The sequence below is a fragment of the Triturus cristatus genome, chromosome 9 (assembly GCF_964204655.1).
Source record: "Triturus cristatus chromosome 9, aTriCri1.1, whole genome shotgun sequence".
In the NCBI taxonomy this organism is placed as follows: Eukaryota; Metazoa; Chordata; class Amphibia; order Caudata; family Salamandridae; genus Triturus; species Triturus cristatus.
Window position 1 is genome coordinate 328,258,461 of NC_140592.1, and position 72,089 is coordinate 328,330,549.

At 46.5% G+C, this 72,089-nt stretch overlaps 1 protein-coding gene across 3 annotated transcripts; it reads right to left on the bottom strand.

The window, feature by feature from the left end:
• Nucleotides 1–9,739: 9,739 nt before the first annotated feature.
• Nucleotides 9,740–44,994, bottom strand: INKA1 (inka box actin regulator 1). Of its 3 annotated transcripts, none has more exons than XM_085625061.1 (2): nt 44,896–44,994; nt 9,740–11,221 (listed from the first exon to the last, which is right to left on the bottom strand). In XM_085625061.1, exons 1-2 carry the CDS (start codon nt 44,986–44,988, stop codon nt 10,253–10,255), a joined length of 1,062 nt encoding a protein of 353 aa, XP_085481187.1. In that variant the 5' UTR covers nt 44,989–44,994; the 3' UTR covers nt 9,740–10,252. The 3 variants fall into 3 exon arrangements, with proteins under 3 accessions (XP_085481187.1, XP_085481189.1, XP_085481188.1); XM_085625063.1 differs by lacking the exon at nt 44,896–44,994 and adding an exon at nt 23,066–23,341; XM_085625062.1 differs by lacking the exon at nt 44,896–44,994 and adding an exon at nt 14,695–14,810.
• Between the last annotated feature and the right edge of the window lie 27,095 nt (nt 44,995–72,089).

The window sequence follows — 72,089 nt, forward strand, 5'->3', positions numbered from 1 at the left end:
CACGAAGGAGCCTCGAGCAGTCGCACTGGAAACTGGCCCACGGGTCAATCGTGGAGTGGAGGCCAGAGATCTTCGGTGCTGTAGATGCCCAAGGCTGGGGCTACTCGGAGCCCAAAGCAAAACTTCGAGAAAGACCAGGAAGATGATGGAACGGCAAAAGTTCACGGTGTCCAGGGCTCACGGTTCCACATCACCCACGATAGCCATGGGCCTCAGCTTTGCTGTGGACTCGGGGTAGCCTCGGGGAAGTCTGGAAATCCACCTCTGGTGATGCAAAGACTTCGGCGTCCGGCGGGAGCTTCAGAGTTGCAGACCAGACAGTTGTTTCTTTGGTGCCTGCCAAGCAGGGGAGTCACTCCTTGACCCCAAGGGAGATTTCTTCAGTCTTCTAGCGGAAATAGAAAGTCGAAGGTCCAGGATATATGTTGCAAAGTTTCGTCCAGGGTAATCTAAAGTCTCAAGGACTGGGTTCCCATACTTATACTAAGTTTGGGGGTTGGACATACTCTAGGGACCCACCTATGGGAGGGTTTGGAAAGAGGGGTGGTTACACCCATTTCCTTTGTCCAGTTTCACACCAGAGCAGGGGCAGGTAGCCCCTGCAACCGGTTTGAACTGAACTATGCACAGGGACACCAAGTGGGCCCCCAGTGCAGGACTTCAAAAAACCAGAGAGTGTTCCCGCCCGGACCCAATACACATATGCCTGTCTGGGGAGGTGGTTACACCTCCCTGGGACAGGAAACCTATTGTCCAGGCCTCCTCTGACGGAGTTTCAGTCAGAAGCAGGAGGCCAGACCCGTGTCTGTGGCAGGGGCATCCATTTTGTGATGCCAGGGCTTTAGAAATTCTTTACCGGGTAGACCAGTGTGAACATGTCTCTCCCTCTAGAAGGGTGGAATGCTACTCCGCCGCCAGAACTGGCGGGAGGGTAGTATTCCAAAGTGTTTGACACCAAATACGACATGTTTCCGTGCAGCCAGTCCAAAGTTAGAATTTACCGCAAGGTTATAATGCACTTAAGAGTATATGGTCAGGCTGCACCACAAACAGCATCAGAGGAGGTACTCCGAACGCTGCAGAGGGGCTCTGCTCATGCAGGGGCACCCTCTCACATAAAAACCAAGCACTTTTCCTTCAGGATTGTTAAGGCCTGTCATAGGAGTGACTTATAGGTTTTATATGTGTGTGCAATGGTAGTGATATAGGTAGCCTATACCACAGTAAGGGGTGTAGGCATCACCTTACCCAGGCTGCAGTAGCAGACCTGTGGTGTCATTTTGGAGTGCTTCCCAGGGGTGGCATAATACATGCTTCAGCCCCTGGTAGGCCTCTGAGGTACCTATGCCCTGGGTACATAGCATACCATATACTAGGGACTGATAAGGCAATCCAGAATCCAATTATAGATGTACCTAATGTACATGGAAACCATTTTAGAGAGGAAGCAGCTAGGCTGGGGTCCTGATTAGCAGGGCCACAGCCAGAATAAGGTCGAAAAACAGTGAAACACCAGCAAAAAGTGGGGATAGCAGATCCTACTCTCCTACACCTTTTACACCCAGCCACTTAAGTGGAATCAAATTCTTTGCTATTGCCTTAGCTCGCCTAATTCTGGCCTGACGTTGGTTGTTGGCCCAGGTCCCCAATCCTAATATTTGGTGGCAAGAATTTCTCAATACAGTTCTCTTTGAGTGCCTGACTATAGATAATGATGAGCGATGTATTCGGTTGTGGAAGATCTGGGAGCCATTTAGGGGATATCTTTTGCAATTACAGTGTGGTCATGACACCCTTCTCCATGTGCATTCTTTGTTTTTTTCTGTTCCATGTTTTATCCTATGTGTTGCATCCAGCTGTCTGCTTAGTCGTGTTACACCTTTCAGTCGCTGACTTCCAATTGATTGACATATATTATTGTGTCTTACCCATGACCTCAATAAAAAAAATATTTTAAAAAAAGAGAGAGAGAAAGAAGACAAGATAGAAACCAAGAAGGCAAGATAGAAACCAAGAAGGAAAGTCATTGACAAAGAAAGAAGTAAGGTAAGAAATAAGTAAAGGCAAAAGAGAATGAATGAAGTAAAAAGAAGATGGAAAGATGGAAAGAAATAAAGACAGGGCAAAGAAGGAAGGCAAGATAGGAAGGAAAGAAGGAAGAGATGGGGAAAGAAAAAAGGGAAGAGAGGAAAAGAGAGAAGACAAAGGGAGAATGAAGGAAGGAAACAAAGAAAGACAGGGTTGGTGAGATGAGCAGAGCACACTATTCAGACGTAATGTAAGCTGATGTGAAATAGTAGCAGTCAGATAAACTAGGCCACTCCAAAATAAATTTACAACAGCATTAGCAGGAGATGGGTTCTGATAAAGCTGGAATGTGCCCTATACTCACATCAAAAACTACCTGTTATCACATCAGGCTCTAAACACAAAGACTACAATAAAGTAATTATAAAGTAAAAACAAAAACACTGGCACTGAAGGGAACTACCTTGTGTGTGGAAGATGCATCAGACCAATGAATGAATGTAGAGAGGTGGCTGAAAGCCCCTTTAAGTATATTATACATATAATTTTAGTAAAACCAAATATTCTTGGCTTACACCAGACCCAATAAGTAAAAGCAAGTCCTGACAGAGGGATGACAGAGAGGGATTGCAGACCAGAAATGCAGATGTCAAGGTTTGTGGACACCTGAAGGCGGTTGAGTGCAAATTATATTTCATTCTATTATCCGGATGTTATGGTGTCAAGATACTCTGCCTGCTGAATTCTAGTGTATGAACTCATAAAGCACTGATCGGTCACTGAGATCATTCAGATGTTATCTCAATGGGTAAGGCTAAAAATAAAAGTTACACCAACTGGCACATGCCTGAAGGTAACAATGGACATTGCCTTCTTATATTGTAACTTTTTTCCGAATAATTTCCATAAAAGTGTTTATCAAGAAGCTAAACTCCCAACCTGCCAACCAAAGGTGCTGCTAGTTTTTGGAATTCTACAGAAATAGTGTCAAAATGGCCAGCTAACTGTCATGGACTCCACTGTTCTAAAAATCACATGTGCCATCTGCAACAGGTAGGTCTGTAACTAGTGCTTAATTTGAGCTGGTGGTTGTAGGTGGGGCCCACTGGCACTCATCTTGGGGACTAGCTTTATTTTTCCTCATGAGATGTTATTGCCTAGCATAATCGTGATAAAATACACAAGGGGGAAAGAAGGAGGAAGAGAAAGAGGGAAAACCATGGCAACTGGAGAAAGCAGGGTCCCGCATAAAGGGCAAGGGAGTACCTGGTGGTGGATTAAAGCATCATCAGGTTGGATCAATTCTGTGCAGCTTTCACATTCAGTAGCGCCGGCCACGTGCTTATGGGGATAACTTTAGGCCCCAGCACTTTTTCTTTTACAAATTAAGCAATCTCTGTAACATTACTAGTCACAGTCTAGACATGTGGTCAGTGCAGGAGGACTGTGCTTACATGGGAGGTAACCTCATCCTAGAATTTAGTTAGGCACATCTCCCTCAAAAATACAGAGTTGACCTTTCCTTACTTTAGAGATGACAAACAAAACACTACTTTCATAAACGTAGACCACTTTCTAATTTTGTTTTTTTGTTTTCAATAACATATACAGTGCAACAGTAGCCGCAAAGATTACACACGGGTTAAGGCGATGCATTTTCATGTCGCATCGTACAGTTATTTCAGCAGGTTCATCAGCTCTGAAAGTTCTTCAGAGGAAATCAGTTGCAGGGAAATTTGAGCTTCCGTTCATGTGTCTGAATTTCAGAGCATTGAAATCTACCCCCAGACTAGTGGCGGCTCTTCCACTGAGGCGGAGGAGCGTCGCCCCACTGAGCAGGTCAAAAAAGGAAAAAAATAAAATGATAATAACCTATTGTTGTTATCATTTTACTTTTCCCCTTGCTCAGCTGGGTAGGGACGGGGCTGCTCTCCTCACAGAGCAGGGCAGGGGAGGAGTGGTTTGGCCACTCCAAGTGCGCAGGACGCTTTGGCCGGCCATCTCGGGCCGTTCAAATCATCATGCGCACTGTGCATGTTCTCCATGCAGGCTGCATTCCAGCCTGCATGGAGAACATGCCCAGCCTCCCATTCCATAGCTGAACGTTGAACCACGGCACTCGGACCAATCACAATGATGCATTGCAGTATTGTGATTGGCTATCGGGAGGCTGGGAGCCGGGTGATTCCTGCTTACTGCCCAGGAAGTGAGCGAAAAGGAAGGAGAGAAGGCGACAGCGGCAGACTGGTAAGTGTTTGTTCTATTTTTGTCTTCCTTCCCTCCGTCGCCCCGCCCCCACACCGTTAAATGCCAGCCGCCACTGTCTACCACCATGCGTCTGCGGTACGCTACTAAACTCATCCACTAAGATTAACACATATTGTAGAGGTAATATGGCTTCCTCCTCACTCCTCTTCTTGTTCCTCTTTCAGGTCTACCCATCAAAACCATGTCCATATATTCAGGGTCACTGGAATAATGCGATCCTGCAACCATTTTGGGCTTTGTTTTTGTAGAACAGAGTAAACATGACGCCAATGAGCAGGGAGTTTTCTCCCTATTTGTAGGTGTCGCTGTGTACATGCATGGTAACTCTACAAGCTGTAGGGGACCTCATGAAGGAAAGAGTGCCCAAGACAGGGAGGGCGATGGCTTAAAAGCCCATTGAAGCCTCTAGTACAGAGGCAGATTGAGACACTACCAGCAGCCCAAGAAGGACACAGTATTCGGAGTGATTCTGCGACAAGGGCATTTTTTTTGCATATATATAGATCTACTGCATTTGCCACATAATCCATCGTCTGCTGCATAATCTTAAAATTAAAAAAAATTGTGTCTAGCTCAAACGGTCCAACAGGTACTAAAAACACAGTGACACATGTTAACGATGCAGAAGGCCCTACATTAACTTGTTACTTTTTTGTTGCTTGGATATTAAACTAGTACTAATGACGTGCAACCAATACCCAGACAGTGTTAACAAGTGTAAAAATTACAAAATAATGAGTAATATGAGCACAAAATGTGGTACATTATTCTGCACACTTTGCCTTCTCTTGCCGCCTAATTTACTCAACCCTGCCGCATAATTAGGCCCTCTCTTACTGCATAATTCCAGTGGCCATGAGTATGCACCATTCATGCCCCCTCCTAATTGCAATTCGGAGGGTTCGCAAAAACCCCTATGCGAGTTGGAAAAGTTTTTCAAAATCACAAAATGAGATTAGTACATCAAACATAAAACTTTTGCATTCATAAACCTTAAGCTTTTGCCAATCGCAAGCTTTGTGAATGCAAAAGTGTGTTGTTCATCAGGCCCCAAATTCAGAGTATTCAGTGGCAGTTCTTTGGTGAAAAAGTTGTATTTTGCAAGCACGTATCCTTATTATTTTACGTACTGTGTATTCTGCACATCTACAGCGACAGAGATCCCATCCACCTTATCCGACAAGTTACTGCTTTCATAGACTGCCAGGTTTTCAATGAGTTGTGGCACATGGTGCCATCTGTAGAAAACTCTCAGGTGTATCGGAGATACTCCTAGGGTTACTGGCGGCCCCTGCTGCCAGGACTTGTTAAATTAGTTTCAAGGTTCTGTCTGTTGTCAAAGATGGCCACACTTATGTGATTTGGTGAAAGGAGCCCTATGTAGTACCTCCCTAATGGCCCAATCTTACTTTCTTAACATCAGATGTAATGAACACGCACCATCATGGCACTCCCATACTAAACACAGACTCCCCACATCGCTGTTCCATCACTGATAATCACGGTGTACCTTCAGTTATGTTTTTCCAACATCAGCCAGATGATGTACTACCACTATATTGCATTTTTAATATAAATGTGCACGTATATTTGTTCCAAGATACAGACTTTCATCGTATCATCAAGGTAAGTAAGTACATGTGTACTTAGAATAGTAATTCTATACTTCCCCAAGAATGCTTACGTTGACGATATAGTGAAAATTGATAGCTTAGGTTTGATGTACAGCTCTCAGATTTCATGCACTGAGATGCTTTGAGGGCTCACATGGGTGTTTGTGATTTTATTTCCTTGGTGGTTTCAAGCCTTTGGTGCTTAGAAAACAGTGGGAGGTTTGAGATGCAGACACGGGATTTCCTGCCAGTGAGATTATCCAAGGTCTCAATCTGGAATGAAACCAGACACGCGATGCTCTAATAACCACAGGCTGGGCGAGGCTCATTACATACAACAATTGCTAAGTTTTCGTTGATCATCATCACAAGCTGCTGTAACCGCTCCAATCAGACCATATCCTTTTCAACTTACTCATGGTCTGTGCCGGTAAAACGCAAGAGTGATCTTCTCAAACCACAGCGGGTGGGGCCAGGGCAGCATGAATCAATGGGGAATCGAGACCGTCTACTGAACATGCGCCAAGTGCACTGGAAGAAAGTAGAGCTTTCTCCTCTAAAGCAATGTTATCATAATGGGGGCAACCAGTCGTCAATCGGGCTGATCTACCTTCTACGGTGAATCAAAAGGGATTATGGCCATAGCTTTCTGAAAGTAGTCTTATGCACAGACAAAATGAAATACTGCTGTGTAGGGCAGAGCTGTGGGTGAGATTGCCTAGACAGCCTATGAATCACGAAAAAGTATGACTCGTGAATCACAGTGCCATTAAATTAAAGTCTAGGCATATAGTACATTCTGGGGGGAGAGAAAGGATGAAAATCAATTAATGGCCATGTAACTATCTCCTTTCTGAGGAACACAGAAACCATAGCACCTTCCAGTCGTGTCACTCAAAACTGATTGGACAAGTATCATTCTGCATATTCCTTTCTCCGATGAACCATCGATTTTCTCTGGTAACACACTGCTGAGGCCGGCCTTGGCTGGTTATTCCAGCTAGTGTAGCATTGCCTCCATTCCACCATCAACATTCTTTTAGGTCCAACTATGATGAACCATTAGGCAGTGCTTGTATTACACTGTTGTCAGTGTACCACTACTCTGGCTTGGTCCTGCATGGTCTATAATGGACTAGCACCAATGGACAACTGATGTGTCTATAATGGACTACATCAATCAATAGAGTATGCAGTTCCTAACAAGAGAAGTGAAAAATGCGATAGAGTCAGTGGTTAACTGATAAACCAGATTGGGGGGTCTGATTGCTCAGGAGCAATGGTCCTCACACACCCAAATAAGGGTCATGTTTCATCATAGGGCAGTTCCTTATTGGGCTTGCACTGCAATGCCCAACGGGCCCCTTAAGGGGGCTCTTTGTCAGAGATCTTTTGATTTAGATGCTGTTTGTGAAGTAGGCGTGGCAGTGCTCTGAGCGTTAATAGGAGTAGATTGGTGTGAGTTAAAAGTAACTAAGAGGTACCCTGACACATTTTATAGTTACCCTTGTTTAGTTAAAAGCAGTGGGATTCTGGATGCAGATATAATGGTTTGATCCAGCAGTGCGAGTTGTATATAGAAAGTTTGACCTGTTTCTTGCCACTTAAAGTCGCTATTGATCTGGGCAACTCATCAGGACCGAAGACCTAATCTTCTAGGGATTGGGTTTAATAAAGGTGTGTGTGTACAAAAATACCCAATCCTAAGTGTATATAGGATACATTGGTATTAATAAAAACCGACCCTATAGTGGTATAGTTTTGGCCCCTTCGGGTGATGACATAGGCCGCACTAATTTGCGGGCTAAAAAGGTGTCCATCATGATTCGCACAACGACCTACCCTACTCTCCGTCACCTTGGATGTGGATTACAGACATTCTGCAGTCATGTACTTTATATAATGGGCTTCTGTTCCTGCATGACTATGCACAATCTCTAATGAACCAAAGCAGCCATGCCATAAACATATTCTGCACCCACACAGTGCAGCTGTATGCCCCTTTTTGAAGAAATTACGGCATGTACCACGCTGTGTTTTCAGGCTGTGCACTCTGCAAAAAATGCATTTCCTTAAAAGAGTTTTGAGGTACTGCAGACGCCCAAAAAGATGGAATTCCTTGAAAACAATAGTGAGCTTGCAGCTTCTTTCGGTGCATCTGCAAAGGAGTAAAATGTGTTCTTGATAAGGCACCTACGGCCACACGCAAGACGGAAACATTTTGGGAGTACCTAATTGCAACTTTTTGCTATGCGCAAAATGCAATGTACAACAGTGTCTCGACACTGTTTGTGATTCCCAAAGGGGTCGCAATTGACCTGCATAATCAATATTCATGAGGCAGGTCGCAATTTGAGAACCATTGGGAATGGCCTGTAATCACAGGGATGGTGGCCTGCTGGGGTCAGCAGACTACCATGTCTATGATTGCTTTTTAAATAAAGCATTTTTTTTAAATTGTAATGCAGCCCGTTGGATGCATTTAAAAAAGAAAAAATGAAAAGCTAACTTTTCATTTTTTAAGAGCAGGCAGTGTTCTATGGGACCACTGCCTGCTCCCAAAGAATGTTGGCGCCCACATTCAGAAAGCAAAGGGGGGACCCCTTCCCATTTGCGAATGGATTACCACCTCCTTCAAGAAGTCGGTAAAATATGAATGTTTTGCGACCGCATTCCAGTCACAAAACATTCATACATGCTCCCGCAACACGCTAATAGGAAGGGAAGCCCTTGAAACGCCCCTTCCTAATACCAACTTGCAAACCCTATTTTGTGAGTCGGTAGTAGGTTATTGAATCGCAAAATAGGGTTAGTACATGCCAAACAACTCTTTCGCTGTCACAAATCGCCCGCTTATTTATTTGCAACTACTAAAATGTGTCGTATGTGTGGCTCCTAGTCTCCTCTGGTGCTATAGTAGACCACTGGTCTCCTCAAGCCCTGCACTATCTACATAGAACCCTCTGCCTCCTCTGGCCTTGCGGCACCCATAAAAGACCACCTGTCTACTCTGATCCTTCACCATCTGTATTGAGCCACTGGTCTCCTCTGGTGCACCACTATCTATAATGGGCCACTGGTCTACTCTGGTGCTGCACTATCTATAATGGGTCAATGGTCTCCTCTAGTGCACCACTATCTATAATGGGCCACTGGTCTACTCTGGTGCTGCACTATCTATAATGGGTCAATGGTCTCCTCTAGTGCACCACTATCTATAATGGGCCACTGGTCTACTCTGGTGCTGCACTATCTATAATTGGTCACTGGTCTCTTCTGGTGATGCACTATGTAGAATGGGCCACTGATCTCGCTGGTGCTGCACTATTTAAAATGTGCCACTGGTCTCCTCTGGTGCTGCACTATCTATGATGGTTCACTGGTCTCCGCTGTTGCTGCACTATATCTAGCGGGCCACTGGCCTCCGCTGGTACTGCACTAGCTATAATGCGTCACTGGTCTCCGCTGGGGCTGCACTATCTGTAACGGACATTGGGTTTCCCTGGCCTTGCACTATGTATAAAGGGCCAATTGTGAGCTCTGGCCCCTCGCCATGGGCTGTACAGAGGCTTAGGCAAACGAATTAAAAAACGCAATAAAATCAGCAGCATACTAAATTAATAAAAATTCATTGCTGTATAAGGCATAATTTCAACTCAAAATTAACCTAGCATCGACCCTTTAAACGAATTTCAAAGCAAGCGCCAGGTTCTGTGGGTTCTGCAAAGAGAAGCAGGAAGGCTTGAGCATCAAAAGCTCCAATAACCCAGCTTGGACCCACTCCCACTGCAGACTGTGAAGAGCCAATGGAAAGAGATCTTTCACTCCAATACTGAAAAAAACATATTTATTTTTAACTTACAAAACGATAAAAAATATATATATATTTATATATATAGGCAGCAAATATACAGGCAAGGCCTTCAAAGGAAGTCCTCTGTAGTTTGGCAGTGTATGTACGGATGAACATTATGATGTGTCAAAGTTTAATTCACATGATTGATGCCTTTACGAGTCAGTTATGGCACAGTGGGGGCCACCAGCCCAATCCTGCATGGAATCCGAATGGGCAAGAAGCACAGGCAGATATGGGGGATCTGGTGGCAGTAACAGAAAGTGCACACCCCATTTCACTGACATCCAGAGGCCACTCCTCTTTCCTCCTTCATGACGGCTCTCCCACTTCACTGTTGGCATCACCGGTATTCCTTCCAAGATGGCGTAACCACTGATGGTTGCAAATCCCCCCCACCCCGATAACACAGTGAGAAGAGGGACTCTTGGCTTCTGCACTCAAGTGAAATTGAGAATAGTTCCATGGTTCTGCCGACATTCCTATGCTTTTATAGGTAGCCCACAATGTCATTGCAGATAATTGGTTGACGGCTCCTGCTGTTCATCATGACAGCAAACCTGTTAAAGTCCGTAGATAGTTCTGTGATGTTGGAGTGTGATTGGTGGAAATAGGGTGGCTTGGGCTTGTAATTGAAGTTAACTGGGCAAGAGAACCTCTTGGAGGCAGCCTGCTCCCGCCCGCAGTCCCTGGGCTCCCGCCGTTTGACCTCAGCGTTCTTGCTGCGGTCTGTGCGGGCAATGTTGGCCAACTTCCGTCGGAAGTTACCAGAAACGTTGAGGAGAAAATCGTGGGGTTTGCCCAGCCAACGACTCTGCTCCTGCGGCTTCAGCCGACCACTGTCCTCGCACATTTCTGGCAAGTCCATCCAGTTCTGCACCAGATCAGCAAAGCAGTTGTCCCCCAGGACCAAGGGTTGGCGGTTACGACTCTGGGACAAGAGAGCGACTGTCCAGTCCTCTGCCTCGGTGGTATCCAAGAACCGCCACTGTTCAAGGCAGACATCAGAGGTAGACTTAGGTCGTACCTTCCTGTCAGGGTTCTGAACGTGGCGGCTGCGCAGGAAACCCCCTGACGACAGTCTGTGTGCTTTTTGGTTGGCCAGAGGGTACCTGCGCAGCACTGGGACGGAATCCTCTTCCCTTAGGATACTGCTAGACACTTCAGAGTAGCCCGAATCACACTCCAGGCTGCGCTCGCTGCTGGGAGACGTCATTGTGGACTGGCTGGTCTCCTCTTCTTCGTCCACAGCCATCTCCAAGCAGCAGGCTGAGTCGGCTTCGGACACGTCAGACACCCGGTTGTGGGTCCGCTGCTCTCGGGAGAGCGCCTGGGCACACACCTCCTCCTGGGGATCAAGGCGCGTGTGACGTCCCTGCACCCGCTTCAGGTCATGGAGGGTCCTCATCATACACTGCATCTGGTCTCTCAGCGTGTCACCTGACTCCTTCATACACAGCTGTGAAGTAAAACAGAGGAACATCAGGTAAGCACGTAGTGTAATCAGGTTTTGTAATAAGTACAATAAGCATTATCTAAAAGCAGTACTACAGGCAGTCCTCACATGGATATCCCAGCTGGGCATCTAAAAACACTACAGGTCTACTCTCTGCTAAGCTTGCACATACGAAATATAATAGGCTGGCCAATGCTGGAGACACAGAACACCCACTTCAAATGGGCCAAAGAAAATAAGACTGGCTATCAAGAGCAAAATATGGAGGATGGCATATGTGATGGCGAACGCTAGGTGTGAAGCATGCCATAACTGGCAAGTTTCTGCAGTTTTGCTCCTCTGAGCCCGACCATAAACGTATTTTATTTTTTAACTATGTCTTTTCTTATATAAATTGGGCCTAGGTGCCACCTTAAGTGATGTCTGTGAAATACAATATATTATAGGCAGTAATTTTAGGTTATCTGAAAGAGATGATATATGTGGCACCTACCAGGAAATTAGGATCTTATACGATAATAAATGGGATACTGTAGTGAGGCCCATGGTGAATACGCCAGGGACTACCTGTATGTGACATAGGTAAGAATGCTGTAGATAATGTCTGGAAGTGAGTCTATACAGGGAGGGTGGTACAGCGCAAAGGCGCATTTTGGTGTCGGCTGTTAGCTACACAAATGCTGGTAGCATTATAGATGCGGGTAGTTTGTCTTTGAGGAATTCTACAGTGTTTCTAATAATTCACATCTTAATTAGTGGATGTGAGAATATTGCAGGTGGGTTTTGTGAGGACGCTGGAGGGCGTAAAGTGACACCTGGGATGTTACCTGTAAACACACTAATCTTCCTGCCAGCAGGGACAGAATGGAGTAGTGTCGGTGCAGATTCTGTAAGTGTGACCCCAGGGCTGCAAATAAGGCTTTGAAGGGTGGTGTGGGGCTGGCTGCTTTGAACAGCTGAGCGTAAACTTTTCTCTTGTCGGCCAGGAATTTCTGAAGCAAACTCTAGCAAATGGGACAATTTAGAAGCACGTCCCCAGATTCCCTCTGGTGCCACAGATACAATAGGTGACGTTTCAGAGTCAGTGTTTGTGGTACAAACAAAAGCAAATTGTTCATTTTGAAAGAGCATTTGACTTAGTTGACCTGCTTGAGAGTTTTAGAGACACATAATAAATGGGTTTTATTGATGGTAGTCCATGGATGTTCCCACTTCAGCTACAATGCAATTGAATAAAAAATAATCAAATTTTCCGGATGTTAGTTCAAAAGACTGTCACTGTGTATTTGGGGAGTGACTTCCTTTCAATTTTTTTTATTTCTAACAGCACCCAAGTTCCGACGTATGCAGCTGTGTATATTACACCAGACACTTTTAATCAGTGAAGTGCTGAGCCTAAAAGGAAGAGTGGATGTTGACTCTGGTGCAACCTTTCATGTGGCACATAAAAAATGAATGCTAACAGAAACATTGTACTTGAGCACACACAGCCCTCCTCAGAAACAATGCACCAAGCAAAAAGAATGACCCCAAAACATGATGCAATGACAATGCCGAGTAGGGGGCTGGTGGGGGGGGGGCAGGATGGGAGCATCACTGGCCCTGGAGAAGGTCAGTGCACAGCCTTGCACTGGAATGGGACTGCTCCTGTAACTGCACAGTGCTCAGCGCCTGGCCAATGAGGACTTTTCCTTGTGTAGGTGGGCAGCAAACTAGGCCTGTCAACAGCATGAGTTGTGCACGGCTTCTGCTACTGTGTGAGGTTGATTCCTGGCCCCTGGTGTGAAACAGACCTGTCACTCATGTCGTATGTGTGGAGCCCCTGCCATGAAGTGGAATGGCCACATGTGTGGGTCAGTACATGGCTCCAGGTGGGTAGTAGCTAGCACTGGTATGGTGTGGTCACGTGTTCCTGCCGAGCAGTGAGCCTTTCACCGGTGCCTGTCGACGCACAGCCCAGTGAGGTGGGGTAGGGTGAGGAGCGCACGACTCATAAAGCACTTGTTGCCCATCAATGAAGATGAGTGGCCCAAGGCAACAGATATTTTTGGAGCACAAGCCTGCCACGTGTTCTGAGGCCCGTCCCAGCGCCTGGGCATGCAGCTGCACGTTCGCATGCCCAGCAGCGAAGAGAGTAAACCAGAAACCAGAGGAGGCAGCCAATGGGTGACGCATAAAGAGAGAGCGTCGAGAGGCGGGGGCTGAGCTTCCTGCTGCTGGCACTGCAGGCCACAGGTCTTCACTATGCTTTAAAAAACACAGAAGTACAATCCCCGTAACACACTTCAGCTTTGTGCACTACCATCCCCAATACATATCACTTCTGCGCATTACATGCAGAGAAATTTCCAGGACACTCGTTACAATGTTCACTTCAAGCTCCAGAATCCTCAGGAACACATGACAATTTGCACAGCATGCACGGAAATCGCGTGATGGCCCGCGATTTACTTTTCACACAACATATTCTAAAATTGCTGTGCTGCCAATTGTGCAAGGCGGAAAAAGCTTACCCTCCCAGTACAAATTCCTATGACTGAACAAACTCGGGAGGTTTTCCTACACGCTGGATGCGTGCTGTAGGAAGCAAGTGTTGTCTTTTTTGTTGTTGAAGAAATGAACATATATATACTCCTTACTTTATACCAGTTTCCAGTGCAAGTTAGCTTTTGCCGCAAATCACAGTCTGGCTATCTTAATAGATCGGACTTTGCATCAAAACCTATGGGTGTTTGCCCCCCAACATTGCTCCCTTGACAGAAACGGTGCAAAGCAGTTTTTGTGCAATGAAAACTGTACCTTTCCAATGCAAAAAAAACTTGTTTGCACTGAATAGTAAATAGCACGTGCTGCTTAGCGTTGCGCTAACACTGGTGCAAAGCCTTAGTAAAACTGGGCTGTAGGGTCTGTGCGCTGCATGTTGTACAAGTACCAGCGTACACTTCACTCGTGTTCATCGCATGCACTGTAATCCACTGAACACACAACATTTGAAATCCCTCAGTACTGCATGGGCTGAAATCCCCACGACTCCTGTCACTTGTGTGTTCTGCAACCAGCAGAATCCCCTGGACACACAAGGATGGGCCCCGCATGGAGCACTAGAGTGCCAGGAGAGGGGGAGCGTGCACACAGGGGCTCGTCCTATGCTTAGGCCCCCCTGCCGCCCTTCCGGGGGCCGGGCGGTTCAATGTGCTTTTTCCGGCAGTGGTAGAGAAAGTGATCCCTGCATAAAGCCTTAAATACCCACCATTATGCACACTGGCTGTGCTCCTGTGCTGGGTATGCCCACGTGCCTCGTGTTTATCCACACCAGTATCTCTTTCCATCCGTCCCTCTCACTCCCTGCTCTGCTCGTCTTGCGCTACCTCTCCTGATATTTAATTTCCCCGTATGTTTAACTGCCGCCTTCCCTCTTTCCTGCCTCAAATTCCCCCTCTCCTTCTCAACCCTCTTTAATTTCTTATCGTACTTACCTTTCTCGCCAACAGTCTCGCCGTCCTCGCAACTCTTTCCCCCCCGCAGCTGGCTCTCCTCATCGCCGAGCACACTCCTTTCTATCCCCTGCCTGCTGCCTCGCGCCTCCTCTGAACCTGCTCCGCCCTCCTCCTCCCCTTTCCCAACCTCTTCTTCCCCACCTGCCTGGCCGCGTTCCCTCCTCACCAGCCTCGCGCCTCTTTTGTTGTCTTCACCTGCCACGCGCTCCCCTTCTCACTCTTTTCACCTGGCCCTCCTGTCAAGTTCCCGTCTACCTGCTTCTTGTGAACTAGGAGTATCTCCTCCCAGGGCCCGGCTTCAACCCCACTCCACACCTCGGCGTTCCCCTCCAATATCTCCCTCGTTGTACCCTCAGCACTCCCCTCAAATATTATCCTCGTTGTGCCCTTGGCATAAAGCAAGAAGTGATGCTGGATGTCTAAAGGGGTACAAGTCAAAGACAGTGGGCACTGCTCGTGTGGGGCGGGCTTAGAGGGGTGAGAGATTCCCGCATAGGCCGAGATTACTATCTAGACTCCCAGGGGTTCACCACAGTCTTCCTGACCTCTCAGTCAATCTTCACCCCAGTCAAGTGAAGGGAGGGAATGACTCACAAGGGAAGCGACCCACCAGAATGGCGGAACAAATATATGGCGGGGTTGTGGAGGCTCTTGGTTGGGTGTTTCAATGGCTTAAGCTTTCCCACTGGACCAATGCGTGACAACATGCCTTCTTTGGTGACCGGCCTTGTGAGCACTGAATTCACTTCGACCACTTATACCTGACCGAATATTCAAGTTTGATTTGCCAGAGTGCACCAGAGAAGTGATGCATGGGAAAGTGACCCACCTAGGGAAGTGACTCAACAGGAGTGGTGACCCATTGAGAATAATGACTCGCCAGGAGATGGGACCCTCAAGTGCAGTGACCCACGGAGGAACCGACCTACAAAGAGATTGGTTTTCTAGAGAAGTGACCCTCAAGGGGAAGTGACTCAAAGGAAGTGACTTTCCTGAGGGAAGTGACCCCTGGTTAAAGTGACAACTCCTGCGATTTTGACACACATGAATGCACTCAACAGAGAAGTGACCCAAAAGGGTGGGTAATGTAACTTACTCCAGGAAGTGGCCCACCAGGAAAGGTGTATAGTTCTGCCGTCTCACAACTGAACCCGAAATAGTTTAAATAAAACAGCTAGCTCTGCTTCGTCAGTCTTTACTGAGACCTGTGTGATCATCAGTTCTGCTGTCTGCTATGGCATGACCGATCCTGTATCGTATTTATAGCCCTTTTTCTATTCATTTTAGTTTGCTATTTTCCCATTTCACTCTCTTCTTGGTATTTTTCTTTCTCGAACACCGCCTTCTGCTCTTAGTCTCCTTTTGAATACTTTGCAAAATCTGCACTGCACGCTAAAAAAAATGCACCCAAAATGTTAACTGGGATGTTTCCTTCTCTAGTGACATTAGGTCACTGATGTTGAAAGACGCAGTGGAACAACTGCTTTCCTGCCAGACAAAACTCGCATTAGAGCCCTTCTCAGCACTCCCTCAAATACGTTTTAAGCTGTCTCTCCCATGGTCACAGAGTGGGGGAGACATCATAGGGAAACGTTGCAGAAGCCAACCCAGGGGCACTAGTGAAGATCGACCAGGGGCCACTCAAGGAATATTTAATTCGCTAAATTTGGTTTAGGAGAACCTTTCTTAAAGAGAGAGGGAGAGAAAATGAAAGAACTGGTAGGGGGAGAGAGTGTTTTATGGCTGTTATTTTTGGGGTGGGGATAAGGTGTGACACTACCAGCTCGTGATTTCAAAACCCTATTTAGACATGTCAACAGGCAGTTACGCCACCAGCACTACATACAACTAAAATGTAAATGAAAGTAACTACATTTCTTACACCGTAAATGATTATCTCACATGAGTGTGTGAGAATGTTTCCACCCATCCGTGCCCTGCCCCATACTACTAAGTTTTTTATGGCTGTTATTTTTGGGGTGGGGATAAGGTGTGACTCTACCAGCTCGTGATTTCAAAACCCTATTTAGACATGTCAACAGGCAGTTACGCCACCAGCACTACATACAACTAAAATGTAAATGAAAGTAACTACATTTCTTACACCGTAAATGATTATCTCACATGAGTGTGTGAGAATGTTTCCACCCATCCGTGCCCTACCCCATACTACTAACCCCTTGGTTTACTCCCAGGAAAGTTGCCCGCTCCTGGCACAGTGGTCACAGCATACTGCCTAAGGAGTAAGGGCCCTGCCCATCCTGCTCCCTGAGTAAGTGACTGTTTGCCCTTAGGCTTTATGACATCACTGCAACCCCAGGAGCGTATGAGCCAATCAAACACAGGCTTTTCACCAGTTGTTGTTTTCCTGCTAGTAGTCCCATCGGTATCACTCTGCCTGGGGCCCCAGAAGCAGCAACTCTGGCACCGGCGTCGCTGTGTCATGGGTGCTGCATCCCTGGCTTGGCTCTGCCGGAAACAGAGTCATGCAGGCATCGTTCCAGCCTGTATGGAGCCCACAGGGCACCAGGCCTACTTCCACACACGGTGAAACAGGGTACACTCTGGCAGGATATGTCTGGGAACATCTCAGCGTGACTGGAAATATCAAATCCTTCTCAACTCCCTTTCACCTTAATTTATGCACTACCCCCCCCCCCCCCCCCGTTAATCTCACTGCTGCCCTCAAATAACCCCTCTGCCAGCTCCTCCCGGGCCCCGGTACCAGTACCTAGAACAATTGCCAAGCGAGGCAATGCAACTACCCCTATGGCACATAGAATCGGCTTTTCCACCAGCCCGTTACCCAGCGCCTGATTCGGGTGGGGGCCTCCATCAGCCTAAAAGTGGATATCCCAGGTCCTGCTCCATTGTGTCTTATCCTCCCACCAAGGGAATACAAAAGTCCCTCAATTCTAGTTCAAGGGCTGAAGGAGACTTCAACAGCCCCTCCTTGAGGGACATGGCCCAAAGCCCACCCAACACAACTCAACTCTTGCACAAGCAATTCCCCAACTCTGCTACCAGTTGATTCCACAGTATACTCATCAGCTAAACAACCTTTCAAAACCCCGAGGAGAGAACCTAACTAAATGTGACCTTTTTCTGGGTCGTGACCAGCAAGGCCAGACTGGCTACCAGGCGTTTTTTGCTGGGGTGGCAGGGTGGGGTCCAGGTTCACTATGGAGGGGCTGATTTTCTTGCTGGGGAGCGGCTGGCACTTCTAAATGAACAATGCAAAACAAAGAGCTTTAAAACATACGTATTTAAACATTTGTTTTGCATTGTTTATTAAGGAAAGGCCGGTAGTCAGTCCACCCTGGGACCCAACCATATCTTTTCTCCAGTTATTAGCCCACTTGGAATTTTAACTTATCTGCCAAAATATGTAGGATCCCATGTGCTTCAAAAATGCAAAGATTCATTACTTCCTGCTGAAAACCAGGGGGAAAAAACGTAAATTTATGAATAACGGTTCCTGTCCGCTGCAGAACTTCATGTGCAATTAAATTGAATGTATAACTATTTTAAAGTGTGCAGAAGTTTCTTAAAAGTGTACTGAAGCGCTAAGGGAGCCAAACTTCATTTCTCTGTTTTGCACATCAGCTGTGTACAGGTGGCATTAAATGGCCTGGGAAGCTCATTAAGTGCTCTCCGTATGGAAATTCTAAATTATGAACTACCTGTTCCAAACCAGTGTATTCTTACATTGTGTACACCTTCTATGGTGGAACACTTGTTGAAGCTGTGCACACACAATCATAGAATGTTCTCATGGCTGGAATCCCACATACACCTGGAAATTCTTATCGTGTGTACAGATTCTACCAGAGAATATTTCAGGGGAGGGGGGAAGGGGCCGGAATTGGGAGAATGATATCTACTGGAATGATGTTCCTGGTACAGGAATTCTGTCTGCTAAGTGAACACACAGATACAATTTCCTTTGTATTTTCTGGGCACATACATTTCCCAGATGCTGCGCTAAATCCATTTTGCACGCCATGTTCATTAGTGGCAATGAGAATGAGGGACAATAATACCTGGATGGAATGGCCATGTGCCAGTCTGTGCTATATGCAGTCAAGGTTGCATTTGTTGACATGCCCTCTGGCTTGAGTAGGGAGTGCCTTCTGAAAAGACATATTGCCTTCCGCCAGCACCAATAGAGCAACTCCTCCTAACAGGACATGCCCCTAATGTCACAAGATACAAATACAATTAAGAGCATCCCATAGGACGGGAACAGGATCTTCTTCAGCCAGCGTCTTCCTAAGACAGGATCCATGGAGGGAGCTGCTTTCCAATAGCAACCCTGAATAGGAGTTTGAGTCTGAGAGACAGGGCCTCCCAAGTAGGTACTGAGAAGGGTTTAATGTCTCTGCTTCAAGACCCTCTACCGCAGCACACAAGTCAATATGAACTATTGAATCATTTCCCTCAACCACTATTGCTTTCTTAGCTGCTGGGGGGAGAAATGAGGCACAACAACAGAGAAGCGTTGGGTAGTTACAATTTAAGTGAAACATAGCAATCCATCAGCAACATCCTCTTTCGCACGCTCAAATATCTGAATTCGGGCAAAGACTTTAAGCTTTGGGTTAGGAAAATACCATCAAATACCAATGGATCACCAATGCTGTGCCATTAGAACTCCCGGCAAAGCATTGCTCCTTTTGGATGAGTCGAATACCGTGCAAGCCTATCGAACAGCTCCCAAGCTACTCTTGACACTCGTTTCGCTTGCAGAGTTGAGAGCAGCTCAGTCCAGGCCTAAGCAAGGATGGCTGTTAATGGACGCACACACGCAATTGGATAGTGTTTGTGGCTTGTTAGATACAATTACACAGTTAGATGTATCCGTGCAGTTGAAAAGGGCTATACACGGATATGCTTACGCTTGTTCATACAGACCTACCCAACCACACTCCTGAACATTTATACGCATCCACACATTGTGAGTGCATAGCTTTAGTCACACACAACTACACACCATCATGTACAACTATATGCAGTTATATTTACAATCACAGAGGCATACAACTAAACATACTTATGCATTTGCACACAAGGCTGTAAAGCTGCACAGGGGTGAGCAGTTACTCTACATATAGAGACAGAGAGTAAAGTACAATGAACCAACTATAGCCTTCTAATGCTAGAGTTACACAGAAGCAAAACAGATGTGCGGTGAGATACAGCTTCAGAAAAGTATACCCAATCATAAAAAGATGTATATTATCTTACAGCGCAAGACAATAACTTGCTTTGACACAACAGACTCATACATTTGAGCACTGTGCTTACATACACATAATTACACACAAAGCCACTTACCCACAAATTGCTACCTCTAGTCAAACGTACGGGCACTTTAATTCAAATAAAAACAAGGCTGGCTGCACCCAATCAGCAAAACACAGAAGCTTGGCACAGGCACGCAAAAAGAGACGTAGCACGCACATCCACAAGCCTAAGAAAGTCACTCGTGTACACCACCAGGAAATCCCACACACAGTGAGACAAATACGTACTCAAAGGGACAGAGGCAAAGCCCAATCAACAGAAACAAATCACTAGCAGTCAAACAAATAATACACCATCATGCAGTTGTAAATCTTTTCATTCAAACAACGCTCCAAAATTGACGCAGATACACAACTCTGCAACTACAAACACATGCTCATACACACAAAGCACAAAACAGTGTTACAACACAATACTACTTTCATAAACACAGACACTAACATATACACACTGCCAGTCACAGATAACACTTACAAATACACACATAATGCTGCAGTTACAAACTAACACTAAATACATCCAGACCTGTACAAAAAACACACACTATCCAAATACTAACATGGATAACAGCCCAAAAAAAGACATGCACAGGTACATTTAGACTAATAGTACTGTCACACAGTAAAGTACAATACACAGAATGCTGCAGTCACTAACAGTTGGTACAAGCAGGCATACACAATGACAGAACACAAAAGCCTGCAGTCAAACACGCGCTCGAACAAAAGCAACATGCACGTGTTACTGTCGAGTACAAACACACACTCAAAACACTATCAAGTACCCACATAAAGTGCGAGTCACAAACATTTGTTTAGGTTCAAAGACCTGTACACAGAGACCGCTGCAGCTGGAAGCAGACGTTGAAAAAATCGATCTTACACACAAAGTGACAAACACAAAACCCGCAGCCAGACATACTGGGCCCGGTGCCACCTCACAAGCACCCCTGGTCACACCTTCCCCTTTCTGGGAGCTTCCAGGAGACGCGCTGGGCAGGATGAGGAAATACTGAGTGCCTGTCCCAGCAAGTCGAGTTTCTTTCTGTGTTCAAGAATTACCACCTTCCTTTTTCTGCCTCCCACTCATTTCTGTGTTTCGGTGTCTTTTGTGTCTCACACCCTTCACCATCTCTGCCGCCCTCTCCTCAGCTGCCCTCTACACTTCCACCTCACCTTTAAGTCTCCCTCCCCACCACTCTTTCTATCTTCTGTTTTCCCCATACATCTCTGCCTTAATTGCACCCTCTTTCATGTTCACCCCTTTCACTCTCTCCTTGCTGTCACTCTTTCCACTCCCCTTTGCCCTTCCCTCCTCTCTGTGAGCCTCTCTCTCTGATTTCCATCCCTGTCACTCTCATCTCATTGCCACTCTCATTTGACCCATATGAATCTCATCTCACGCTCTTCATCTCCATCCGTGTCACTCTCCCCTTGCTGTCACTCTTTCCACTTCCCTTTGTCCTTCCCTGCAAATCTCCCTCATCTGCATCTCTGTCACCCCACTCTCATTGCCACTCTTCCCCTCTGTCCCTCCTTCCTCTCTGTGAAATTCTCTCTCATTTCCATCCAGGTCACTCTCCTTTCATTGTCACTCTTTGCACTCCCCTATGGTTCCGCCCTCTCCATTTCTTGATCCTTTGCTACTTCTTCCCACTCTTCCTGTCCCTCTCTCTCTTCTCTTACACTTTCATTTTAACTCTCCCTCCCCATATTACACACACAGTGGTTCACGTTCCTCCTTCCCCCGCCCTGCCTATAACATCTCACTTCCTACCATATTTCCATTGTGTTTCTTCATCTACTATTCTTTCTTCTGTGCCGCTGCTGCCCTATTCCTTTATTCCTACATCTTCTTCTTGCTTTTCACCTCTCAGCCCACCTCTTTTGTCTCGTCCTCACCCCATCTGCACCTCGGTCAACTCCGCTTTGTCAAAGGTCACCTTGATCAAATCTTGACTTGATATCCAACAGGACAGTTCAAGCTACGACTCTCGAGCCCACATTTCTGGCCACATTCGTTTCATTGCAGCACTGAAACAATTGTGACCGTGGAGGCTGGGCTCTTTCAACATATGTTTTTGTCACTGTGGTGTTAACAAAAACGCAAGGATATGCCCACAAAGTCCCAGCCAGGTCACAAACGACAACGGCTAGCGCGAGAGTCACCTCTCTGAGAATAACATTTAAGATGCAGGGGTGTCCTGCGCTAGTCCGAGAGGCAACACTTTTTGGGGGGTAACTACAGTGCGCACTAATCCTTATGGACCAGTGCTAGACACAAAACCTGACTTTCGTTTTGGGAAAATAGATCAAAAAACGAACAATGGAGGGAAGTAAAACGAAAACGACAAAAGACTAAAGTCAATAGCGCCAAGAAAGAAGGACTACAACCGGGGACCATGTAGGTACTGTGCAAAGACAGGGGCGTGATATGTGTCTATGTGACTGCCGGAAGCCCGGCTAGTTCATTATGGTTGCAAGGCTCACATCATCCCTTGGTAAATGGCACTTGCACTGAGACTGGGAGGAGTGTTCATGCGGGCCAAGCTGGCAACAGTTTGCCTTTCCGTGCCATGCCGTTGTCACGCCGCTCTTAGATTTCCTTACAGAGTTACCCCCGTGCCATGCCCTTATCTTGTTGGCTGCTGTTCAGTCTCTGAAGCCACAAGGCTGCCATTCTGACACGAAACAAACCTCACCGAATAAATACATTAAAAAAACAACAGCTGGTTGGGCATCTGCTGCAAAGATCTGTGTGCAACTTGCAGTTCACAGGCTTCGAGTCTGGTGCTGTGACTCCGCCTTTCATCCTTCCCAGGACAAGACAATATGTGCCAGGTTTTTACGATAAAAATAGTCATCTTTCAAGAGCTTTTTAAAGCGCACTGACAACCTGCAAGAAGCCGTATTCACCATACATAGCACAGGTACAATTTAACACATCGCAACCCCCCCCCCCCCCCCCGATCTTCTCACTCATCTCTCGCACACAACCACAATTAACATGAAAGGTAACATAACCTGGACCCTAGGTTACTTACCACTTCGGCGCGAAGGTGGGAGATGAAGCTGCCAAGCCTGGTGTGGTGCATGGGTTGAGCCAAGAAGAGTCTGGCCGGTGCACCCCTGGAAAGATGTCCTTGTATTGGTCATAAAAGTGAAGGGGGTGCAATGCTCTGCTGAGAGTGGAACTGCTGTGTGCGCTGGGCGCCCCTGCTTGCCTGGGGTCTCGGCTGCTGTCAGGCTGCTCCGGTCCGCTCGCCTGCATACATCCACAGCCCAGGAGGAAGCACACTTCTGGTACGCTCCACTGTCCCGGTTCACATTTTGGGGCAAGCTCAGGCACGCCCCCTGCATGGTGAGCCAGCCAATCAGAAGCCGGCGGGCCCGCCCATCTCGGTCGCACAGCGGAGCGCAGATTCTCCCCCGCACCACGAAAACGAAGGCAGAACGGGCTGGTTGGTAATTTGAGCCAGGCAGTCTGGAGGTAATTAAATTTAGGCTTCAGATGGAGTAGGAAAGGGAAAATAAAGTGAAATATTTCTCACCAGAGCCAAAAGGGAAAACAGATGATGATTGGGGTCTGAACAGACCGGGCTTTGTGGTAGGAGGCCGAGGGGAGCGAGGGCGCCCTTGTGCGTGCGGAGTACGCAAGGCGTGCGTGCAGTTTGTGGGGGGGCGGGGGGGGGGGGCGGCTGCAAAACGGCTGCTACCAGGGGCAGGTCAAAACATGTCACTGTGCTAGACCGCGGGTGGTACTAATACAGTAGACACAGTACCGGCACTGGGGCTTTGATATGGCCGTTCACCTCAACAGTGAGAGACATTATCCGAAGCAGCAACTTTACACCAAACACTAGAGACAGCATTTCTCCAAAAATCATACATGCAAATAGACCTGACTCTGGAGGGAGACCCCCGATTTTGAAGCCCAAAATGGGTTTATTTTTTAGCCGTCTCCTACCTGAAATTGCGTCTCAGTCAATGAGTTAATTACATTCTCTTTTTTAAAATCTACCACTTACCTCTCCTAAAATTGTGGCATATACAACAACCATTTGCAATGCAATAGGTCTCGCATTATAAAAGTTTGAGCTATTGGCATTGCTAATAATAATGCAACACCAACAGCTCAAACATTTAGTAATGCCAGACCTATTGCAACCCGCCCGCTTAAAACCCTGTGCAAAGTGTGTCTGCGCGAGAGAGAAAGAGAGAGAATGAGATAGTGAGCGTTCCTGTCTAAATGTATTTGTATAAAATGTGTGTGTATGTGTTTTAGCTGTATGTGTGTGGAGTGTGTGCGTCTTTTTGAGTGTGATTAAATGTTATTGCGTCCCTTTGCGACTGTCTGTGTTCATGTATGAATGCGTGTGGTGGAGAGGGAGGGACGAGCAGTTTCCAAGTCTTTGGTGACCGTATGTAGGTGCACTTATCATTTGTATCTGTCACTGTCTATTTGTGGGTGTGTGTGTCAAAGAGAGTGTGGTTTCTGTGAGAGAGCTGGGCGTGAGACTGAGTGTGAACATGCGTGTATGAATGAGAAATGCTTGTAAGGATGTGGTACAAAGAGAGACAGACTGTGTGCGGATGTGCACCCTGAGTGAACGTGCATGCTTTGTGTGAGGTTGCGCAGAGTGCATGCCCTGCATGGGCCTGAGGCTCGCGCCGAGGAGTCCACTTACAGGTGCGCGAGCCCCGCTTTCCTGGCGGCTGAGGAGATGGCTTTGACAACCGTGCAGAGGGAGTTGAGCAGCTGGGTCATCTCTCCCGTCCCATTGGCCTTGCTACCCTCCTGCATCACGAAGCCGGTCAGGGTCATGACGTCAGTATCGAAGGGGGCCTGGTCCGACATGACTGCGGCTCGGTGGGGCTGTCAGAGAAAGCTGTGAGGTGACTAGCACTGCCGTAGCCCCACGCGCCCTGCTCCTCTTTTAAAAGCAGCTCCACATCCGGGCCGGGGAGGAGACCTGAGAGGGCGAGGGCTGTCCGCGCATGCGCGGTACCTGGAACTTTTCGCCCGCATTATAACTCAAGTCAGCCTGGTGACGCGTGGCGTGCGGCTCGTGCCCAGTGGCGGCGCGTGCGGACTTGAAAAGCCGCCGTACTTAAATGAGTGCTGCGCGGCTCATGCGGCCCAGGGAGGGGGCCGCCAAAGTGCCCCAGGCAGAATTTTTTTTTAAAAAGCAGTAGAGGAAGTGCAGCGGGAGCCCACCCCGCCTTCGTGAATACCGCATGGTGCGGCCAAAGCAAGAATTCAGGCGGGGCTCCTGTGAGCAAGACGGAGCCCCGTGTGTTGCTGCAGTAACCGGCTGAAGACGCGAGACCAGCCGAGGAGCAGCGCAGAGTCCCCACAAGAGCCGGTAAGTGGGGTGAGGCAGGCTGTACATGGAAGATGTGCATGTGTATGGTGCGAGCAGGAGTTGTGAGAACGCCGCGACCCGTACGTGTGCACATCTCCTGTCTGTTAAAGCTTCGGCACAGAAAGTTGATGTGCACACGTACGGCTTGAGGCGTTATTACAACTCCTGCTCGCACCATACGCGTGCACATCTCCAATCCAGGCCTTCCCGTACGCGTGCACAGGTCCTGTCCCACTTCCGAGCCAAGTCGGTAACAATAGATCTCTCCGATAGTGAGTAGCGCTTTGCGCTGCATCACTAGGCGAGACCTAAAAACTGGAAAAATAGCATAACTCCATCATTGGAGGGAGCGTACCTCCAACACTTAACAAGCATTGAAAATGCAATAGGTCTCGGCCTCGTTTAAGTTAAAGCAATTCTGTTTGTAATTAGGTGGCTTTTTAGCTTTGCTTTTATTAGTGGTTTTCAAACTTTCATGTACATAACATGCATATGTATGCATATATGTATATGTATGCATGCATTTATATTTGTATTTATATAGATATGCAGATGTGTATATATATGTTTATATATGTATGTGTGTAAATATAAATACATATATAAATGCATATGCACATATATATATATTTATATGCATATGTGTGCACGTAAAGAGGTAGAGGTAGAGAGTGGTAGAGAGGGGTAGAGAGTGGTAGAGAGGTAGAGAGTAGTAGAGAGAGGCAGAGAGAGAGGTAGAGAGTAGAGAGTGAGTAGTAGAGAGTGAGTAGTAGAGAGTAGTAGAGAGTGAGTAGTAGAGAGTGAGTAGATAGTAGAGTAGTAGAGAGTGAGTAGTAGAGAGTGAGTGGTAGAGAGTAGTAGAGTGAGTAGTAGAGAGTGAGTAGAGAGTGATTAGAGAGTAGTAGAGAGTAGTAGAGTGACAAGTAGAAAGTGAGTAGTAGAGAGTGAGTAGAGGGTAGTAGAGAGTGAGTGGTAGAGAGTAGTAGAGAGTGGTAGAGAGTGAGTAGTAGAGTGTAGTAGAGTGAGTAGTAGAGACAGAGTAGTAGAGAGTGAGTAGTAGAGTGAGTAGTAGAGAGTGAGTAATATAGAGTGGTAGAGAGTGAGTAGTAGAGAGTGAGTAGTAGAGTGTAGTAGAGAGTAGTAGAGTGAGCAGTAGAGAGTAGTAGAGTGTAGTAGAGAGTAGTAGTGAGTAGTAAAGAGTAGTAGAGTGAGTAGTAGAGAGTGGTAGAGAGTGAGTAGTAAAGAGTAGTAGAGAGTGAGTAGAGAGTAGTAGAGAGTGAGTGGTAGAGAATAGTAGAGAGTGGGTAGTAGAGTGGTAGAGAGTGAGTAGTAGAGTGTAGTAGAGAGTAGTAGAATGAGTAGTAGAGAGTGAGTAGTAGATAGTACTAGAGAGTGAGTAGTAGAGAGTGAGTAGTAGAGTGTAGTAGAGAGTAGTAGAGTGAGTAGTAGAGAGTGAGTAGTAGAGAGTAGTAGAGTGAGTAGTAGAGAGTGGCAGAGAGTGAGTAGTAGAGAGTGATTAGAGAGTAGAGAGTGGTAGAGTGAGTAGTGTAGAGTGAGCAGTAGAGAGTGAGTAGTAGAGAGTGAGTGGTAGAGAGTGAGTAGTAAAGAGTAGTAGAGTGCATAGTAGAGAGTGAGTAGAGAGTGATTAGAGAGTAGTAGAGAGTGAGTAGAGAGTGAATAGAGTAGTAGAGAGTGAGTAGTAGAGAGTGGTAGAGAGTGAGTAGTAGAGTGAGTAGTAGAGAGTGAGTAGTTGAGTGTAGTAGAGTAGTAGAGAGTGAGTAGTAATGAATGAGTAGTAGAGTTGAGTAGTAGAGAGTGAGTAGTAGAGAGTAAAGAGTAGTACATACTAGTGGAGTAGTAGAGAGTAGTAGAGAGTAAACAGTAGTAGAGAGTGAGTAGTAGAGAGTGAGTAGTAGTGAGTGGGCAGTAGAGAGTAGTAGAATTGAGTAGTAGAGAGTGAGTAGTAGATAGTAGACAGTGAGTAGTAGAGAGAGAGAGTAGTAAAGTAGTGAGTAGTAGAGAGTAGTAGAGTGAGTAGTAGAGAGAGAGTAGTAGAGAGTGAGTAGTAGAGAGTAGTAGAGAGTGAGTAGTAGCGAGTGAGTAGCAGAGAGTAGTAGAGAGCGAGTAGTAGTGATTGAGTAGTAGAGAGAGTTTTAGAGAGTAGTAGAGAGTGAGTAGTAGAGAGTAGTAGAGAGCAATAGAGTAGTACAGAGTAGAGAGTAGTAGAGAGTGAGTAGTACAGAGTAGTAGAGTAGTACAGAGTAGTAGAGAGAGAGTAGTAGTAGAGAGAGTAGTAGAGAGTGAGTAGTAGAGAGTGAGAAGTAGAGAGTAGTAGAGAGTGAGTAGTAGTGAGTGAATAGTAGAGAGTAGTAGAGAGTGAGTAGTAGAGAGTAGTAGAGAGTGAGTAGTAGAGAGTAGTGACTCTCTTTCCCGCCTCTCAGTGGGTCACCATCTGTCCTGTGGTTTGCTGTGGCACCAGTCGGTGCACGCACAAATTGTGACTCGCTCTCGCCTCTCAGTTGGTCACCATCTCTCCTGTGGTGTTCTGTGGCACCAGTCGGTGCAGGCACGAGCAGTGACTCTCTCGCCTCTCAGTGGGTTTGCCATCTGTCCTGTGGTTTGCTGTGGCACCAGTTTGTGCAGACACGAGCAGTGACTCTCTTGTGCAGCTGAGTGGGTTACCATCCTCCCTGTTGTTTGCTGTTGCACCAGTGGGTGCAGGCACGAGCAGTGACTCTTGTGCATCTGAGTGGGTCACCATCTGTCCTGAGACCTCCTGTGGTACCAGTCGGTGCATACACGTGGGTTGGCTTGCTCTCGCCACACACCCACACCGTGTGGCTTTGATTTGCACCCGCTGCTTATTAGTGCATCCACGTGCCCTGTGGTTTAGTCTTGTGGCCGGGAGTGGCCGTCCTTCGTGTTTCCGTGTCTGCACGTCGGTGTGGGTGGTGGACTCCACGCTGTGCGCGTGTGGTGCAGACTCCGGGCTCCCTCACTAACTGGATCCAGACCCCATGCTCCTGATATTACACAGACCAGGCATTGGGAGGGGGAGCTCTGTGTTGTGATCCTGCTCGTGCGAGACCTACATCTCGAGCGACAACTGCAAAAGTGATTTTTATTTTGAAGGCCTGCATGTGAAGGGATGTGATGTGTGTCTAGAATGCAGTTTTTCTTGTCTTGTATTCCTTTAATAAAATAACAACGGCTTTGTGATATCAGGGACTTAAAACTTTCAATAACCATATCTGAAAAGCTGGGATGGGGTGGACCTAACTGAAGCATTGCCTTGTCCTCCCCGTGCGCCTCTGAGCTCCGTGCCTGTTGTTCTTATCTGCTTGTTAAATAAACAAGCAGATAAGAAAAGTCTTCACGGCACACGTAAAGCAGGCAACCGTGTCCGGAGGGGACGGACTAAAAAGCCAAAAGGAGGCACCCTGGGCACCTTATTTCCAATGGCGGCGCACCGTTTAACATAAACGGTGACGCAAACCAATGGGAATAAGGGGCGGGCTTGAAACCCTTTTCTAAAACTGACTTGATCACTATAAGTCTCGAGGCGAGGAGCGCATGCGCGCTCCAACACCAGCCAGGACCTAAAAAGGCATAGCACCATCTCTGAGAGACAGTATACCTCCCAACACCGGAGAAACTAAAGCGGGATCTCTCCCAACACTGGAGAAACAACATACCTTCAGTACACCAGAGGCAGCGTACCTCCCAATACTGAAGAGATAGCATGCCTCCAACACTGGCGCTGAGAGCAAGCGTACCTTCAAGAACTTGAGAGGCAGTATATCTCCAAAATTGGAGTGACACCTTCCAATATGAAGAGATAATTTTAACTCCCATATTGAGAGACAGCGCAGTTTCCGACAATGGAGGGAAAGGGCATATCTCCAGCTTCACATAAACAGCATACATCCAAAACTAGAGGAAAAGCATACCTCTGAAATTATGGAAAGCATAGTGCTCAATACTGAAGCGACAGAGTAGGTTCGAAACTGCATGGGCAGCATACGCTCATTGGGCGACAGCATGTCTTCCAACATTGGAGAGGCAGAACCCCACCAACATCGCAAGTCAGTACGCCTCTGAAGTAGGGTGCCCAGATTTTCAAAACCAAAAACCAGGATGGCCACAAACACAGAAGTAGGACTAAATGGTGGCAGTGACCTGGAATGCTGAAGGTCTACAATAGAGCACCCACCACTAAAGACGATGGGCCATACTGCCATATCGCACAAACCTATTAAAATAACATTTCATATGTTGTGCACTTTGTTTCATTTTAAAAACAAGCATTGGTAAAAACCAGTAGGTCTGGAATTGGTTGCTACCTTTTGACTGTGATGTTTGTTTTATTTTGTCTTTTTTTTGGGGGGGGGCAAAACTCCTGTCGGGGAAGCTGTTGGGCCATTTTTAAACCAAACACAAAGCTAACAGCAACTTATTTTTTTTGTTTCGTAAGGCACGCATTGCTGTAGTATCCCCTAGAACTGATGGGAACTAGTTTGTGTGTGAATGCACTCCTTTTGAAAGGCCAGAATGCTGTTATTCACAGTGAAGTTAGCGAATGGCTGAAGTGTGCTGATCCATTGCCCCAGGCTGTATGCTATCATGGAAGGAAGAAAAATGTGAATAACAATAACAGACCAATGGATGAAGAAGGCTGACTGAAAGTCTTTATACGTACCTATATTATGTATATACCTTTAGTAAAAGTAAAAGATCTTGGCTAACACCAGACCTAAAAATTGACTAGCCAACAAAACAGAATAGAGATCTCAAGTTGTATATGCTTTTACATGTCAGGAGCTCATTCAGTGGGGTTGTCTTTTCATTCTGGGATTTGTATTTATTATGGTAAATCACAACTATCAAAGGCAAATGAAAAAAGAGTAGAAAAGCTTTCAGAATGTTTCTATGAGGGGAACAGGAGGTGGCGGTGAGCGATGTCCATGGCCCTTTGAGTCAATTATTTGCATACCACACTTGGGATCAAAAAAGAACACATTGGATTTTTTTTCTCCAAATTGCATATAAAGAATTGTGCAACATTCCCTCAGCTGTCACCTGTCAGTAGAAAGTACTCCCTCCAACATGCTGTGATAATTCCCAGGAGCAGGCTGGACATCCGAGCTATTGGATGAGGGTCTTCTCAGACACCGAACACACAAAAGGTAAGGAGAAGGTGCTTGCAATAAGTCTAGCCACTGGCAATCGCTTGTGACAGAATTCCAACCCATTGTTCTTTTGCCAGTCATACCACCTCAGACTTGACCCAGCCATATGCAAATCAGTCTTGACTCAGCTCCAATAGAAGCAGTCAAGCCCAAACTGCCAAGCCAGGACCTCTTTTAACCGGAACACCAGCAACCCAAGACCAGGTTCACACAAATGTGTGCTTTTCAGTTGGGTGCAGCTTGGTCTGAGTTACACAGTGAGCAAGAGACCCACATCTGGGCATACTCATGGCCACTTAAGGCATTATATTAAACACAAAAATTGATGGGAGGATGTTTGACACTGATTCAGTCCTCTTTAAAGTCTGCTGTGCTGAATGAAAGAGGAGAGGCAGCACAGCAGATGACTTTTTACAGAAAAAAACTTGTCCAGGCTGTAGTGCGAGGTTCGGTGGAAGTTAAGGGAGGGGTGAATAATTCCACTCCGTTGGCGGATTCGCAGTGTTTTGCCCACTCCGCAATCCGTTTGGAATGTGGAGTTCCGAAAAAACTCTGCCAACTGCTGCGCAATGTTAAGTGGGCGAGCAACAGCAACATTTTGTGTCCCCTAGCATGATTGTTTCCGCTTGATCGCCTCCAGGAGGGATTTATCAACGCGGGCGGTCGCGGCAGGTCACAACAGTACGCGTTGAGAAATCTGCAGCTCGAGTAGAAAACCTACTTTAGCGGCAGAAAGAAGCAGTTCTATCTGGCGCACCACGTGGTGAAATTCACGCTAATTTTTTTGCGCCGAAGAAGCTGCTGGCTTTAAAAATCAGCAGAACTCTACAGAATCTCACTGAGTTTCTCTGTAACTTCGCGAAATTCTGCAGAGTTAAACTCCGTGTGCTTCACCCACCCCTAGTGGAAATATCAACCTGAATATTTTTTTTTATTTATTTGCACATTCACCCGGCCCTTTGCCACGCTAAGAAAAATCAAGCTTCTTAACATTAATGAGACAACATGCCTTCCAACATTGGAGAGACACCATTCATTTCTAACCTCTGGAGCCTTTCAGTATGAATAAAGAGTAGTCAATGTATAGGTATGGATTAGAGATACAGATAATTACATAATGAATAAATACGAATGTACCTTGAGAGTTATTAGAAATAAACCCAAGTCCATTCTATGTCTGTAGCTCTGAACAAGGAGGTCAGAAAGGATGAAGTTAGGACAACAGAAAAGCCCGAAAGAGAAAGTGTTTCATCTGTCTATGACAGGTCTTATAATCCTAATAATAAACAACACTAATATCTCACAGTCAGTGCACCACAAAGATTTAGATGAATGATAGTTATTACAAGTTTCTAACCAATCCAGAGATATTACAAAATTGCCCTTAGGCAGGGGCCACACACAACAGAATGCTGACAGGTTCAGAATACTGTTCTGTGGTTTGGGTCACTGGAGGACCTCTCATAGTAAACAATGATCCAATGTTGCCCTGAGATTGCTGGAAATCTGTATTGTTCAAAGTTTTGAGGGTGCACCTGGTGTAATATGGAGTGAATTGAATGTTTCAAAGTCGAAGGTTCTCTGGGGGACCACCTACACCAGAGATGCTTTTCAACAAAGTCTTAACTCCTCATCTCGTCATTTTGAGAAAGAACCTAAAATCTGAATTGAGTCAAATCAATAGTAATACAAAAAATCCCACTTACCCGGTTTCTAAATGGGTGTTGTCCAGATGTCAGGGTCACAGGATATCCAGATAACTTGCAGTTGGGGGTCAGGGTTCAACATAAGATACTGGGCCAATATTGCTGGATTTATCGATTGTGGTTTTACATTTTTGGTTCCCCATTGGGAAAATGAGATATCGTCTTTGATAGAAAGTTTTTGCCCAAAAATTAAAATGGTTGTAACTTTCATACTAATAGCTGAGGTTGTAACATTGCATTGTAAATGAGTTTCAGGTGGGCCTTGTCATGCCTTTTTAGGGTCAGGGTTTCCTAGCACATTAGGAGGAGATATTTCCAGGCCTGAGGGGGCGAACAATATGGGATTGATTGTCCTAGATTCTGGAAGAGACCCTCTTCCCAATAGTGGGAGTTTGGACGAGAGTCAGTCTTGAGTAAGCAATTTAGAATTCCCAGGCTGGAAAAGCGAAGTTTAGCAAAAGGTACTTTCAATCCAACATGTGGAACTGGCCCAGTAGTAAATGGCAATGTTGTTTCAGCACGTATCTGTGCCCAGCCAAGTAGCGGTCAGGGATGTTAGTGCAGCTTGGTGAACCTCTTCAAGGGCTCAAAGCTGATGGGCCGTGCTCACAACGTAGAGGGGGGCCCCCATTTTGTAAATGCCACTGGGAGCATATGCAGCACATCAGAAAGTTTATTCTTCTCTTCTTTTCTGTCTTGAGAGGTATCTGGATGGCTTCCAGGCACCGAGGAGCAAATCCTCTGGACATTTTGGGCTGTCTGGGGAGCTTCTTCTGGGCAGCACTTCCTTACAGTGGTGGCAGACAGCAGAAAGACTTCGGGCGGAGCTTCAGGCTTGATTCCAGACTCGAGAAGACACCTAACATGCAGTTCCTGTTCCACATAGCTCTTTAAATTGCCAGAGTGGATTCAGCTTATTTTTCCACACCATGAAGGTTGGGCAGCGGCCCACTGCAAATCAAATCCAGGGATCAAACATTGGGCACCATCCACTCAGGCTGACTACATTTTCACGGTCTCTCTTTTGCCCGGAGAACCCAGATGTGTATACCAAAAGTCACCGGCCAGACATCTTGAGTGAAAGCATTCTGCTACTGGGCAGAACAAGGCTTCATCTTTAGAGGGCCATTGGCATGTTTTGCTTGGATGGCATTGTGAGCTTCTTTTCAGTAAAGCTGCATGATAGGAAGGTTTGTGGATTCCCCAAAAAATAGAGAGAGAGAGAGAGAGAGGGGGAAAAGCTGACCCAGTAGTTCTGAATGCAGACATCCTTTTAGCTCTCGCCCACATGCAGCCCAGGCAAAATCTAACATACAGCTGCTGAGCACTTGCACACTCAGGGAGAGAGAGAAAAGGTGAAGAGAGTCTGTTAGGCTTTATCGAGAAAAGTCAGCAGTCCACAACCCTTGGGTAAAACCATGATGTACCCCCAAAAACCATAAATCACTTTCAGGAGCCAGCAAATAAGAGGTGCACAACTACAAATTCAAATATATATCTAATTCTTAAAGCATCTCCTCATAGGTCATGTACAGTTATGCAGGATGAGTCACATGACATTTTCTCATATCTATTAAATCAGAAGTCTCTGTGTGAAATCTAAATGTTCAATCATAGATTGAACAGGGAGATCTCCTAGAACAAACTTCAGTGTTCTGCCTGAGTCTTCTTCTTAATAATAATGAATTGTCCTATATCTAACCACTCATTGTTACAGAGTTGGCCGCTCATATTGCTATAAAACACTGTTGTAACTATGGTGTCTAGGCTGATTGAGGCCTGAGTCGGTCCCGTCAGGGTTCAAACCTGTTGGTTAAACACAGAATTCTAAACTAGTGGATTGAAAAATACATGTAGGCATCCAGCTACATTAAGTTCATTATTTTGTTTTTGGGCCAGTAAAGAGATGATTTTGAGATGTTAACAGGCATTTCAGAAATTATATTAAGGTGACAACATTTTCACAGGTTGTTAAAGGGCCATGCTCAGGAAAATGGGGTAAAATCCAACCAGTGACAAGTAAATGGGTGTGAACACTAAGGAAATATATAGGGCCTCATTCACAAAGGTAAACTCACACTTTTATGCAAGTTTATGATTTTTTGCAATTCACAAAGCAATTTTTACGAGTAGTATCTTTACGACTGCCTATCTTTTTATGTGCGAAGTCTCCGTCATGAGATCCAAGACTCCACAGTTGTAAAGATATTTCTCATAAAATTATTTTGTAAATTGCAAAAAATCATAAACTTACAGAAAAGTGTAAGTTTACCGTTGTGAATGAGACTTATAGTATGTTAGAAGATTTCACTGTTGTATTTACAGAAGTAGCACATTGGATAACAGAAAATTATGAATATTTAACACAAGCAGGTATCTCTCGGGTGAGGCAGAGCCAGTCACGAGATAGGTCGTTTTTGAGAAATCTTTTTCTTGTTCTGAAATTCCTACATTTTACCGACTTGACTTTTCGTTTATCTGGCTTTTTTCCTAGGAGGCTCTAAAATCCAGAGAGAATGTCTTGGAGGACAAACATTATTGGTAATGGGGAGCTGTCTGTAAAACAATTTACCTAGCTCGATTTTGGCCACTGGAGACTACATCAACATCTGTAAATGGGTCAAAGCGTTCCTGTCCCATTCTTGAATCCAACTATTTTCGTTTATGAGTAGCTTCACACGAGGCCCTTAGTGGCCCATATTGGATAACCAAGAGTATAACTGACGTTAGCCCTGCCATTTGCAAGGATCGGACTGTCAGGAAAAATCTATAAACATCTGGGGCGACAATAACTCTTTGAATAATTTGGATATCCATGTTATGATGGTGCCCACCTTGGGCTTAATGCTGACCCTGACATAAAGATGGCAATTCTTGATATATTGTGAACACTCATGGTATGATGGTGCAGTTGTGTTGTAAAGTATCACCACTTCTTACATGGCTAACATGTGCCCCAACAGTATTCAACAATAACACAGCCTCCTACAGAGCAGGGGGCATATCAGCAACAACCGGCGATAATTATCGCTAGGCGCACTTAGCGCTAGGATAATTATCGCCGGCTATCGCCGAATTTTATCGCTGAGATAGCGTGCTATTAGCAACGCTTATCTCAAAAGCGATAAAATTCCACGCGCAAGCTGCCAATTGAGTGATTATCGCTGGAAATACAGCGATAATCGCACAACGTTTGGCGATAGCTTGCGGATAGGGCAGGGCACTCAGCCATGATATCCACCTTCCATTGGATATCATGGCTAAGTCAAACTAAAAGCAGGCGTAAGGAAAGTAGCGATAACCAAGGTTAGCGCTACTTTTCTTATCGCTATGCTTGTTAGCACGCCCATTGATAATTGGAGAAATGTTATTTTGAGCTGGAATGCCCACTTTGCATCTCATTAGAGATGCAAAGGTGGGCGTTACGGGAAAGGGCGCTACGGCAAGGATTCACGCGATAGCGTGACCTTGCTGATATAGCAATAAAATGATCGCCGCTTTTTGGCCGAAAACAGCTGCAAAAGCGGTGATAATTTTTTATCGCCGCCTTGTTGATATGCCCCCAGATTGTTGGAACTCTGTACTGTCAAATAACATAGAAATACTTGCTGTCATCAGATGCTTACCTCGCCTACACATCCGGCAGGCAATGAGCACATGTACCAATCAGGGACACAAGCTAACCAATCTGGTACCCACAAAAATTCTCACAACTCATTAAAACTGACATCTTCACCCGGCTAACCGCATATCTCCAAAAAACCGACCCCAATCTGCAACGGAAACGTTTTGAAAGCCACAGCCCTGACTAGTGACAAGGTTGTGATGCCATTCTAATGACAGACAGTGCACAATATAGGTGTGAAGTAACAACAACTAGACATCCTGCGAATTGTAGGCCTATAATCAACGAGGAAAACAAGCTAAGCTACAAGTACCAGCTGTGGTTGTGACCTAAGACTTAAAACCGAGACTGGCCCCGATGACATGGTCATTCTCGTCAGCTACGTTTCCGCTGGGAGGACACCTTCGCCATTCGTCAGCACAGACTGCATTGCGGTTACTTGTCAGCACCAACGTATTAATAATAAAAAAAACAACGTCACTGTGACTCAAACCTTTCACGTTGGGCTCAGCTCGTGTTCCTGTGACATCTCGAGCTCTCCTAGACTCCCTCACAGTGATGTCTGAGGCGGGACATGGGGCCCCACGCGCCCCGCTGCTCTGAGTGAGCACGTGCCGCGCACTGTAACGGCCGCGTTTGGATTAAACTGACTGCACAGCTGCAGGCTTCACGCGGCAATGGAGTCTCCTCCTTCAGAGCTTATTGTGGGAATCTGTGGTGGAAAGTTGAGCCGTTTGAGACAATTCTAACAAACGTTTTTTTATTTTTAGGCCCAGCGTTAGCCAAGACCTTTTGATTTTACTGAAAATCATGGCGCAGAGTTAACAAGCCGTTGTGTTTTTCTTGCGTCGTAAAAGGGCAATGCAAGGACACCGCAAGGGCTTCAGAAGCAACCGGTGCCACTGCACCTGTTGCACTGACAACAGCTATCCCCTTGTTTCTAACGCTTACCAGCAACGCTTTGTGGGCATATTTATAATAAAACGCAGAGCTGCACCATGTTTAATAGAATATGGTGCAGCCCTGTGTTTGCCCCTGCGCTAACTTTAGCTGCCTAGCGCAAACGCAGGCACCCTTGCACCACCAAAGTGCAAGAGAGCCTATGTTATGGGAAGATTGTTTATGTGTAGGAATGCCGTTTTGTAACTTCTATGTGTGCTGCTTAATGCAGCACACATAGAAGTTGCAAAACAGCATTTAAAAACATTATTGTTTATGTGCAGGAAGGGGGACCTTCCTACACATAAACAATCATAGGCAATTTGCTCTTTCTATGTGTGCTGCACAAGGCAGCACACATGGAAACAGCAAAAACAAGAAGAAATAAAGCATTTCTCCTTGTTTCGCCTGGTCTTAATTTTGGCGCTGCCTTTGTAAATAGGGGGAAGTGTCAAAATCAATGGGTGTTGCAGTGGAATGCCCACTGCAAAACCTATTGCCCTCCCCTTCCACGCTAAACACAGCGTGAAAGGGTGCCTTATTTACAAGGCAGCGTTAAGCCACTTAACCAAGGCAGCGTTAAGCCACGTTAAGTGGCTCAACGTTGCCTTGTAGTGTTTTTTTGTGCTTGACGTGCACACCATCATATTGGGAGCAGATATTTAGTCAGATTTTAACTTGCATATCCAGGGTACTGAATTTGAGTATTAGAGGTATACCATCATTACCCAACTAGGAGCTGAACACTCGCTGCTGAGATGTCCACAAGAAGTCCACTGTGCCGCCAGGCAGCCAGGATCCGTCAATTATGCTCAGCGGGGTCGCCGACTGAGCCTCACACATACCTGGGATTGTCTTTAGTCTGGCCAGATAAGCTGCCAGCATTCGTGGCCTAGAGACAGGGTGCAATAGCTTCAGCCACTATCTCATTGGCTAGTGCCGCATGGTATCTTCAATGGCTTCCCTCATCTCTCCTGAGTGGGGTAGAGTAGAATGACGCGCATGCTATACATGAATGGAAAGAGAACAATGGATTTTGCTACTCTCCTCTGGATGGGGAGTGTAGGGTGACTTCCAGCCCCTCCCTTGAGTGGCAGGTAAATCTACTAGACATGGGAAAGTAGAACGGTTGTGACTATTCTTTTGTGGGAGGGGTGGAGTATTGTGGCTTCCTGTAGTCTCTCTTGTTCCTGGGATGGTAGGGTAGGCTGTTGTCTATTTCTCCTAATCTTGGTGTAGGATGGCGTCCATGCTCTCTTATTGTTGGGTGAGAGTCTACTTTCTACTGGGTGGGTTTGAGGAGGGTGGCTTTCACGTTGGCTCTTTGATGGGAAAACATAGGATGGCTTATACTACCCTCCAATGGGCTGAAAGAGTAGGATGGTTGTTTCTGCTCTCTTGAATTTTGGGCTGCTCTCTTCGTGTTAGCAGAGTAGGGTAGCTTCCATTGGTCTCTCCCGCGAGCAGGAGAGTAAACTTACTCCAGTAGATCTTTCTTGGGCTGAAAGAGTAGGAGTGTTTCCACTACTCTTTCCTGGGCTGCCCTCTTCTGGTAGGGAAACTAGCATTATTCCAGACACTCTATCCTGGCGTAGCTGGTAGAGCTTTTTACTCGCGGTCATTGGTGGAGGAGAGTAGGATGTGTTCCCAGCCCTTTCACTGAGGCCATGAAGACTTTGATCACTTCCACTACCCCGTATTGGGTTGAGAGAATAGAGTGGTTTCGGTTACTTTCACATAGCCTGCTCTTTCCTGGACTGGCAGGGTACAATGGCTTCCATTGCTTTCTGTTTTACAGAGGATAGTATTGCAGACCCACTACTCTCATCTGGGCGGGGTAGGGTGGCTTTCACTGCTCTCCTTGCAATTATCCCAGCACAACTCTCTATCAACTACCTGAGCATGGCTGGTGACACATGGAAAGTATGAAGAGCGTGGAGGAGTGTAGCCCTTTAACCCCTATACTCCCACTCCATCATCTTTCAAGAGCACCAAAACCCAAGCGCCTAGAGAGTATCTCACAGAGTTGAATGGATGAAAAATATACACTGATACTCCGTTGTACACTTTAATGTTGTAAAGCACGGGTATACTACTGGGTAGCACTGAATGGACTGTCTGTTTACACTTGACGAGTGCTCTATTGCAAAGACAAAGCTTTTTGGCACTGGAAATAAAGCTGCATCAATCTAAACAAGCACTGGCAAAGCTAATGGGTGTGTTGTTGGCTGCCACTCTTCTGGGTTTGGCAATGCTTGTTTTGTTTTGCCATAGTTTTCCTAAAATGTTATTGTTGGGCGACCTGTGGGGCTTCCACCAACATACAAAATAAACACTAGCTAAAAACAAAAATATATTTTGGTCTCAAAAAGCACACATTGTCAAGGTAGTTCTTGGCACTGAAAGGAACTCCTTTGTGTGTGGATGTGCTCCTTGTGAAAGAGCAGAATTCCATCACTTACGTTGAAGTCAGCAAAGGTTGAGGTGGGCTAACCCTCTGCCCCATGCTGTATGCTATAGTGGGCGGTCAAAATATGTCAATGACACAACTACAGATCTATATGTAGGTAATTTAAATATATATATGTATATGTATATGTGAGTATACATATATATATATGTACATATATATAATTTTAGTAAAATCAAAAGGACTTGGTTGACACCAAACCAAATGAATGCACAGCATTAGCACATAAATTGTATGAGTAGTGAACTGCATTAACATAAATATCTTTGCACTAACACAGTGTAGTGTCATGCAGCCCATATGCTTCTTCTCTTCCGCTACACTCGATGGATAGGAGACAGGCCAATTAAAATACCAGATATATATGGCAAAACATATGGCCTCCAGGTAAATTGGGAACAATCGGCCATGTACCCAGAACGAGTAGCTGACTCTGTGGGGAATTGGGCTACATCATGATGCAGATTAACTAAAAGTTTTAAATATTGGGGTGTGCACATAACAACAAACCCTACATTAAACAGGCAGCTTAAGTTGGCCCCCGTAATAGATAAGTTACAAAGAGACTTTCCTGCATGGAACACTCTTCCTATCAATGCCATGGGCCTTGTCGCCCTTTTCAAAGTGATCCCTTTATCTAAACGTTTATAAATAGCGCAAAATTCTGCACAAGAAGTTCCAGATCACTTTTTCAATACCATTAGAAGCATGCCCCAAATGTTGTTGGGGGGGGGGGTCTCCAAGGATCTGTTCTGGTGGGGGAAAATAAGCATGTAGTCCACGTTGGAGGGGGGATTTGGCACTGCAGTCATTAGACTGTTACAACTTGGCATCCCTACTCCCTGTAATAAATAATTGTCTATTCAGTGAGAGGGAAGACCCTTCCATTAGAGGGGAATCACAAGTATTTGAGGGATCCGATTTGTTGAAATATTTTTATGGTATCTGATGCCCTGATACACTACCTGGTCCCATGAAAGCAGCCTCAGCTCCTGGCACAAGCTCTGAAATGGATTGCCCGTCGGAGCAAAATTACAAGAGAGAACCCACTCTGGCAGGGCACGATGATAAATGCAAGTTGCTGAACTGAAGGGGTTCCAGAAATGGGATTACCTTTGTACCTCGGGGGTAGGGGGTTTTCGGGGTGCAGGGCATCTATAATCATTTGTGACGATTGTGCAGAAATAGGAATAAACTCGCTCTCATTTCTTTAAATATCTACCACTGACCAGACAAAGAGGACTTGTTCCCCATTCAGGAATTTAATCCACTGGAGGCTACAGTTACCACAGAGGTGCTGGGAGATATGGCTTTTCCTGATTATACAGTTCCCTGACAATTAATGCTCCAGAAAGATTCATAGCGGCGTGTCAAGCATTGGTAAAACACATTGGGCCGCTAGAGAAATTGAGTGGAATGAAACTGGATTAGCGCCTCGCGAGTTTGAAATATCCACACTTCTCTGCCTTTTAAAAATAATATTTTGATACTGGTTTTACTACCCACCGAACAGGCTCTGTAAGATTGGAACTATAAGGAAGTCCCATCAAGCTCGCACTGTGAGGATGAATAGGAGATTGGTCTAATGCGATTTGGAAATGTTCAGCGATAGCAAGATTCTGGCAGAAATTGGGGGTATGCTATTTAGAATTCTGAGCCAAAAAGTAGATAAATCCACTGAAATGCGCCTTTTGAGAATAAATGAGGAAGAGGATGGATCACAATATGAAAATTCCCCGATGGGGATGGGATTTCTCCTTCTTCCAAAAAAGTGTAAATTATAAGGTGCCCTAAAACACTCAGAATGGTTGAATGCAATGGACCATTGTGCAACAGCGAAGAAAGCAATTAATCGAGTGTGAGGCTGTCCGAACAAGCATTTCAAGATTTTGGGACCATGGTGGAATTATTTAATATGGGTTTACATTGATGGAGGTTGGAATGAGTCTGCTTGTATACAATTATTTGCCAACACATAAGATGTAACTTGTTGGTGAAGAGACATACAATAATACAGATTGCGCAGTGTTCTAAAATCAATAAAAACATGTATTGAATACACACAGTGTAGGGTCTTATTAAAGATATGAATACCATTCCACATTCTATGATACATCACTACATCAAATGAATTCTACACAAATATGTATTATTATTCACATATTTATATCCTGATTTGTTTCAGCGTTAGTACATTGTGTAACAGACAAGTATCTCATTATTGTACATCAAAAATAGTTTTTAGTATTCAGTATTTTAGGTCCACTGGATATAGACTAACAGTATAAAGAGAATTCTAAAAATATGATGTACACTGTGTACTAGGAATGTCTCATATTTTCATAGAACCATGGTTTTTATTAGTGAGATGACTGAGTATGCGCATGTGAGTGACGTGTAATAGGGTATTCAAGAGAAATTATTAAAATGAACATTAAGAGCAAATTTTGATATACAATAATAAGATACTTATCTGTTATGTAATGCACTAAAGTTGAAGCATGTGTGACATACATATGTGAATGATAGTAATTATTTTTTTATAATATATTTGTAGTGGTGATGTGGTACTGATAGTGTGACATTGTCCACCAGTGAAGCAATAGAGGTTGGACAGGGGTTCCAACTCACTTTTCTATACATAACCCATCTCACATAACCTAAAAGTATATTTTTGGGGTACCCTTCCTTTATTTGTAATAGTGCTCCACATTCCACAAAGCTCCCTGTATGACCATAGGGGTACACCAAAAAAGGTACTGGAGAACCCCAGCATCAAACTTAGAATCCTAGATGTACAAAATACTAAACGTACTACAAGAATCTGGCAGACAAGTCTCCGCCTTTAAGACTATTGTCCATTGAACTCTGCGATACTGAATGATCCATACATACAACTACAGCATTATTCCTGTCTGCACTGGCTCAATTTAATTAGGTTAAAATATAACTTATAGCGCCAAGACGCCATCGAACAGACTTCAGAGCACCAAGGACGTTCTTGAAGTTAGTAACCAGCAGATCTCAACAGAGTGAGAAAGCTGGCATTTTTACATCCCTGGTGATCTGCAGGTTCACAAATAGTCAAGCAGAGAGAATTCCACAGTTTGGCATTGAAGATATGTGTCAACAATGCACCGAGTAGGGCGCAGCAAGAAGTGGACCCAATTGTGTGCTAAATTTACAATATTTCCAAGCTGCACTAAAAATTGTAAAAGGACCACCACAGTATAAAATACCAAATAAATAGCACCGCTGCGGGAATGGTGCCAGAGTAACCGTTCAATCCAAGCATAACATTATGCTTCCCGTTGTGTTCTTTTATTTTCTGTTCCAAATCATTGTTATCTGGCGTGTTAATCCAATTGACTCCAGTGAAGTAAACCATGACTCCAGTCAAATGAAAACCCTGGCTTGGAATCTTGGGGCCTCTTTTATGAGAAATTAATGTAGGGCAGCGCTGCAAGTCTTCTTGCTGCGCTGCCTTACGCCAAAGGTGAAAGGGCAGTAATGCACTGTATTTATGAAATATTGTGCATTCCTGTCCTTTCCCCTTGCGCTGGCGCACAAAATGCTACCTAGCACTAACATAGGCACCCTTGCACTATGGTGCAAGGGTGCCTCTGTTGCAGGCAGAATTGTTTTTTGCACAGGAAGGGGAACCTTCCTGCACAAAAACAATAGTTAGAGGCTTTTTCCTGTTTCTATGTGTGTTTCTGAATACAGCACATATGGAAAGAGGAAAAAATTAAGATAAATACAATTATTTCTCCTCGTTACATCGGCTCTGGGTAGGCATAAGGTTTTGGCGCTGCTCCAGGTTTACGTGATTAAGTAAATGTGGGGCAGTGTCAAAATCCGTGGTTGTTGCGTGGGAACACCCACTGCAATGCCCATGGAACACCTCCTTGACGAAGAGTAAGGCAACGCAGTGACTTGCTCTACTTTGTCTTACTCCATACCTATGAGGCCATGCAAAGCTATGCAGGGTGGCTTCGGGTGGCCTCATAGATAAGATTGAGAGGCCGTCTGAGCTTCAAAAAAAGTGACGCTGTAGCAGCGCAAGTCTCTCATATTTAAGCCCCTTGGTGTCGGCCAACAGGGAGCGATCTGGCAGTGCCTAATATTTATTGCACAGAAGATCACTAGACACTGTATTACTATAAATTACCATAGGAATGCACCACTACATTCTGCCAAATCCACAGAAGTACACCACATCATTACATTGGGGATCTCTACTAGACCTTGTTTGTTTCACAATATCCCCCAATATACATCAGAGAGATTACTTTCCTCTGTCTCTGTGCTCCTCTTTCACATGATGCATGCACCAGGTCAATTTTTCCCTCCCCTTCTATCCCACTGTCCATCTCTTTTCTTTGAAAGTGTTTTTCTTACAATCCTCTCCCTCCTCTTTTCTCTGAATATCTTCTCCTCCTTTTGTGCTCCACTTTTCTCTCTCCCTCTCTCAACTCTTCAGTGTTGCTTCCCTATAGTGTTACCCCTCGGAGATCTCTCTCTCCCTCAATCCCAACCACGGACTTTGATCTCTCTCCTTTCTCTTTTGCTTTCCATCCCTCCCTCCATCATAAACACACCATCTTCAACCTTCCTGTGCCTCCCCTCTCCAAGTCCCTGTACCAACTTATAGCTGTACTCTTATTCTCCTGCCTCATTTTTCTTTTTCTGTCTCTCTCCTTCAAAAATGCATCACCGTGTCTTTTCCCTCACCATTACACAGCCATCCATATTTCATGCTCGGCCTCCGTCCCTTCTTCCATCAAGGGCCATATTTATAATATTTTCACGCAACACTGTAAAACACCCTGCTGCGCTACGTGAAAGGGAAAGGGCGGGAATTTGTCATATCTATCAAGATATGGTGCATTCCTGCTCTCTCCTTGTGCTGGCACACTTTTGGCTGCCAAGTGCCAACGCAGGCACCCTTGCACCAGGGCGCAAGGGTTCCTGATTTGCAGGCAGGGTTGTTTTTGTGCAGGAAGGTATACCTTCCAGCACAAAAAACAATCCTTTGAGGCTTTTTCCTGTTTTGAATTGTGCTGCAGAAAGCAGCACAATGTAGAAATAGGAAAAGCAAGGAAAAATAAAGATATTACTTCTCCTTACGCCTCCCCAGTGTAGCATTTTGACATATCCACAGGTGTACCACTCATGGTAAATCTGAGAATGCGGCAACATCCTTGGGTGGATGCATGGGAACAACCATGCTCCACCCATGCAATGCCTCCCCGGGGAAGAGTAATGCAAGTCAGCGACTTGCGCTGCCTTGCGTTACTTCAGATTTACCAAGCACAGCAGGGCCACGTTTTGCGCTGCCCGCGCGTGGCGCAAGGTCGACGCAAAACTTTGATAAATATGCCCCTAAATATATTGCAGCAGTGCAGAGAAGTGCAGGTACTCTCCCTTTCAAAATAAAGAAGTGCCAGGACCCAGTGCCGGATAGTACCATCCCATTTAAAGCACTGGATATAATAGTCATTTTTAATCTTTTCTTGGCTTCTACACAAACATAAGGTGTGTGAGCGGACATTTCAGATGCTCTCGCTACAGCTTACCATGGTTTGGTGGTGAATCCAAGTCACGGTGTGCAGCAGACCCGTCCTGCCCTTCTCATGGCCGCTGGTTCCAGCAGATACTGCCCCGAGCATACAAGGCCTCCCTGTCAGACCCAGCACAAGGGCCCTTTTCAATCACAGGAAGCTGAGGCCTTTCCTCCGGAAGCACACGTGACGTGCAGCCTGCGGATCTTACAGAGTGGCTGAGGGCCGGGGTGGGCTCACATGGCCCAGGCCATTGTTCTAGCAGATGCCCGGAATAGATTCGAAGAGGAAACCCAGTGCTGCCCACAGACCCGCAGCTCAAACATCCTTCTTTCCTCGAGCTCGTGAAAGACCATGAAAGCGACACCCAAGCAACAAATGGAATCAGTTAGAATCTACTGCAGACATAACCACCTGCCAAATACATAGGAACACTACCCTATAAGTTAAGCAAGCCTATTGGCCATCACTCCCCTAAATTATCCCGACTTGCTGGACAGATGCACGAACAGAGGCACAAACCATTTATCCCAAAGCTTCTGCTCAAACAGCTAATCCCAGTTCACAGACAAAATTGCCCCCCAACGAACCAAGATCGTATCTAAATATGCCATTGCAAAGAAACCTGTTAACCAAACAGCAACAGCACAAAACTAGACAAGCCCTAACAAGTCAGCTTCGACTTGACCACACTGATCCAATCACACTAATCAATCCGAGCAGATCTTTTCTGCCACCACTTGACTTATAAAAGCCGTTTTCAAACGGACTAGCCCTCCTCTGCAAAAAATCAATAACAACTACTTCAGGAAGGGATCTGTGCTTTCTTTCACCCTGAAGAGAGTGGTACAGACCCCCTCCTCTCAAACACTCTGAGAAAGGAGAAGCACAAGTTAACTAGGCAGATATTCACCATCCCTAACATCGACAACTTTCTGCAAAGTTTTCACCAAATACCATGACCTCTAGCTTGGAACGAGTAGTACAAGCAGCAAGGTAGGGTTGCATTTTTAGCCCTGTTATTTCGAGCATGGATATGAATAGCGTAGAAGTCGCTTCAGAGAGCTCATCGGCTTCTGGATTATTGAGGGCAGCTAAAAATGTTATACATCTCTCTAAGGGCCAGATGTACGACCCGTTTTTGCATGCGCAAATGGGTTTGTGACCCATTTGCTCATGCAGAAACCTACAGGGCCATGTACAAACCCAATTTAGCGAGTCGAAATTTATTTGCGACTCGCTAAATAAGGATTTGTGACTCGCTATTAGGAAGGGGCGTTCCCTTCCTAATAGCGACCCCAAATGCCATGTATGACTGTTTTGCGACCGCAATTGTGGTTGCAAAACAGTTGCAGTTTACCACTCGCAAATGGGAAGGGGTCCCCAGGGGACCCCTTCTCCTTTGTGACTGGCTCTAAAAATATTTTTTACGGGCAGGCAGTGGTCCCAGGCACCACTACCCGCCCTTAACATTTTTTTACGAAAACGTTTAATTTTTCTTTTGTTAAATGCATTCCGTTTTCCTTTAAGGAAAATAGGCTGCATTAAAAAAAATTGCTTTGTTTTAAAGCAGTCCCAGACATGGAGATATGCTGAACCCAGCGGGCCACCATACCTGAGAGTGCCAGCCATTCCCAAAGGGGTCGCAAATTGCGAGTGCCTCATGCAATGTGCGACCCCATTGGGAGTCGCCATCAGTGTTGCAGACACTGTAGTACATACCAATTTGCGAGTCGCAAATTGCGAGTCGATATTGAGACGCAATTTGCGAGTCGCAAATTCCTTGACTGTACATCTGGCCCTAAATGCTGATGGTTTAATTATGATGCACCCAGCTTAACAAAGCCATCAACCTTGGTACACCTTGCTTGTTGTACCCATAGACTCATGCTACACCTCACTGATGAAGCGCAAAGAAGCTGAAACAAGTCTGGGTTTCTTGGCTCGAGAAGCCAGGACAAAGCATAGTAGTTTAGCCAGATTGCTAAATTAATGGTCAAGTTGTACTGGTTTCAATAAGGAGTGTCCCATCCTTTAAAGACACAGAAATGTCCGAAAAAACTGCCCAGTGGCATTCCAAATGGTTTTGAAGTGTTAACTCAATTAACTTGATGCACATTTTTTTTTCTTCGCAGCAAAGCCTAAACATACTATAAAAGAACCAAAACTGTAATAAATAAACTAAGTCCAAAGATACACAAAATCCAGAGTAAGAACTAGTTAATACCAAGGGATGGCCTTTTTCCAATGTCCTGAGGCAGGCAAGGAGTGTTAGTTGATATCAGTGGCGCGTCTCTCACCATCACAGGCCATTCTTAATGTTCCTCGCAGTAGGCCAAGTCGTACAGTTGAGTCTATGAAGTACCGGTGATAGCTGGGTTTGAGCAGTCATGATTTTACTTTAGAACGTGGTTAGGGGCTGGGTCTAGAGACACTTTGACAGCTCAGTCATTAAAATGAATAGAATTTCAAGAGATGTGTTGCTCTGGAATAGATGGCAGTGTGTGTGGGGGGGGGGGGGGTTGTTGTTTTAAGGGTTTGATTTTATTAGTATTGCCTTTCACTTTCTCCTCATTTTTATGAAAAATGGTCAAATTCAATTTTTGTATTTTGTATGCGGCAGATGTCTCTGGGGTTCAGAGATCTGCGTTATATTTGATATTTTGGCAAATAAAATCTGTTTAAAAAAAAAATGAATAGAACTTTATTTACTGACATGAGAAAGGGCAGCAGTTAAAATAAGATACAGCAAAGCAAACTAGAGATATGCAGCGCAGCTGGACTTGATATGTGGCCCTAGAAAGGATTACAGCCCTTTGCAGAGTAAAGGAAAATGGAAGTAATATAGTCAGCCCTAATGCAATGATTTCCTTTTGGCAGATGTTTGTGATCAATGGAAATCCTAGTCTAGCCTTAAAAAATCAACAGCGCTCCAATCTTTAAAGGCCTTGGTCCCCGTTTGTCATCTTTCATATATAAGAAAGTCCAGAGTCAGCAGATTTCTTCATATTCAGTTTAATAAATAAGACATGAAGTTGGCAGCCCCCAAACAACAAATCATTCACCTGATGTGCAAAATTCATTTAGAGTTCAAGAACCCAGGATTAACCTCGGTGAGGATTCTCTCAGTGAATGTGAAACAAAATCCCCCATCAGCCCCCTCACCAGTCTCTGCTCTTCAGCCTCTTCTAAAAATCAGTTACCTTTTCCTGGGAAAGGGAATGTTATCAAAATATACCTGCCTTGTTCCCTGGCCAATTCTCCTCCACTCCCTCCTGAGCAGTGCTTAATTTGTTACACAATAAGTCCAGGGACGTTTTAGGGCATGAGCAAAGTGGGCTCTGGCCCAGGGCCCCAGCCTTTCAGCGGGCCCCCTGATAGAGCCAGCTCTGTTCTTGCCCTAATGGCCTTGAATAATTCTTAACAGACTTTTTAAAATACCGTCTTCTCTTTAATTTATTTTTAATGTGGGTGATGTATTGGAGTCTATTATTGACATTTGGCAGATACATTTTTGTTTTTCAAAACAATGTTTGTTTTTCAACACCATGCAACATTCATAAAAACAGTTTCTTTGATATCAAAATAGGACCTCAAACATGAGAAATGCAGGGGGTCACAAAGATTATTAGCAATAATATTATTGAGCTGCTGCTGAATTCTAATATTGAAAACACAGGTCACTATCCCTGAATATTAGATGTAAATTTATTTAGAATTTGGACGAGTGCGCCTGTGCATTGTCAGTGATGTGGCAAAAGAGGGCATGAAAGAGCTGAAATTGGATCATAAGTATAAAAAGCTCATTACGAACAGAAGCCACCAAAATACGTTTGACCCAGAGCCCCAGAAATCCTTAAGATGTCCCTGCCCTCATCAGTAGGCCACTACAGTGTGCACAGGCCATTGCCCATGTGAGCACTGCCATGACTGTACCAACACAACTCCTAATCACCACACTCCTACAAGTGTGAAAATTTAGACTATTCCAGGCCACTCAAAGCTACGAGAACGGCATGGGTGACAGGTATTAGTCATTTTAACCCCTTCAGTGCCCATGACGAGATAGTCTCGTCATGGAGCGCGGTTGCTCGTCATGAACCCCGCCCGCTAATGAAACGCCCGGCACAGGGCGTGGAAAGGGCGGGGCACTCAAGGGGTTAAATGTATATTGAATTAATCAACAGTTGTTGTTGTGCTTATCTCTAAATCAGACTAACAGCGCACCCATGTGGCAGACTGTCATAAGTGCTGGTGTTGACGATTAAGTGCCGGTGCTAAGCACCTGAAACCACTGTATCAAATTAAGAAACTGCTCCTGAGAAATTACTACACATTTCTGTGGAAAGGAGAGAAGGCTGTCAGTACCTCCGCCCTGTGGCCATCCCCATATTTAACTAGTTGGTTCTCTTTTAAATCCAGATGTCCTGAAAATCTCCCACTTCTCTGTTCTCTGTAGTGTAAGAAACGTATCCCATAAAACAAAACCTTCTGGGCGACTCCGGACCCTTCCATTTGGTCAGTATTTCTCTATTCAGACACATCCCTTGGGTTCATTTCCTGGGAACCTGCCATTGAGTTGGTGCAATGGAGTCAAAATACTGTGAGGCTCGACAGTGTGGCTGTGTTATGGGTAAGGCAACCCTATGGTCTATCAGAGGACTCCATATATGGTAACAATATGGAATATGCACCTGGTGTCTGGTTACTTAAGACAAAAATGGAAGCATTTCTACCAACTATAGTATTTATAGATAAAAGGCATAGACCATCACTGTATGTATGTATTCATTTTTTTTTTTTTTTTTAAACATGTTTTTATTGCAGCATTATAAACAAAACATCCATTAGGGCAACCGGCATCCGCGTATAATCTCAAATCACACCCCTCGTTATAGCAATGCACACAGCCGTTTAGCCCACATCCCGGGGGCCGGGCGGCGTGTTAAGACAGTGATTCATATTATCATAACGATCTCCTCATAGCGAAGCCCGGTCCATGTCCTATTATAGCCTCTGCATTTATTCCTATCAGATTCTCTCCCCAAATCCAACTACCGCCTGCCTGAAGCAACCCCTCGACGCGGTTGATACTAGTATTGTCCGTGTCCGCAGCCTCCATCCCATCTGCGCCCACCCCTGTAAGCAGTGCCTAAGGCCTGCCACTCATCACCTACTAGGTGCCCAAGGAGAGCTGCCCATGCGCCCCGTTCCCCGGCGGTCAGCAATCGGGGGTCCTTCCTGCCGGCCCTCTTCGTAACACTACAACCATACCCCAGTAACTCCCCCCCACCCACCCCACCTCCCCAACTGCTGCTGATGTGGGCCCTACCAGTGGTTCCTAACACTAATGCGTGCTAAGCATCGGGGTTTGCATATAGTCTCCCCAGCCTCAAGGAACTCCGCTCTCCGAACGTTCGTGCTCCGCACGCTCCAGCCGGTGGTCCTGCAGAGCTTGTACGATCATCTCCCAAGCCCTTACCCACTCCAACCCCTTCTCGTTAACTGTATGTATGTATTCATATGGTATTTGTATAGCACAAACCCAGCCGAAGGGCAGCAGGGTGCTGTACATGGTCAAATGCAAGCTTAAAGTCAGTGAGTAATAGGAGAGAGAAAGCTGGGTTGTGGACAGTTAATGCATTGTGCTGTAGTGTTTATTAAAGAGGTGAAACTACAACCCTTTCCTAAACTGGGACAGTGTTGGAGCAGTACTGATGGATAAGAGGATGTTGTTCCAGATCCTGGGTGCGGGGATAGAAAAGGACCATTTGAACACATTTAAATGGTGTGCTGGCATTTTGTGTGAGCGACAGTGACAAAAGCATCCAAATACAGATACAATTGGCACATTAACAAATATACTAGGTATATTCCAAATAGTTAATTTAGAAGTATGATCCAGCTATGTTGGTTCTAGGGTAGAGTGGTTGGTTAGCCATCACTATGGTTCACTATGGTTCTCCAATTGATGAAGGTGTGGGGTCTTAAAAAGAGGGATGGAAGTGATCGCCCACACTTTATCAGAGAGGAAGTTCTCATGCAAGGAGAACGCAATGTGCTAAAAGATTGGAATCTAGGAGCAGTGGCAGGCACTTTGTGGTTTTCCAGAAAATTACAGTCAGCTGAGCATGAAATGTGTACAACTGACGCATGAGGGCAAAATGATGAGGTTGTTGCAGTTCCTTGTATGATTTTGAAGACCAGTGGCAGCAGTTTTTACAGTGCCTTGTTTTAGCAACGAGCCACCGAGTCTCGTTTTGGAATTGGGAATATGCAGTCCATCAGGAGATGTTGAAAAATATTGTCACTGGAAAGTCCTCCTGAGGTGAGAATCCCCTTGTGGTTGACCGACCATAAGGCTATTACAGCAGTCAATTTTAGTCATGACTAGAGTGTTCAGAAGCTATGAGGAATGGGAGATAAGGGTAGAATTTGCCTATATTCAGCACCTGATATTTCAGGACTGAGGTATAGTGGGAGTCGAAATGGATGTCCGAAGACTGACTCTTGGGGGTGCCAATAAGTTGGTGAGTTGGGGCAGAGTGAGCTGATCATCAAGAGGAAGGAAAGGATGGGTTCGAGAGGTAGTGTGGAAAAAAATAGAGTTGGATTGGTTATGCCATTGGAGGCCAGTGTTGTGGGTAATCTACAGTGTCACAGACCAGCGAGAAGTCAAGCAGGATGATGATACAGGATAGGCTGTGATAACAAAGAGGCAGCGGTAAAGTTTGATATGTGGGAAAGGGTTGCCTCTCCATAGGAAGGAGGTACCTGAAACCAAAGTGCATGGGGTTAAACAGGCAATGCACAGGGAGTAAACATGTGCATCAGTTGAAAGCAAAGTGTTCAAAGTTCTTGGCGCCAAATACTATTTCAGAGATAGGGCAGTGGCTGGAAGGGGAGGAAGGGTGAGCTGTAGATTTCTTTAGTACAGTGCCAGTTTTGAAGCAGGTAGGATACAAGCATGAGAAGGGGCAGATTAAACAGAGAGGTTAGGCAGGAGAGAACTCTATGAGACCCTGAGATTTTACAAGTGCGAAGGACTGATCAGTGACATCCAGGATTGTGGGAACAGAGGGAAAGAACAGGGTTGGATGAGATGAATATTGAGAGCAGTGGAGGCACTGTTGTTATACTTATTTTTTTTTTGTACTTTTATATAGCATATACTTGGCAGATACTTGCCCGAGGGCATTAGAGCGCTTTACATGAGCACTAGATCACCTTACATTAGGTCAGATTCACTTTTTGGGACACAAGTCACGGAGAACAGTTGAGAGAACCAGTATGCACAGAGATAAGACCCCAAAGAAGCACCGACTCAGCTGAGTAGGGGAAAATTACACTCACCCAGCCTTGTGGAGCTGCACACTGATTCAGCCCCCTGTCCTGAAGCCCATCCGTGGAATCAAATGCGCCTGCTGCACTGGCAGAAAGTTGTCCATAGCCCTCCGAAGCACCAATTACCTCACCCCTGTGTCAGAGCACTGGGTTGATGCCCTTTTGATGCCTGCTTCCTCCTTATGCTTTAACCATGATGCCCACATCCTGTCAGAGGTATTGCTGTTAAATATACCCTGCACTTTCATTTGGGAATAAAGGCCCCTGTCCTTTTCTGAAACTGTATGTTATCATTGTGCCTAACAGCACTGTCAAGCTGCCTGACTTCCTGATCAAGAGACACACAATTGATGGACGGAATGCAGAACAAATCAAAACATTCACCCCCAGTCAAGAGATCTGGGTTAAATCCATCATTCTTTTGCTCACCATGCCACCCCAGTTTAGACCTGGCCATATGCAAATCAGTCTTGACCCTGTGCCTCATGGGAACAGTCCAGCCCGAACTGCCAAGCCAGGTCCTCCCTGGACCGGAAGCAAGCATCCTAGGACTGGTTTCGGGGTTTCACCCCTCTTCAGCCAGGATAGCTTGATTCCAGTGGCACAGTGAGCCCAGGACTCATGTCTGAGCATACCTGGCACACTTAGGGCGAGAAAGCAAAAGACACACAGATCAAAGCATCAACTCAGACTGTGAACGGCACCTAATATCTTTTCATCAATGGGAAACTGCATTGAGACACTCCAAAATCTCAACCAATATCCCCAGCCCCAAAACAGCAGCACCTATCGATGTAAATCCATCCACTATCTGTGATTAACTAACCACGCCCCCCTCTCCAAAGGGATACATTGAGGAAGAATGTTGGGACCTTGGACACCAAAATGACTATCTACAGTGCTGAAAGCTACTGGCTTGTGATGTCTCATTGAATAATATTAACACATGGGATAACATTGGCCCCAGTGATTGCTGTGCTGGGGATAGGTCTCGTCTTCGTTGGAATCATGTGGGTACCATTTGGTTAGTGAATAATTAACACCTTTTATCAGTGCCTAGAATCCATACAAACAATGTACCTGTGATCATTTTAGTACTGTATAATTTTTTACTATTGTTGTTATTTTCTGTTTAGCTCATACATTTTCCTCCGCTTGTGTTATCTTTAATGTAGGTGGTATATGTTATTGTAAGAAATGTGTTATGCCCACTTAGTACACTAGGTTTTTTCCCAAATGACTGCCCATTTTTTAAACTTTTTACTGTGAGTGAGTCTCACTACCTGAGTCTCACTCACAGTAAGCTCAAGGTAATTGGACTAAGCGTGTTTACCGCTAGTGTCGGCCTTTAAATGGAAACAGACTTTACAACGCGGCCATTAGCTCACATTACCTTTACCACAAACCCTTAACAATGCATAAGTCTTTACCATGCAAAGATTTGACACGCAAAAATACATTTACCATACAAATGTAAGTATTTTGCAGGTAAGTATAAAGCCTTTATATATATATATAATTAGGACGTGTTAAGTTTTATGGGTGGGTAGGGGTATGTGGGTGGCAAGGGTAATTTTAGGGTTTAGGGTGGGTAGGGGCATTTGGGCGGGAAGGGAATTTTTAGGGTTTAGGGTGGTTAAGTATATTTCGGTTGCAAGGGAATTTTTAGAGTTTAGAGTGGTAGGGTATTTTGGTGGCAGGGGTGTTATAGGGTTTAGGTTGGGTTGGGGTATTTGGGTAGTAAAAGTGTTGTTAGGATGTAGGGTGGGTAGGGGTATTTGGGTGGCAAGGATATTTTAAGGGTTCAGGATGGGTAGGTGTATTTGGATGGCAAGGGAATTTTTAGGGTTTAGGGTGGGCAAGGGTATTTGGATGACAAGGATATTTTTAGGGTTTGGGGTGGGTAGGGATATTTGCGTGGCAAGGGCATTGTTAAGGCTTAGGGTGGGTAAGAGTATTTGGGTGGCAAGGGTATTTTAGGGTGGGTAAGGGTATTTGGGTGGCAAGGGTGTGTTTAGGGTGGGTAAGGGTGTTTGGATAGCAAGGGTATTTTTCAGGTTTAGGGTGGGTAAGGGTTTTTGGGTGGCAAGGTATCTCTATGATTTAAGGTAGGCAGGGTTTAGGGGTTGGGATTGATGAAGTAATATATATATATATTTGCGTTGTAAAGGAATGCGTGGTAAAGGTATATGCATAGTAAAACATTTTGTGATAAAGATATGCTTTGTAAAAACTAATGTGTGGTTAAAACCGCGTTGTTAAGGCATGCATGGTGATGGAATGCCTGGTTCCATCATACATCCCCTTTTAAGATAAGGCTGCTGCTGCATAGCTAGGATAAGAGGCACTATGCTGGTTACACATGAACATGTGTGCACATGCATGTGTTTGGGCTGCGGGTGTGAGACTATCATTATGCGCAGCTTGGTATCTGCACACAGGTAGCCTGTCGCAGAAGGGGCTCTGCAAGGATTGGTGCTGACCTGGGGTAGGCCATATAATATGAGTGGGCATCCATAGTATAAGTCTGTAGTGCTTACTGGAAAATCTGTGTTTTCACTGTATTATACATATAGTCGAAATCTACCCTCATTAACAGTTTCACTGGCCTACAAAGTCCAGCAAGGTATTAAACTGGGGTAAAACATATGCGCCAAGTTGTGATTTAGAGCTCCCAATAACACATATCTGCATCATATGAGGCTTCAGGATTTATCATATTTCTGTTACTCAGCTCATGATCAGATCATTGGCCTTTGTCTCTACTACTGGGCAAGATTATTACTCTGCTCCCTAGCAGATGGAACAATGACCTCCCCACACAAAATAAATAATTAACGAAGATTGAATCAAATCTTGGGAAAGGAAATGGTGTGGGAAAAATCTTGACCTAATAATAAGCCTGTCACACTGTACCTGGGCTTGGCCAGCCGGGCCCATTAGAACACAGGAGGAGGGTCATACCTCTGTAGTCAACACAGTTGAGAGTTCACCTTTGAAGTTTTGGTGGCAAGAGATCAGGTAGTGATCTCAGCTAGGGCAGAGCAGAGGCCTTTAGAGGAGCTCTTTTCAGAGAAAACTTGAAGTTGCCATATTGTATTGTCCCAGAATGCGGTGTAGGAGGGTTGGGATGGGGTGGGGGGATGACGTAGCATTGCAGGAGTGTCCCAGGGTTGCTTAACCCCTCAAGCCTTCCACCCCCGATTAATAACCCTTGCACAAGGGAGAGGCAGTTGAGAAGACTTTCGAGTTGGGAGACCGATGGTAGGAAGTTGTCCACCCTAAAAGAGAAGCCATCTGATGCCCTGCAAATATGGATTAAGGACGTTGCCTGTAAGTGGCTTCCAGTAGTAGGAAGGGTCTCTCCAGTGTCAGTGGTGCTGGCCCCAGTATGCCCCCTGAGGACTAGATGGAAGAAAGGGCCTGATGGAGGACCCTGGATGGTTCCTCAAGGATTTCTGTGGGAAAGGCCTGGTGTCCAGTGCCTGCCAAAGGTGCTCTGCAAGACAGCCAGGACGTGTTGGGGCCTAGCTCAACTGGCTGGTTGCTGTGGAAGATGCCCCCATCAGCAGGAGAGGAGCACTAGAAGTCAGACACAGTAAAAGGGTAGTACAGGGAGCCAGGAAATCCAGCTCTACACTTTGGGGCCAATAGGCTTGATGAAAATGCTTCTGGGCACAAGACCTGGTACCGCGTGCAGAACAGGCACAAGATGAAGAAAAGTGGCCCAACAGAGCCAGAGAGATGGCATTAAAAAATATTCCTGCTGCAAACAAACAAACATGAAAAAGGGTGCATAGCACTCTGCAATATTTCTCTTTAATTACACCCGTGGTGAGTTAGGACCTAGTGTCAGTGCATGTTGATACTTGTTTTAAAGGTTGCCTCTTTGGGAGTGGGTGTGCATGGGGCCCCCTCCACTTGCTTCCTTTGTAACCAACCCCGGGGACCCCCATACCCATGGGGGCTAGTGCTATGAAAAGAGGAAGGGCTCTTGAAGAAAGGGTCACAGGACCCAGAAGGCAAAAGTGGGCCTTCGAGTGCTCATCCGTCAACCGCGCCTGTGTCTGGAAGGGCGTGCGCACTCCACTCGGAGACTCCCTTAGCAGGAGAAACACTGTGCAATGCTGCCGTTCTGTGGATGCATCGCAGGTGGGAGCCCAGTAGATGTTGGTTCCTGCGCGGTGAGTTGGTGGTGCCTGGGCTAAAAAAAAAAGCTAAAAGATAACCAAAAGATTATTGCACTAGGCTGTAAAAGCAGAGTGGGCTTGCTGCTCCTAAACTAGCCACTAAATCGAGGAGCACCCCATAATGCCTTGCAAGGGTTTGTTCGCATATTTTGTTTTTTTATATCCGGTGCCCTAAAGAGGGGCAGGAGCACAACCAACAGTATGGTCAAGTGTTGTGGGGACTGCAAAGAGTGCAGCAGCCCTTCTAAAGAGTTTTTTTTTCTTCTTTTTTATTTAAATAATGAAAAAAATATATATATCCTAAGTCTCCTGGGGTATTATGCCCATGGCCTCAAGAGAGAATATTGCATTGTTTGACTTTTTTATAAGCACTCTCAGCTGGATATTTAAGCTTATAAGCTCAGTAGTGTGCGGACCCTTTGGGATTGGTTCTATGGCTTCCTTGGGTGGCCTATAGTAAGTGAAGAAAGGGTCAAACATATGTTGTTCTGAACTGCTGTGCTTTATTGTAAACAGTGGTGGTTGAGGTATGGCAATGAAAATGAGTCATTATAATGAATGTTTATGACTGCTAGTCCTCTATCTGTTGGTTTACATGATAGCGTTTCTTTGAAATATGAGGTAGCTGATTCTATTAATGTGGTGACACCTAGTAAACCCAGTACCCCTGCTTTATACTAACACACTTTATAATGTGTTACCTTGACAAAGTATAATATGTGGTTATTATTATTAATGTGGTGACCCTTTGACAAAGGCAGTAGGCCTGCCTTATTTAAAATGACACACCTTATTTTGAGATGTATCTGGCGTAGGTAGGGCGGATTGTGATTATGGGGCCCAAAACAGACTAGCTATGCAGTATTAAATGAGGGTGTCACCAAAGGTATTTCCATCTACCTGATGTATATATTTGTAATTTAAGTGTAGTATTTAATATATTGTTTAATAATATTAGTGTTCCTTACTTTGTTTTAAAAAAAGCACTGACCGGACAATAATTTATTGAGTAGTGTTGTTGAGTGTCAGCAAATTGGGATTGCAAGCCCACACCACCTCCCCTGAGTAGGCCTTGGACATCTTCGCTTCGCTACCCTGGTAGAGTCAAGTGCTACAATGGGGTACTTGGTTCCCAGTAATAAGATAATTCTGAACATATTAATTTTCGAAGGACTCAGTTCCTTCCCCACTAATAATTCAATTTCTTACAGTTATGAAATAAAAGAGATATTATCTGTACACAGTAATTATCACTAGGTGAGCATTCATATTTCTTGAAAGCAGCAATACATGTCCTATACATTATCTGCGCCTAACACTTGCAGAACTTTCAATGGGGCATAAGCTTTGATTGCGCGACCCTCTTACCTGAAGCCATGTTGGAAGGGATCCCCAGTGGCATACAGCTTGATCGCCCACTTTGTGTCAGAGTGGATCTCTGTGTCCTCGCCATTGCCTTGGTTCTGCTTGTCCGGCTCTGCTGGCTTCAGTGGTTAGATCTGACTGGATACCACCTTAATTAAGTGCTTTGTGCTTTGCCTAATTTGGGTTTGTTCCTTTTTTTGGCCCCTTAAATATCACTGGGTTGTCATTCTGGTGTGGCTTCCAGAATGCCTGTCATTGAACTTTGGTCAGCAGGAGAAAGAGGGATGCCCCAATTACTTACAGGTTATTTTCCTTACTCTTATTTCTACTGTTCCTTGTCACAGTCTTTACAACTCTCCACCCACCCTATTTTATTTGTACTTGGGTCGAAGCAGGGCATTTCAGGAGGATCCAGGAAATGTGGACCACATATATGGTTTGGGTTCAGGAGTGAGTTCTCAGCATTTTTTAAATAAAGGTTTCTTTCTCTCAGGTGGAGCCATATCCAAAAAAGTATTGAAGAGGAAGAGCAGAACAAATAGTAATGTGTAAAAAGATACCTCTTTGGATCCAAGTTGTGTGCATTGATGTGGGTCTAAGACATATAGGGCCTCTTTAAGAGTTGGATTATTTCACCTGGAGTGATAACTCTGGATCAAGTATCCCATTCTTGGTTACAAGTTCATCCAGGCTTGGAATTATCAGGTCCAAAAACTCCAGACTCAATAATTCCGGATTCAGAGACACCAGGCCTGGGTCTGATGTTGCGTTGGCAGGGGCAGTGGGCAGCATAATTTCCTGGCTCCCTGCCCACCATGTCCAGAAGTCCTAGTGGAGCAGATATTGCATCCACTAGACACCAATAAGTGTGCCCTTCACGCCTGCCTGCCACCCCATGCCCTCGACCAACAGTCCCGCGGACACTTTCAGTGTTTTATTCACCAAAACGTTGAAAAAGGGTCTAGTCAAGTAAATCTTGCTTTGTGCAGTAATTTTCCCATTTCGGGGGGAAAAACTCATAATAGTTGGAATTTGCTGCAGACATACCGGACGGTAATTTGATTTGTAACCATTTGGTATCTCCGCAGCTAAGTCCGGCCAACTGGTAAACTCATAATGTGGCCCGTAAAAGAAAAACACTTGGAGATATGGCTTGGGTGAACAGATGCCGGGACATCAAAATGTTTCTTCTTTTGTAGCGGAAGATTTCACTCAATTCAGCATATATCCCAGTTTTTAAAGAGTGTCGACAAAACACAGAGGCGGCAAAATGTATGTTTTCTATGCCAAATTCTTTTTCCAGGCTTTTCAGAAATCAATTTAATTAATACAAATGATACTCTCTGTAAAAGCTACATTTAGTTTATTTCCCTTAGTATCTTGTCGTCTGTGTTTTGTATGTTGGTGAGCGCTGTCTTTTAGGTCATTGTGCCCCTCGGTCAATGTGAACTTGTACTCCTATGTCTTTGTTAAATACCCTGGTTTTTAGTTTTCAAAATGTAGTCACCCTAGGCATGGTGCAATAGCAGTTTTTCTTACAGGACTTGAGGCTAGAGCAGATTTGGAAGAGTACATTTGCGCATAACTCATGCTAGTTAATATATTAAAGTTTAGGTCGCAATCTATGAAGTTCAATGGAACGGATCATCAAATCTGGAAAAGTGACCGGGACCCATCTCAATGAAGGATTTGTGTTGCCCTTGCATCACTCAAGGACAACGCAACGGCTTCAATAATATTTCCAAAGCCATGCAAGGCCTAATTTCAGTTTAGGAGGCCCATGAGCATTCCCCCTTCATCCACCCATGGAATTTGGCACATTCCCAGATTTACCAAGACTTGTGAACCTAGGAATGCATTAAATGCTACACCTTCCCATGTTAGGTGTAACGAGGACAAATATTTTTTTTTCTCCTCATTATTTCCTCTTTCCACATGTGCTGTATTCTGCAGCACACATTAGACAGGGTAAAATGCCTCTAAGGATTGTTTTTGTGCAGGAGGGTGTCCCTACACAAGAACAATCCTGCATGCAACACAGGCACCCTTGCACTATGGTACAAGGGTGCCTTGATTGGCGCTAGGCTGCACACACCGTGCTAGCGCAAGGAAAGAGCAGACATGCTCCATATCTTTGTAGGTTTGGAACATTTCTGCCCTCTGTCATTCACGCAACGCAGCGCAGCGACTTTTCTTGCTGCTCTTCGTTGCCATGAAAGTTTGTTACATTTTCTCCCGGGGACTTTAAAAAGCATAGGGCTTAGGGAATACTTTAGATCGAACGGCGAAAGCGGACTGGTGCAGTGGCGGCTCCTCCTCTAAGGCAGAGGAGCGTCGCCCCACTGCTTTAAAGCAGTGCAAAGGAGAGAGGATGTGGTCTGATGGCTAGAGCTGTCGACTTTGGAGCTAAGAAGCCAAGGTTCGAGCCTCGGGGTAGCGTCCACATCCTGTGCTTCTGGACAAATCACTTAATCTCCCCGTGCCTAACAAAAAATTTTTTTCAAAAATGAATGTGTCCTTGTGTGAGTAACCAGTGCTCATGTAAAGCGCTCCAATACCTTCGGGTCGAGTTTGCTCTATATAAATCTGCAAAAAAAGTAATGTCTGAAATTATCATTTTATTTTTACAAATGCAGTTGCACTGCAGTGCAGCCCCGTTGATAGGGCGGGGCCGCCCTCCTTTGACGCCGAGGCCAGAGAAGGAGTGGTGGCTGCACCTAAAGTGCGCATGATGCTTTGGCCGGCCGTCACGGGCCGGCCAAACCGTCATGCGCACTGTGCATGTTCTCCACAGACTGTATTATACAGCCTTAGTGGAGAACATGCCCAGCCTGTAAGCCTGTCTGAGCGCTGAACCATGGTGCTCAGACCAATCACAACGCTGCTTAAGACAGCGTTGTGATTGGTCAGGGGATTCTGGGAGGCTGGGTGCTTCCTGCTGGAGGAGAAGCGGCGGTGGCGAGGGCGATTGCGACGGCGAACTCCAGGAAAGGTTGCTTTTCTTTCATTATTTGTATCCCTATTCCTCCACACCCCCTCCCCGTACCCCTAACCTATCCCCCCCACCCCTCCTAATGCCACTGTTCCCTGCCACCAGCCACCACTGGTGATGTGAACGACTTCATTCCACCTCGTTTCTTGCCCCTGTGCCTCTTGACTTCTGAGAGGAGGTTCGTGCCATGGAAAATCTCATCAAATAGCAGCTTGTTCGCAGTTTCCAGAGAACATGGATGAGGCCTCTCCTCGGGGTCATGAAAGGCCCCTCTGTGTTACCGGGCAAGCCCTGAAGGCACCGCCACTCTGACCGAGCACCTCGTGCACTTTTAGGTGCACAGCTGGGGGTGGAAAGCGCGAGGGGGGGGGGGGCAGGAGCCTTTCACAAAGAGTGTTATTAATCCACGACGCGCCTCGAGCCCGCCCGACACATGCAGCCGCTGCAACAGCCCGGGCGCTGGCGGTCACTCGGGTGTCGGATCCCTGCGCAGCTGGGGAGCATATGCCAGCCCCCCACCCGCAGCCACGGAGCTCACTCCCTTCTCTGCTTCTCCAATAGCCGTTTGGCGCACTGCAGGATTCTGTATGTTTTTTGGCTATCCATAATCAGATCTCAGCTGTTGTTACTTACAGAGATTCATCTCCCAAATCCTTTGATTCCCATCTTTCTCTTTTATTTTTCTCTTTTATTTTTCTCTTTCATATTCCCCCCTGTTAAGGTGACCAGCTCTTCAGAACCAAAAACCGGGACTTTTTGGAAAAATAGAATTAGGTCTACAATTTTTAATCCACGGAATGGCGCAGAATGACAGCTATCATCAACATAGGATCACAGAAGTTGCATTAAGAAAATAAATAATATGCAATTTCTAAAACCAACATAATACCTATTAATTAAATTGCTTGCTTATAACAGCTGCTAACTAGCGCAGCTTTAGAACACCCAAAAAAAGTGCCTCTCGCTGTTTTCAGTCGACCCCCTCTAAAACCTGGGCATGAGCCAAAATTGCCGAAATCCGCCGGGACAGCTGATGAAAACCTGGGACTGTCTGGGCAAATCCGGGACGTCTGGTCTCCCTACCTCTGTCTCCTTTCATCTCTCTCCGCCACCTCTGCTTCCCTCTGGCCTCACCTTTTCTCCCCATTGCCTCCAGACTCAGTCCCAATTTCTCCCCTTTCCAATCTACTCCTCGCCCTTTTCGCCCTCTCTTTCTCTCGCTGCCCCTCTTCATTCTTCTTTCTCGCGTTCTCTCTCACTCTTCCTCACTCTCTCTATCTTTTAATCTACCTCCCTTTCCTCGCCCTCACGCGTTTTCTTCATCTTACTTCCTCTCATTCTGGCTTTCATTCGAGTTCAGGTCATTTCTGTGATGCTGTATTGACTTGACTCGTTGGTTTTTAATAAACATTTCTACAGCTTTGCACGTGTTTATGTAGTTTTGCCTTAACTTCATCTGGTATCTACGTATTTTGCAGATTGTTCGCGCCACCTCTGCTTTGTATAGTTAATGGTCTTGTTGGAGAACTGATTTCAACAGCTCAGTGCATTATTAGAAATTCACAAACCTCGACAGCGTTAGATGTTGTTTAAAGATGAGTTGGTGTCATGTCAGGAAACAGATTTTGCCAAGCCGCCCCACTAAGTACTGAGGGTGCCTTCTTCTCGCGAAGGTCTCCTCATGATAGCACAGGTGCCTGGCGCCACCTCCTGGCTTTTATTATTGTGACTGGGCTTTGATAGTTCACTTTAGATTTAGTTTGCCTCCCTTTTAATCGTCTTCTGCCTCTTTATTTTCTTAGTACTAGCACAGCCGTCTGCCAGGTCTCTTTCTCTATCCATGCATGTCTAATTGTATCAGTCATCCTCTCTGCTGCTCTATCTTTCAATCCTTTTCTGTCTCTTTTTGTATTCTGACCTTCTCCTCATCTCTCAATCTAGCATTCCATGGGGGAGATGTTCAAACATTTCGCTCTGGGTTAGCGTCACAAAAGTGACGCTAACCAGCGCAAAATCTTTTTTCGCTACTTACTTTCCAGCGCAAAATTAGTTTTGCGCTGGAAAGCATCCTAAAAGTAGTGCAGCACTGCTTTGTGTTACTTAGCTCAGAGGGGGCGTTACATGGGTGGAACATGGGCATTCCCATGCAACCATTCATGCGTTTTGGCGCAAAACCATATTTACAAAGATTTGTAGAGCTGTTTTTGTGCCAAAAGTTAACTCTCCTTAAAAGGAGGTGCTAACAGGAGAAATGCTTTCATTTCTCCATGCTTTTCCGACTTTGCAGGCGCGCTGCACTGTGCAGCATGCATACAAAGTGGGCAAAGCTTTCCATTATGCCTAGGCATAGTATTTTGTATAAGAAGTGTTAGAATCCGGGGTCTCTGGTTGGCGCAGGTATGCACTTGCGACAAGCAGGGACCCTTTCCTCTAAGTCAGGGCGTAGGATTACCTCTTTAAAAATAACCCCTGCTCACCCTCTAGGTAACGTGGCGCGAGCAGTCAGGCTAGATTTCCAGAGGGCATTAGGTTAAGCATTCAAAGTGTCCCACACAATAACCACCAACCTACCACACAGAGACACAAGGCTGTATTTATGTGAAAATAAAGTTCTTTATATAAAAGATTTCTTTAAGCAGGCTTTCAAAAATACAGGTCTTCACTTAAATAAGGTTCCAGTTACTTTCAATTCTTTCAGGCAGTCCACAGTTCTTAAAATGGCACTTTTCAACTTAAAATCGGCTTCTTTGGTGTCTGTGCGCTTCGTAACGCCTTTGGTACGCTTCGTACGAGGTTTTGAACGTGCCTTGTCATTTCTCACGCTTCCCGCGTGAGCAACGTCCTATATATTCAATGGAGTACGGACCGTACCTTCACGGGGGCCTCGCACAGCTGATACGAAGGGTGCCGAAGCTCACGCTTCACGCGTGAACAGCGTAGCGGTGCGGCAGCGCCAGTACGGCCCGAACAAAGCAACGGATGGGTCGTACTAGCGCGCGCAGCTCACAGTACCTTTGGTCTTTGGAGGAAATCGTCGTCACAGCCTCAGGGGTCCACAGAGGAGTGTCCCACGTCGCGTTGTCGTCCCTCCTGGTCAGTGGGCGGCGATGCTTCGTGGCACTTCGGAATGCTCCCAGGCACACAACGAGGTCGGCAGAAGGAGGGGCCGGCCGGGGGTGATTTCTAGTGCGTCGCAGCACTGTCGGCTTCGCACAGGGGATGAACGGTGCGTCGCAGGTCCTTACAGGGGCTTCCACGGCCAGGGGGGTCGCAGAGGCTCGGCGCTTGGAGCCTGATCGGTCTCTTCCTTGCTGGGCGAGCTACGGCTCGGGGGGCAGTTGCTTACTGTGCTCAGGCCAGGCAGGCCTTCACTGTGCTCACAATAGTCCCGGTGGCAGAAGTCGCGGTGCTCAGATGAGGGACACACAGGTTCGCTGAGGTCAGCGGATTGCAGAATCACTTCCAGCAGCTTCTCTTCTTCTTGGGGAAAGGTAGCGCCCACTGTTCCTGGGGCGCAGTTCAGGGGGCAAGTTCACAAGCAAGCCCTTGGAGATTGTTTGTAAGCACAAGGTGAATTCAAAGTCTTTCAGTCTTTTTCTCCTCTCCTTCAGCAGCAAGGCACCCACCACAGGCCAGTCTCTCAGGCTTAGAGACAGTACTCCTCCATGCAGCTTTCCCAGGTCCTTCTCTTCGGGCAGAGGTTCTTCTTGGCGCAAACAGGATCTGATTTCTTAGGAGCAGGGCTCCTTCTTTTATAGCAAGTTTCTTTTGTTCTTTGTCGCCAGGGGGCCTGGGCCTGGCTCAGTCCAGTTTTGGAGCACTTTGTTGTGGTGACTCTGCTCTTTCCTTTCAGCAGCAGGGCAGAGACATCAGCCGCTCCACAGGGGGCGGATCCGGCATTGTGGTGGCAGAGCACAGGTCTATTCAGAGTCAAGGTGTACTCCTCCCACCCATCCTGGTGTAATCTCTCTACCCACCACCTGGCAGCCAGCCTGTCTCCTGGAATATCCCAACCCTGCTCCTTTACTGTTACTAGGCAGAACACACACACACAGCAGAGGCGGACTGAAATGGCCAGGTCAGTAAATACTAACTTTCTAAAAGTAGTATTTACAAACACAGGATATTAAAATAAACTTTACTAAAAGAAGTATTTTATTATTCTGAGTTCAGGCATACTAAACTTGACTTTCTACCATGCTCTCTGAGTCCACTGGGATTACAGCGTGTAGTAATTCCAGCAGCCCATTCTGGCCTATGGAGAGCAGGTAGCCTTCAATAGTGAAGAACGAAAATGGCTGTAATTCACTATTAGGACATGCCACACACATCAGGGCATGTCCTACCTTATGCCTACAATGCACCCTGCCCTTGGGCCTACCAGAGGGGTGACTAATATGTAGTTAAGTGAAGGTTTGGGGACTGGCAAGTAGGTGTACTTGCGCAATCAGCGCGACAGTACCAGACCGCGCGCAGGTTCTGCAATGGCAGACCCTAGACACATTTTACTAGGCCGCTTCTGTGGGTGGCACAACCAGTGCTGCAAGCCCACCAGCAGCATTTGTATTTACAAGCCCTGGCACTCCTGGTGCACTTTACTAGGGGCTGATAGTAAACCAAATAAGCCAAACATGGAAACCAATCAATGTCAACATTTTACCATAGGGAGAGCATATGCACCTTAGCACTGATCAGCAGTGGTAAGGTGCCCAGAGTCATAAAACAGCCAACACCAGGTCAGAAAAAATACAGGAGGAAGGCAAAACATTTAGGGATGACCCTGCAAAAAGGGCCAAGTCCAACACAACCCCCTTCCAGCCAAAACGCAGGGTAGACCAATCACCACCGTGATGGTCTTCCCTGCTTGGGGCGATAGAACAAGGACCTGGCCCGCAACTGCAGGGGCAGACTCCAGCTCTATGCCAATCTGAACCTATTGGACTCCCTCTGTCCATACTCTCAGGGCCCACCAAGCCAATCCATGGGGAACCCTTCTCCTCACCTGTGGACACCACCTGTGCAGCACCTAACCTTAACTGGCCCACAGGTGTGTCCCAACAGACAGGCAGCAAAATGCTACAGTGGCCGCTGACAGTAGTCAGGGATGAGACCCAGGCCGTATGCCTCTCAGGGCTCTCAATCCTCGGTGGCACCAGGGAGCGGGGGGCAGTAGCCCCAGGTGCTTGGCACCCTATGTCCATTCTCCCTCCTGTCAGGACAGGTATGATATCCTGGCACTGACCCACCAGCCCCAGGCCTGTACCCGGTGGCTGGACCAAAGACTGGGGTGGCCTCTCCCACACCCGGTCCTCCTCCTTGGGGCTCTGTACCCTCCCACCTGGAGTGGTACCCCCTTCCAGAATTGCCAGGGCACCTGGGGCAGGTGTCCTGCACAATTCGCCCACCAGTTCAGGGGTTCTATCCTGCAACTGGGCGTCCAGGTCAGGGGGGACACCCTGAACCTGGCCCTCCAACCTAGGGTCTAAACCCTTCAGTTGAGCCGGGGTCAGAGGCGAGGACTCCCTCCCTCTGCACCCTCTTCCAGATGGCTGTACCCTCCCAACTGGAGTGGTACCCCTAGAAGCAACCTGGGTCAGGACACTGATTACAGTTGTCCCACCCTCCAGGTCAGACAACACCTGACCCTGGCTTCCCAACCCTGGGACCAACCCATGCGGTTGGCGCACCAGGACTTCCCGGGGAGCACGCATGCCCCCCCTGAGGGTGACACATACCTCATGTGTCATGTGACAGTCTGCCTGGCGCAGATCTCCTGACCCCTGTCCATCTGACAGTGCACGAAGATCCCCCAGGACAGAAGTGGTGTCACCATGGTCATTCACTGGTGACGCAGCCCTTCTGGCTGGCCCCTGACCCACTGGTTTTTCCACTGGGGACTCTTTCCCCCTCTCACCCCTCAATCTGGACCTCTGCACCCTCCCAACTGGAGCGGTACTGCCAGACACTAGAACTGAGGGAGGCTTGCCTACAGACACTCCCCGTTCACCAGACACTAGGGGATCCCGCACAACGGGCAGCCCCTCAGGACAGACTAGGCTCCCCACCTGGTGTTCCCTTAAAGAACCATCCAGGCTCTGAGACTGAGGTTGGGCACTACCGGGACATAACCCATTCTCACTCCTTCCCCTTAAAGACAGGACGTGAGGCCCTACACCCCTCTCACTACTACAGGACCTAGCTGGGCTACTCTGAGCCACTTCCACCACACTGGGTTTGAAGATTCCTGAACCATTCCTCTCGGGATCACTCCCCAATGCCTTTCCAGACCCTCTGGACTCCACCAAAAAGTCTGCCTCCAATGTGAGCTCTCTGCGGTCAGAGAACTCACCCTCACACAGGTGTTGGCATAGCTCTGGAAAACAGGGACTTACAATATGCTCTCCCACAATTGGATCACACAGCCCCCTAGCAGGGTTAACCAAACTATCCTTCACCTTACCATCCAGTGCCTCACACACGTACTCCACACCACTCTCCTGAGACTGGCAAGACAGTATCTGACTGTCTCTGTCACACAACCCACACTCTTCTGGGCGGTCTTCACACTCACATACCAGGACTTCAATTTTGGGGGAACCCCTCTCCCTGCACCTCTCATTTAGAGTCAGTAGAGTGTCCCTCCCGCCACTAGGACCATGAACCCCTGCGCCAGTTACCCTATTCCCTTCAGGGATACTGCGCACTACTGGAGCTACCTCATGCCCTTGAACCTCCTGGTGTATGTTAACCCCCTCCTTCAAGTCAGGCGCCATATCTCTGGGTGTGCGTACTACTCTCTCAGCACTAGAAAATTAAATATTGCTGCCATCATCTGAGCTGGATTCCTCCTCCCACTCAGCAAAGCTCAATCTCTGAGCTACGCACCTTTCTTGTTGCTGGGCGGAGACACTCCTGGCCTCAAGCCTCTCGAGCTCCATATCATATTTCTTCATTATGAAGTCATGCTCCATCTGAATCTTTCTTTCTTCAAGAGCCATTTTCTTTTCTTCCAGAGCCAGCTTCTTGCTTTCTAGCTCCAATTGGCTTTTTAATTCCAGCTTTGCCAATGTTATCTCATGATCCCTGGTGGCCTGTCTGTCTGCCAGCTCCTCTGGCGACAGGACTCTGCCAAAACTGTGAACGCTCTCCGCTGGTTTCAATGGTGTAACTTCCTTAGTTGCACCCCTTTATTCAATCCAGGCTTTGAGCGCTTTGTAGAGATCTGATTTGTTTTTGCATCCTGCATGTGGAACCTTGAGCTTCCTGCAGAAGTACTTGAGTTCAGTTCTCTTGTAGCTGTCCAGTTTTGACGCCTCCCATTCCATTCCTAGGATTTCAGAGGTTTCAGAGATTGATTTCTCAATGCTGTTTGGGCCAGGCATGACTCCAAACACAAGGGATCTTCTTTCTTGGCAAGCGAAGTTAAAATTGTAAAGTTCTGTGGCTCAAGCTACTGGACTGTCCTCACTGTGCAGTGGCTAGTAATCACTGTGCAGACACCAAGAACGCAAATCCGTAAATCCCACCGCTGCCACCAATGTTAGAATCCGGGGTCTCTGGTTGGCGCAGGTATGCACTTGCGACAAGCAGGGACCCTTTCCTCTAAGTCAGGGCGTAGGATTACCTCTTTACAAATAACCCCTGCTCACCCTCTAGGTAACGTGGCGCGAGCAGTCAGGCTAGATTTCCAGAGGGCATTAGGTTAAGCATTCAAAGTGTCCCACACAATAACCACCAACCTACCACACAGAGACACAAGGCTGTATTTATGTGAAAATAAAGTTCTTTATATAAAAGATTTCTTTAAGCAGGCTTTCAAAAATACAGGTCTTCACTTAAATAAGGTTCCAGTTACTTTCAATTCTTTCAGGCAGTCCACAGTTCTTAAAATGGCACTTTTCAACTTAAAATCGGCTTCTTTGGTGTCTGTGCGCTTCGTAGCGCCTTTGGTACGCTTCGTACGAGGTTTTGAACGTGCCTTGCCATTTCTCACGCTTCCCGCGTGAGCAACGTCCTATATATTCAATGGAGTACGGACCGTACCTTCACGGGGGCCTCGCACAGCTGATACGAAGGGTGCCGAAGCTCACGCTTCACGCGTGAACAGCGTAGCGGTGCGGCAGCGCCAGTACGGCCCGAACAAAGCAACGGACGGGTCGTACTAGCGCGCGCAGCTCACAGTACCTTTGGTCTTTGGAGGAAATCGTCGTCACAGCCTCAGGGGTCCACAGAGGAGTGTCCCACGTCGCGTTGTCGTCCCGTCCCTCCTGGTCAGTGGGCGGCGATGCTTCGTGGCACTTCGGAATGCTCCCAGGCACACAACGAGGTCGGCAGAAGGAGGGGCCGGCCGGGGGTGATTTCTAGTGCGTCGCAGCGCTGTCGGCTTCGCTCAGGGGATGAACGGTGCGTCGCAGGTCCTTACAGGGGCTTCCACGGTCAGGGGGGTCGCAGAGGCTCGGCGCTTGGAGCCTGATCGGTCTCTTCCTTGCTGGGCGAGCTACGGCTCGGGGGGCAGTTGCTTACTGTGCTCGGGCCAGGCAGGCCTTCACTGTGCTCACAATAGTCCCGGTGGCAGAAGTCGCGGTGCTCAGATGAGGGACACACAGGTTCGCTGAGGTCAGCGGATTGCAGAATCACTTCCAGCAGCTTCTCTTCTTCTTGGGGAAAGGTAGCGCCCACTGTTCCTGGGGCGCAGTTCAGGGGGCAAGTTCACAAGCAAGCCCTTGGAGATTGTTTGTAAGCACAAGGTGAATTCAAAGTCTTTCAGTCTTTTTCTCCTCTCCTTCAGCAGCAAGGCACCCACCACAGGCCAGTCTCTCAGGCTTAGAGACAGTACTCCTCCATGCAGCTTTCCCAGGTCCTTCTCTTCGGGCAGAGGTTCTTCTTGGCGCAAACAGGATCTGATTTCTTAGGAGCAGGGCTCCTTCTTTTATAGCAAGTTTCTTTTGTTCTTTGTCGCCAGGGGGCCTGGGCCTGGCTCAGTCCAGTTTTGGAGCACTTTGTTGTGGTGACTCTGCTCTTTCCTTTCAGCAGCAGGGCAGAGACATCAGCCGCTCCACAGGGGGCGGATCCGGCATTGTGGTGGCAGAGCACAGGTCTATTCAGAGTCAAGGTGTACTCCTCCCACCCATCCTGGTGTAATCTCTCTACCCACCACCTGGCAGCCAGCCTGTCTCCTGGAATATCCCAACCCTGCTCCTTTACTGTTACTAGGCAGAACACACACACACAGCAGAGGCGGACTGAAATGGCCAGGTCAGTAAATACTAACTTTCTAAAAGTAGTATTTACAAACACAGGATATTAAAATAAACTTTACTAAAAGAAGTATTTTATTATTCTGAGTTCAGGCATACTAAACTTGACTTTCTACCATGCTCTCTGAGTCCACTGGGATTACAGCGTGTAGTAATTCTAGCAGCCCATTCTGGCCTATGGAGAGCAGGTAGCCTTCAATAGTGAAGAACGAAAATGGCTGTAATTCACTATTAGGACATGCCACACACATCAGGGCATGTCCTACCTTATGCCTACAATGCACCCTGCCCTTGGGCCTACCAGAGGGGTGACTAATATGTAGTTAAGTGAAGGTTTGGGGACTGGCAAGTAGGTGTACTTGCGCAATCAGCGCGACAGTACCAGACCGCGCGCAGGTTCTGCAATGGCAGACCCTAGACACATTTTACTAGGCCGCTTCTGTGGGTGGCACAACCAGTGCTGCAAGCCCACCAGCAGCATTTGTATTTACAAGCCCTGGCACTCCTGGTGCACTTTACTAGGGGCTGATAGTAAACCAAATAAGCCAAACATGGAAACCAATCAATGTCAACATTTTACCATAGGGAGAGCATATGCACCTTAGCACTGATCAGCAGTGGTAAGGTGCCCAGAGTTATAAAACAGCCAACACCAGGTCAGAAAAAATACAGGAGGAAGGCAAAACATTTAGGGATGACCCTGCAAAAAGGGCCAAGTCCAACACAACCCCCTTCCAGCCAAAACGCAGGGTAGACCAATCACCACCGTGATGGTCTTCCCTGCTTGGGGCGATAGAACAAGGACCTGGCCCGCAACTGCAGGGGCAGACTCCAGCTCTATGCCAATCTGAACCTATTGGACTCCCTCTGTCCATACTCTCAGGGCCCACCAAGCCAATCCATGGGGAACCCTTCTCCTCACCTGTGGACACCACCTGTGCAGCACCTAACCTTAACTGGCCCACAGGTGTGTCCCAACAGACAGGCAGCAAAATGCTACAGTGGCCGCTGACAGTAGTCAGGGATGAGACCCAGGCCGTATGCCTCTCAGGGCTCTCAATCCTCGGTGGCACCAGGGAGCGGGGGGCAGTAGCCCCAGGTGCTTGGCACCCTATGTCCATTCTCCCTCCTGTCAGGACAGGTATGATATCCTGGCACTGACCCACCAGCCCCAGGCCTGTACCCGGTGGCTGGACCAAAGACTGGGGTGGCCTCTCCCACACCCGGTCCTCCTCCTTGGGGCTCTGTACCCTCCCACCTGGAGTGGTACCCCCTTCCAGAATTGCCAGGGCACCTGGGGCAGGTGTCCTGCACAATTCGCCCACCAGTTCAGGGGTTCTATCCTGCAACTGGGCGTCCAGGTCAGGGGGGACACCCTGAACCTGGCCCTCCAACCTAGGGTCTAAACCCTTCAGTTGAGCCGGGGTCAGAGGCGAGGACTCCCTCCCTCTGCACCCTCTTCCAGATGGCTGTACCCTCCCAACTGGAGTGGTACCCCTAGAAGCAACCTGGGTCAGGACACTGATTACAGTTGTCCCACCCTCCAGGTCAGACAACACCTGACCCTGGCTTCCCAACCCTGGGACCAACCCATGCGGTTGGCGCACCAGGACTTCCCGGGGAGCACGCATGCCCCCCCTGAGGGTGACACATACCTCATGTGTCATGTGACAGTCTGCCTGGCGCAGATCTCCTGACCCCTGTCCATCTGACAGTGCACGAAGATCCCCCAGGACAGAAGTGGTGTCACCATGGTCATTCACTGGTGACGCAGCCCTTCTGGCTGGCCCCTGACCCACTGGTTTTTCCACTGGGGACTCTTTCCCCCTCTCACCCCTCAATCTGGACCTCTGCACCCTCCCAACTGGAGCAGTACTGCCAGACACTAGAACTGAGGGAGGCTTGCCTACAGACACTCCCCGTTCACCAGACACTAGGGGATCCCGCACAACGGGCAGCCCCTCAGGACAGACTAGGCTCCCCACCTGGTGTTCCCTTAAAGAACCATCCAGGCTCTGAGACTGAGGTTGGGCACTACCGGGACATAACCCATTCTCACTC

Coding starts and splice junctions, on each gene's coding strand:
- INKA1 (XM_085625061.1), bottom strand. CDS start 44,988: ATGCTCGGGGCAGTATCTGCTGGAACCAGCGGCCATGAGAAGGGCAGG. Junction 11,222..44,895: donor GGATTCACCACCAAACCATG/GTAAGCTGTAGC, acceptor TTTACTTCACAG/CTGTGTATGAAGGAGTCAGG.